Source organism: Wyeomyia smithii, chromosome 1, assembly GCF_029784165.1.
Source record: "Wyeomyia smithii strain HCP4-BCI-WySm-NY-G18 chromosome 1, ASM2978416v1, whole genome shotgun sequence".
NCBI lineage: Eukaryota > Metazoa > Arthropoda > Insecta > Diptera > Culicidae > Wyeomyia > Wyeomyia smithii.
This window is the reverse complement of record NC_073694.1, coordinates 101,508,351-101,580,439: the sequence shown is the minus strand read 5'-3', so window position 1 is coordinate 101,580,439 and position 72,089 is coordinate 101,508,351. Positions and strand designations below refer to the sequence as shown.

General features: G+C 43.1%; 3 protein-coding genes across 3 annotated transcripts; all 3 read left to right on the top strand.

Moving 5' to 3' along the window:
• Positions 1–24,996: 24,996 nt before the first annotated feature.
• On the top strand, positions 24,997–26,103 carry LOC129717013 (uncharacterized protein DDB_G0287625-like). Its single transcript, XM_055666859.1, has one exon. It carries the CDS (start codon positions 24,997–24,999, stop codon positions 26,101–26,103), a length of 1,107 nt encoding a protein of 368 aa, XP_055522834.1.
• A 25,367-nt stretch (positions 26,104–51,470) lies between these two features.
• LOC129717012 (uncharacterized) lies at positions 51,471–54,592 on the top strand. The gene is made up of 4 exons (XM_055666858.1): positions 51,471–52,697; positions 52,745–53,089; positions 53,137–54,054; positions 54,494–54,592. Exons 1-4 carry the CDS (start codon positions 51,471–51,473, stop codon positions 54,590–54,592), a joined length of 2,589 nt encoding a protein of 862 aa, XP_055522833.1.
• Positions 54,593–55,089: 497 nt separating this feature from the next.
• LOC129717011 (uncharacterized) lies at positions 55,090–56,322 on the top strand. Its single transcript, XM_055666856.1, has one exon. The coding sequence runs from the start codon at positions 55,090–55,092 to the stop codon at positions 56,320–56,322; it is 1,233 nt and encodes a 410-aa protein (XP_055522831.1).
• The last annotated feature ends 15,767 nt before the right edge of the window (positions 56,323–72,089 follow it).

Genomic DNA, 72,089 nt, shown 5'->3' with positions numbered 1-72,089 from the left:
AAGATGCATGAAACGTCGAGATCTGGTGTACCTTATCGGAAAAAAAATTTTTTTGGATGATTTTTTTCGAGAAGACGAAACTTTTGAGCCCTATCGTTAAACGAAATTCAAATAAATCCAGCTTCGAGAGTCGCCGACCGATGTCAACCAACGATTTTATAGTCTGATTTTATTTCGGACCGAACCGGAACAGAGTTGTTCGGGCCAGGTAACGGTCTGGGTTATGCTGCCGAGATGTGGAAAAGTCTGGCCAAAATATATTGAACTGAACATGAACATGAATCACAAGATCATATTGCAGGAAGTTAGGATACTGGCTCACCAAAAGATTGAAGAACTTATCCTCTTGGCATATTTGCTCGACTAAAAAACTGACTGATACCGTTAACATTAAAAAAACTGGTGACTCAATAATGTTTATTGCTAATATTTCAGATTTTTCTTTTGGTTTTTTTTCACCTAGTATCAATCACATACATGAGAAAATTGCGTGGTGGGGCAATACAAACGCGTGGGGGGGCTAAGCCCCACCTAGCCCCCCCCTTTACCTACGGGCCTGGCCTTAGGTATGTTCGAACGGTCGCAACTTGGATGCAACCCGGATCGAAAAGCACGAAAAACAAGCGATCGGTTGCCAGTAGCGTAGCTAGGGGGTGCGGTTGGTGCGGTCCGCACCAGGCCCACCACTAAAAGGGGCCCCAAAATCTTGCGAACACCGAACCGGTCAACATGCCCATCTGAACTCAACCTCATGTATTTGTGCTCGCCACTCTGCTCTTGTGATCTACATGGACAGAGTAAACGTAATACCGATTTTCAATTTTACCATGATTCGTGATTCGACGGACGTCGAAGTTGAATGTTTCCCGATCGCAGAAAACATTCGATGCAACGTGGGAACACGCAACGAAAAAGCGATTTTTTGCGATGCTGAAAACACTGCTGTGTGACTAACAGAGCTAGGGAAACAATTCGCGTTCGCGTGTGACTTTATGCACCCGAAAATAGTTGGCTTCGGTTTTCCCGAATTAAGAATCTCGACAGTGGAAAGACCACACATATAGAGTGGTGAAGCATTTTTTCATTGAGATTTCAGATGTTCTAGAACAACTGATGCATATTGGCGAGAACATCAACACTAAATCAGATGCAGGAGTCTTTTGTTAGTCATACGGTCTTACACGTTCATTGCGTTTCTTGGTTTCTGGGCTCCAATTCTAGTTGAAATCAACGATACTCAAAAATACTTACTGCAAATAGGGTCTGAATATACAGGCATTACATAAATTTTTGACCGATAAGCGAGAAGATATGTTGGAATGTGGTCTAAAGTATGCAGAAGAAAAGTGTATTGAACTAGAAATTAACGCAGAACCCCAAAAACGTATCAGTCGAAAGAAGAGAATGCCAGGTGAAGGAGCTACAGACGCTTCACTAAGCTATTAGAAAGAATTAAGACGAGAAATGGTATCATCAGTTGATAGAACTATCCAGGAAACTGCAACAAGATCTCAACAGATTAATGAACTCGCAAAGGAATACGCTTTTTAACACCCGACATTCTTTTGGATCCTGTTGAGGAGCTGGATCTTGAGAAGGTACCAGGAGAAATCGATAGTGACGAATTCATTATTGAACGAAAACGGCTCCAAGACTACGTTCCGGTTTCAGAAGAATTCAAAAATATTCATGTAGGTGGAGCAATAGAGCTATTAAATTTAATTCATAGGTATAAATTGATCGATTCGGTACCAAACATAGAAATCGCTCTTAGAGTTTTTTGAACTATGGGAACTAGAATTGCAGCTTTCGAAAAAAGTTACTCTAACTTGAAGTTGATCAAGAACTATTTGAGGTCAACGATGAGTAACTTGAGATTAACAAGCCTTTCCATTTTATCAATCGAACGTGAAATCACTGATTCCATTGATTTTGAATCTGTAATTTCTGATTTTGCCGATCAAAGAGCACACAATTTTTTGTTTGTCTGAATTCCTTTTATGAAAAAAACAAACTGCCCAGTCATTTTCGTTAGGGGCCCACATTTTTGTTACCGCACCAGGCCCACCAAACCATAGCTACGCCACTGTCGGTTGATCCAGTATGGTTAGTGACAATCCTTTAACCAAGAATAAAATATCACTTTAGTTTTTTTCCGGCATTAAAAGATTTTGTGTTTGGTTGTGTTTTGGTTTTGCAACTTGAAAAAACAATTACAAACGTACAAGCAGTGAAACGTCACCAGTGGATTGTCTTATGGAAGGGTAAAAAATATTTTTAGAGACATAACGGTTTATTTAATCGGTGTGACTTCTTCAGAAAAGTTGCAGATAACAGTTTTATCTTACCGATAAAAGTATACACAAAAAAAATTATTTTGCAAGTTTTTTTCAACTACAAATGGTTTATGGTTGTATGCTCCAGTGTTGCTAAACTCGCTCTAAACAAGCATGCGATACTCCAAGTAGTGTTCTCACCGCTACCGAAATCACAAACACAATGGAGTACCTCCACCATTCGAACTGTCTCTCGTTCTTTCACACTGTTGACGTTTGCTAGTTTCTTCGCTCCCGAAACCATGGACACACACTCCTATTTACGGTCTTATTCGCGTGCACTCCCCTACTCGCGAGCACGATCAGCCAAAAATAATTGTTTCAAGACGCATCGGAATGGCGTGGCGTGATGCAGCGGATCGATTATAGTTAGGTAAACTGTGTAAATGTAGTAAAAAGTGTTCCTATCAGATGCTTAAATGTTTATAAGTTGTCGTCAAAATGTCGCCACAAATTCTCTCAGAAATCAATATGTTGAACATCATGGACATCCTGAATAGTAGAACTAATGTTTGACGTTGATGGTTGCTTTAAACTGGGCTCCTTCGCATTATTGTGGAAAACATCAACAGGGTCTACTTATAAAAAAATTGGTCACTCAGTTATTTGTTCCTTGGTGCACATTTAAATTTCGAACTCGCACTGAGACATGAAGATCATATCGAATTTACAATCGTCTATATCAAGGCACATCAACATTTTGATTAAGGTGTAATGTATGAACGACAAAATTTTAACTCTTCAATTGACTATTTAGTTCATCCTCAAAAGGACAATTAGTTTTTAATTCAATTTAGGATATGATGCTGATCCCATCTCTGTGCTATTACTGACATTAAAAGCTGTTTTCGGACTAAAAATTTGACGACAGACAGATTTTGATTGCCAACACCCCCTTTTGTGTGTTGCCAAAATACGGCAGTTTTTCACTGGAAGAATTGTCGCTAGCACACATAAGCAGCTTTTTACTAGAAAAGGTAATACCGTTACACTTACCGCTGACGCTGCTACTACTACCGCTACTACTACCGCTACTCGCTATCGCTGCTGCCCGCTGCTACATAGTTAGAACTCATCCTTCACTAGTAAACTGATTGCTTTTTCAAGACTTTTTGATAAATTTTTGTTTTATTTCTTGTAATTTTAACACTTTTCAGTAACAATTTTCAATAGTAGGGTAGCGAAAGGCTTCGGCAGGTTTTCTGCAGCAATCTTAACCACTGCCAAAGCCGTTCGCTACCTACAATAGTTCAAATAATCAAATTAAAATTGTCTGTATTTAGGGGCTCATGCGTGGATAATTTTCAATTGATTGCTACAAAAACGACGGGAATGCGTTGGAAACTAAGCGGCTTAAAAGCATTAAAAACACAAACTCTGTCCCCTTTTCCGTTTTTATATTTTCATTTTCACCCCAATATAGCCGATCTTCCTAAGAAATGTAGTTCTACGTAAAAAAACAAGTCTTTATTATGCTCAACTTCAGTGATGCGTCAAGATAGTTTACAGTTCCAAATTTCCGCTAGCGAAATTTGTCAGAAAACCTGGTTGGAGAACACACAGGTATTTCACCAATCTGCAGTTTACAGTTCATGCGAAGCTGATTGGGGAGCGGGGGTGATAGATGCAACCGAAAGATCATTCAAATCGATCGAGTTACTGCCGCGGCTTGTAGAATTACGTACACACACAGCTGTTTAAATTGAACAGCATTCGTTGGCACAGCCGGCACATTATTTAGTTTTCCGGCAAAAAAGACACGAATTCTTCTACCGCCTAATTTATCTTCACAGGCGGGACAAATAAGCATTGCCTTCCCTTGTGCGAACAAATCCTTGTGGGCACGACCGTTAATTTCACAACATTGCCAGCCGATGTGACAAAAGGCATCGCAAAAACCGCGGGGCACTGGTTTCAAATCATTAATAGGCAGATGACACTCGCCGCACAGCTTCCTATCCATCAATTCTAGCAGCAATCGTATGTTCTCTGCCACAGTTGTTTCAGTTTCAACCGCACTTGATAATACTGTGTTGAGTAAAATTATGCACCCGGACACTCGTCTCATGTTTTATCAACACGTTCACTCGCGAAAACCTTGTTTTGCACATGGAATACGCTAGTCCTACGGTATTAATCACGGTTTCTAAACTTGCAATCACTGAATATACCAGCGCACAGTTTGACAGATATGTGTTACGTTTTTAGCAGTCATGAGTCGTATTTATAAAAACGCTCTGAGTAGCTCATGATATTCAGAGTCCAACCCATGGTACCATGAGTCATAACTCATGATTCTATGAGTCCATCCGACAGCGATGTGTTACGCTTATAATAGCCATGAGTCACGTTCTTGAAAACGCTTTTCATAGTTCATCATATTCGAGGTTGACCTCATGATATCATGAGTCATAGGTCATGATTCTGTCGGAAAACAACATTCAAGAAAACGGTAGAAAATTTTTTTTTCCCGTGTGAAGCCATATTCTCTCGAATGGTGTATTAATAAATGGTATAAGATTTTCAACTATATATATATATATATATATATATATATATATATATATATATATATATATATATATATATATATATATATATATATATATATATATATATATATATATATATATATATATATATATATATATATATATATATATATATTTTTTTTTTTTTGTTTCAGGTGGAGGGGAAATTTGCATCCAAACCCCTGAGGTGACCAACCTCAGGGAGTGTGGGGTTGGTTTGAATCAGTGACCGGACCCACTAAAACCCCTCCAGTCTCCAGCCCATAATACTCCCCGGGACCACCGCTAGGTATTGTTTCGGGGAGCGGCTTTTGTGCTCTGTGCACCCTCTTGGTTCTATAGATCTCTTTGCTAACTTAGCTAACTAACCTGGAGACTGGCCGTTAGCTAACACTGGCGTGTCGGTGGTCAACCTGTCGCCTGTTATGCAATTCTAAAACTATTTTAGAGGCGGCTGTACAAACCGCCCTCCAAATGTTTGGGTCTTTACACATCCTCCGAACTAGGTTGTCCGGAGTGGTGTCTGGCCCGCTCACTACCATCATGTCGCTCCGCGCATGCACAAAACGAGGGCACACGAAGAAGACATGCTCAGCAGTTACTTCCGCATCCGCGCACTCGGGACACATGGGGGACCCCGCATGCCCGAATCTGTGTAGATACTGCCTGAAGCAACCATGACCTGACAAAATCTGTGTCAAGTGGAAGTTAACTTCTCCATGGCGCCTCCCGACCCATCCGGATACGTCCGGAATAAGTCGATGCGTCCATCTACCCTTTGCGGAATTGGACCATTCCTGCTGCCATCTGATCATCGAGAATGACCTTCTGGTGCCTCGTATACCCCTTGTGTCACGTTGATCGAAGCATTCTACGTCCTCCTTAATGGCTATGCTGATAGGCATCATGCCGGACAGGACGCAGATTGCGTCGTATGATACTGTACGGTACGCGCTCACAACCCTCAGGCACATGAGCCTGTAGGTACTTTCCAGTTTTCGACGATGACTGTTGGTACCTAACGCTTTGGACCACGCTGGCCCACCATACCTAAGTATGGACGAAACCACGCTGGCAAGAAGTTTACGCTTGCTGCCATATACCGCTGAGCTATTGGACATCATTCGAGATAGTGCTGCAGCGGCCGTTGAAGCCCTCTTACAGGCATAGTCGACGTGACTCTTAAATGTGAGCTTATCGTCAACCATAACCCCCAAGAGCTTCAAGGAACGCCTTGAGGTAATGGTGAAGTCACCGACTCTGACCACCGCCTGTTGCTCTAATTTGCGGTTGTTCACAACCGTAACCTCCGTTTTATGGTGCGCTAACTCCAGTTTCCTAGAGTGCATCCAGTCTTCGACCTTGCGTATGCAGTGCGCGGCCGTCAACTCGACCTCTTCGATCGACTCGCCGTAGACCTCTAGCGTGATGTCGTCTGCGAAACCGACGATCACAACCCCTACAGGGAACTTTAGTTTCAGCACCCCGTCATACATGACATTCCACAACACCGGGCCCAGGATGGAACCTTGCGGTACCCCTGCGGTGATTGGGACGCACTTCTGACCCTCCTCCGTGTTGTAAACTAGTACCCGATTCTGGAAATAATTTTCCAAAATCTTGTACAACGACACCGGTACGTGGATGCTCCTAAGCGCGAGCGCTATGGAGTCCCAACTGGCGCTATTGAATGAATTCTTCACGTCAAGCGTGACGATTGCGCAATAGCGAATGCCCCAACTCTTACGCTGGAGTGCTACCTCTGCCGTCTTGGTGACAGAGAGAATAGCATCCAGCGTGGATCTACCTTTCCGGAAGCCGAACTGGTTACTTGCCAGACCGTTTACACCCTCTGTGTACTTCACCAGTCTGTTGAGGATAATCCTCTCAAGCACCTTGCCCGTAGTGTCCAGCAGACAGATAGGTCTGTATGCCGATGGGTCCCCTGGCGGTTTCCCAGCCTTCGGCAACAGCACCAATCTCTGTCGCTTCCACCTGTCCGGAAAGAGGCAGTCATCCAGGCACTTCTGCATGACTGCTCGAAATAGATCGGGGGCCACTTTCATGGCCGTCCTGATGGCCAAGTTCGGGATTCCATCCGGTCCCGGTGCCTTGCTCACCTTTAGGGAGTTGGCGATCACGATGAGTTCCTCATTCGTAACCCTTACCTCCTCCACAACCTCTGCACGGCTGCCGTCTCTCACGGATTGGATGCCCGGCAGGTTGGCCGACCATCCCTGGTCTGTGTCTGAGATACTGGAACGTCGGACGTGAGACTCAGCAACCGGAGGCCAAGGATTTGGCTCGTGTCGTGGAAAGAGTCCCTCGATGATACGCTCCAGCATCGCTGGTGATCGCTCTGCAGGCGCCAACACGCCTTTGGTCTTCGCCATTACGACTCTGTTGCCCCACGGATTCGTATTGGCACTCGCGCATAGCCTATCGAAGCAGGCCCTTTTGCTCGCCTTTATCGCACTTTTAAGCGCCGATCTTGCAGATCCGAATACTACACGGCGCTCTACCCTCTGTGCATCGGTACGTGCGCGTTGCAACATCCGTCTTGCACGGAGGCACGCGCTACGGAGGTCCGCTATCGCGTCGGTCTACCAGTATACCGGTGACTTACCATTCCTAGGTTGGCGGGTCCTAGGCATGGTGGCGTCGCACGCCCGCGATAATGTGGCAACTAATTGGTCAGCACTCGGGCGGAGCCAACTGCCCCCCTCGCGCTCTCTTCTCATTGCTTCTGCAAATACCTCGGCATCGAAATGCGATGTCTTCCACCCGCGGACGGTCGGAGTATTGGCTCTACCCGTCGCCTGCTGCCTCACGTTCTGGACTACGCTATAGCAGACCGACTGGTGGTCACTATAGGTGTAGCCATCGTCTACCCTCCAGTTCACGATCAGTCCTGGGCTGTAGAACGTCACGTCGATGATCGACTCCACACCATTTCTGCTGAATGTACACTTGGTTCCAACGTTGGCCAGATCTAGGTTGAGCTTTGCCAAAGCTTCCAACAAGATCTGACCCCTCCGGTTCGTGCGGCGGCTTCCCCACTCAACAGCCCAAGCGTTGAAGTCGCCCGCCACTACTAAGGGTGTTAGTCCCGTCAGCTCCATAGATAACAAATCGACCATCTGGGTGAACCTTTCGATAGACCAACGCGGCGGAGCATAACAACTGCAGTAGAACACTCCATCCACCTTGGCAACCGCGTATCCTTCATTTGAGGTTGACACAACCTCCTGAACCGGGAACTTGCTGGTCGTGCATATGGCCGCCGTACTGGACTTATCTGCAACCCAATTACCGTTTCCGGGAGGGATGTAGTAGGGGTCCGATACGATTGCGATGTCCGACCGCGACTCAGACGCTGCTTGGTATAGCAGCTGCTGTGCCGCATAGCAATGGTTCAGGTTCAATTGTGTCACCCTCACGCCCGTGGTTTCGTGGCCGCCTTACCGGCTGGGCACCGTGGGCCTCCCATAAAGTGCTTGGCGTCCCGTTTTCCAGTACATACCAAGCACTTGGGAGGCTCCCCGCAGTCTTTAGCTTTATGGCCAGCACCACCACAACGCCTACATAACTGGCTCCTATCGGGCCCCTTGCAGGTCCAGGACTTGTGTCCTCCCTCGAAACACCTGAAGCAAACGTCCGGCTGCTGGAGTATGCTCAGGGGACATACTGACCAGCCAACCTTAAGTTTGGCTGTCTTCAGGGCCAGAGTTGCATCGGCCGATGCAAGCCGGAAAGTGGCCACCTGGGTCCCCGCTGGACCCTTTCGGAGGCGAATTACCTCAGTGGCTACTTCCACTCCGCACTTCTCCTTGAGGGCCTGTGCAATATCGCACCTCTCGGTGATTCCATCCAGGTTTTCGAGCTGGAGAGTCACCTCTGAGATGAGTGCCCGAATTTGCACATCTTTCCCGAGGACCTGCTCGGCTACCGTCTTGTAGGCAGCGCCCTTGTTTTTAGCATCCTTACGGAGCTCAAGGATCATCTCGCCGGTGCGAGAACGACGGATGGTCCGCACATCCGCTCCCAGATCCTTGAGCTGGGTTTCGCCTCTCATTTTCTTCAAGACTTCGGAGTACTTGGACCCCTCCGTCTTGAGTATGAGGGCGTCGCCCCTGCTTCGCGCCTTCTTTCCCATTTTTGGACGATTTGTCGCCTTCTCGTCGTTGCGCTTGCTGTCTTTTTGGCGCTTCCTTCCTCCCACGGTAACCCAAGGGTTTCCCGTAGCTGCCACTTCGGCAGACTTTTCGGCGGACTTGGAGGCCGTTGGTGTGCTATCTCGCGGGCTTAGCACAACCAACCGTTTCTTGCTGTTCTCGGGGGCTTCCCCCGGAGACTATATATATATATATATATATATATATATATATATATATATATATATATATATATATATATATATATATATATATATATATATATATATATATATATATATATATATATATATATATATATATATATATATATATATATATATATATATATATATATATATATATATATATATATATATATATATATATATATATATATATATATATATATATATATATATATATATATATAATTCTCGCAAAAGCCACACTGTCCGCCGGAAGCAGCTCCGACGGAACGAGTAGTACCGCCCATCCAATGGGGCTGATAACAGTAATGTTCCCAATTACGGCAACTGGTTGCATCGCTATAGGATACGAGTCGGATTTCGTTTTCGTACCACGATTTTGGGCTTGCACCAACCTCAGGGAGTGTGGGGTTGGTTTGAATCAGTGACAGGACCCACTAAAACCCCTCCAGTCTCCAGTTCATAATACTCCTCGGAACCACCGCTAGGTATTGCTTCAGGGAGCGGCTTTTGTGCTATGTGCACCCTCTTGGTTCTTCAGGTCTCTTTGCTAACTTAGCTAACTAACCTGGAGACTGGCTGTTAGCTAACACTGGCTTGTCGGTGGTCAACCTGTCGCCTGTTTTGCAGCTCTAAAACTATTTAAGAGGCGGCTGCACAAACCGCCCTTCAAATGTTCGGGTCTTTACACATCCTCTGAACTAGGTTATACGGAATGGTATCTGGCCTGCTCACTACCATCATGTCACTCCGCACCTGCGCAAAACGAGGGCTTATAAAGAAAACATGCTCAGCAGTCTCTTCCGCATCCACGCACTCGGGACAGTTGGAAAAACCCACATGCCCTAATCTGTGTATTTTTTTTTCTTCACATAAAGGCCCTAATCTGTGTAGATACTGCTTGAAGCAACCATGGCCTTACAGAATCTCTGTCAGATGAAAGTTCACTTCTCCATGGCGCCTTCCGACCCACCCGAATACATCCGGAATAAGCCGATGCGTCCATCTACCCTTCGCGGAGTTGGACCACTCCTGCTGCCATCTGATCATCGAGAATGATCTTCTGGTACCTCGTATGCCCCTTGTGTCACGTTGATCGAAGCATTCTACGTCCTCCTTAATGGCTATGCTGATAGGCATCATGCCGGACAGGACGCAGATTGCGTCGTATGACACAGTTCGATACGCGATCGCAACCCTCAGGCACATGAGCCTGTAGGTACTTTCCAACTTACTCCGATGTTTACTTGTACCTAGTGCTTGGACCACACTGGCCCGCCGTATCTCAGTATGGACGAAGTCACACTAGCTAGAAGTTTCCGCTTGCTGCCGTACACTGCTGAGCTATCGGACATCATGCGAGATAATGCAATAATGCAATAGCCATTGAAGCCCTCTTACAGGTATATTCGACATGGCTCCCGAAGCCGAGCTTGTCATCGATCATCATTCCCCACAGCTTCAGGGAGCGCTTAGAGGCGATGGTACAATTCCCGACACTGATCAACGTCTGTTGCATCGACTTGCGGTTATTAGCAACTGAAATCTCCGTCTTATGATGCGCCAGCTCCAGTTTTTTGGAGCGCATCCAGTCCCCGACGACGCTTATAGAGTGCGAAGCTGTCAAGTCTACCTCCTCGATCGACTCGCCGTAGACCTCAAGTGTGATGTTGTCCGCAAATCCAACTATCACAACCCCTTGGAAAAGCTTTAGTTTCAGTACTTCATCGTAGATGATATTCCACAGTACCGGGCCCAGGATGGAACCTTGTGGAACCCCTCGGTAATTGGGACACATATTTGACCCTCGTCTGTGCTGTAAATTAGCACACGATTCTGGGAATAATTCTCCAGAATCTTGTACAAAGACACCGGAATGTCTAGTTTCCGAAGCGAGTGGGCTATGGAATCTCAGTTAACACTATTGAACGCATTTTTCACGTCCAGCATGATGATTGCGCAATAGCGAATACCCCATCTTTTACGCTTGAGTGCTACCTCTGCTATTTTGGTGACGGACAGAATAGCATCCACCGTAGACTTGCCTTTTCGGAAGCCGAACTGGTTACTCGACAGATCGTTTGCACTTTCGGTGTACCTAACCAGTCTATTGAGAATAACCTTCCCGAGCACCTTACCCGCCGTATCGAGCAGACATATGGTCTGTATGCCGACGGGTCACCAGGTGGTTTCCCTATCTTCGGCAATGCTGATAGCTGAACTCCGCCTGTTACGGTTCTCTTGGTTCAGTTTAGCCTTTACGAATAGACTTGAATTATTGAGAACTGGAGCAGAGGGTCCAAATCCCCTGTGAAGGAGGATGTTTGCAACAGCTCTTAACCATGGCCAGACGGTATGTCGGTTACTTCGCGGACAGTGCGAACTCTCCGGACGAAAAGATTTTTCGTTCACTCCAGAATCAGAACGACCATCTCTCTACCAAAATGTAGCGAGTCTGTAATCGCAAATTGGTAAAGACCTCGGTCGAACTAGTTCTGGATATTGACGAAGAATCGGCCAAACTCGTTGAGAGTAGAAATAATGAACTGCACTACAGTTTCGGCAAAGCATGCATCCGAAAGGTAAGCGGAAGGCCGAACGTCACAGGCAGGAAAGACTCCGTCGCAATGTCAGGGAAGGTACGTGCGGGTAACTCCTCCGGGAGTACTCTGCCACCACCCAGGCAAAGCAATCCTGCGACTGGGCTAAAGGTTCGCGTGGAAAACTCTTCTGGGAGTGCCCCACAACCACCCAAACGCAACCCTGCGGTTGGGAAGGTACGCGCAGGATGCTCCCCCGAGAGTGCCGTGTCACCACCCAAACAACGCAACCTCGCGGCTGCTCGGACGGTTCCGCCGAAAACTCGCAAGAGTGTGAAGCATCAACCACCGAACAGTCGCAACCCCCGGAGTCAAAAACCGCCACAGTGTGCGCGACGTCCTTCTGTTGCCAATCAACTGCTGCAACCGAAGCCGAACAGTGAGGAAGAGCAACTTCCATCAACCAGCCAAACCGCTAGTGGCAGCCGTCAGCCAATACCCGGATCATCTTCCGATCCGGACAAAGACGGCAACTTCACTGCAAAGTGAGCAGCAGTACTACAAGGCCATCAACAAGCCGTTTCTGATCGGCTGCGATGTCAACGCCCACCACACGATCTGGGGCAGCTCGGACACCAACACTAGGGGTGAGTACCAACTTGAATACCTTACTTCTAACGATGTCAATGTATGTAATGTAGGGAATAACCCCACGTTTATTAACGCTATCAGACAGAAGGTCCTTGATCTCACTCTGTGTAGCGCCTCTATTTCTGAAAGGATTAAAAATTGGCATGTCTCCGATGAACCTAGTTTGTCGGACCACAGACACATCGTTTTTAATATAGAGGCTAACCCTCTGAAAAGAGAGCTGTTCAGAAATCCTATGAGTACAGATTGGGAATCCTTTAAGGAACACCTGATCGATTCACGAACTTTCAGTTACAGCAACATTCGAAATTCAGTTGACCTGAATTCGGCAGCAAATGATCTACAAAACAGAATCATGGATGCTTTCGACGCTAACTGTCCACTGACACAGCGGTCAGTATGCCGTGACGTACCCTGGTGGAATGATCAACTTAGTGACCTTCGTCGGGAAACTAGGCGGTTGTTCAACAGGGCAAAAGTCACGTCTATCTGGGAGGACTACAGGGCATCCCTCACTAAGTACAACGCCGAGCTACGCAAGGCTAAACGGAAATCCAGAGTTAGTTTCTGTGAAAGAATCCGAACTCTGCCGGAAGCTAGGTGGCTCCAAAAGGCGATGTCCAAAGACCATACTAACGGTTTAGGACAAGTGAAGAAAAAGGATGGATGCCTTACTGTCACTACCAAGGAAACGCTGGAGGTTCTTATGAACACCCACTTTCCTGGATCGACAGAGACCGAAGAACTGCATAGTGATGGGTCGCGGCAGGACAATTCGAGACATATGGCGTCTCGGGAGTCCATCCTGCTGGCCCGTCGACTGTTCACGGAAGCTTCAATAGGTTGGGCTCTAAGCTCATTCGACCCTATGAAGTCTCCAGGTCCAGACGCCATACTACCCATCTTTCTACAAAAATCGGCCGCAGTTATCATGTCCGAACTCATCAACCTCTTCAGAGCCAGCTTTATCCTGGGCCATATTCCGGATAACTGGCTGAAGATGAAGGTAGTGTTTATCCCCAAAGTTGGAAGAAAGGACAAAACCCTACCTAAAACTTTCAGACTCATAAGTCCGACTTCATCACTTCTCAAGTTGATGGAGAAAATAAAGGATAAATATATCCGTGATGAGTTTATTGAAGACTCCCCGCTGAATAGGAACCAACATGCCTATCAAAGCGGCAAGTCAACAGAAACTGCTCTTCACAGCTTAGTGACGTTGATTGAAAAGTCCCTGAGTTATCAGGAGACGGCGCTATGTGCCTTTCTTGATATTTAAGGGGCCTTCGATAACACGTCCTTTGCATCAATTAATACGGCTCTCTCCAATAAGGGAATCGACCACACTTCAAGGAGCTGGATACACGCAATGCTCTCTAGTAGAGTGATCACAGCAACCTTGGGAGATTCGTCTGTAACAATGTCAGTGATCAAGGGATGCCCGCAAGGAGGAGTTCTCTCCCCTTTGTTATGGTCACTAGTTGTCGACGCACTTCTCAACAAGCTTTCACAGCTTGGTTACGAGGTCATTGGAAGCTCTTGCTTCCTCTAGGTACAACTTTTAGGAAGTTACCATTTAACTCCATACCAAATGTGGAGTTCTAATCCCAAACAGGTAATTAGTTTCATCAACTATGTTGTATCTAATTGGGGTACAGGTTTACAACAAAACAGCTCTACTCTAGTACGAGCAATCCGTAACCTGTGCTCAGCAATCGGGGCCCGCCACAAAAGACAATCAGCAAGAATGTCGCAGTGGAATTTCAGTACCCAGTGCCCTTCAGGCATACATTAGTAAAAAGTCCGGGGGCCTCTTTGATGGCCTTCTGCACAGCCAAATTTGGAATCCCATCCAATCCCGGTGCCTTGCTCACCTTCAGGGAGTTGGCGATCACGATGAGTTCCTCATTCGTAACCATTTCCGCCTCCTCTGCCTCGGCACGGCTGACGTCGTCACTCGGCAGGTTGGCCGACCACCTCTGGTCTGAGTTTGAGATACTGGAACGTCGATGAAGTGACCCGCCAGCCGGAGGCCAAGGATTTGGCTCGTGGCGTGGAAGAGTCCCTCTAGGATCCGCTCAAGCATCGTGTAACACGGGACGGTTTGGACCAGATTTGCGGATGGCTTAAATGCGCCACTCTCTTTCGAGAGGCCACCCACCTTTGTTGTTCTTGCCCAGCTAATGAGACCCTCCTTATTTCGGGCGGGTTTTATTTGTTCCAAGATTCCGGCTCTGAAACGGTTCAACCTTACCGGAAACTACCTTGATATTCCACCAAACCTTAAAGAAAACTACCAGGGATGACGAACCAACAACGCGATGAAATCGGTTTGGCCAAATAGATTCTACTGGCCGATTATCATCACTGGGAAGATTTCTCGCTTCTGCTGTCTTAGAACGCTTCAGACTTGAAGCCAACCTCGCTCGCTTTTCCACGGCAAAGCGATTAGAATAAAATAAACCAAAAAATATCCGAACGTGAAATTGGCTCAAACCAGAAAAATAACTAAAATAGATTGAGATTAAAAAACTTTACTTTATAGCGGCATTTATATTTAGTGATTGATGGATAAAAAAAAATACATCATCATTTTTCTATTGCGTGGTTCGAACCTCTTTGTTTTCTTAGCTTCTAATAATTTCAGTGCTTTATCTACCTTGGCTATCGCCGCTATCGATTTGATGCTTTCCCACAGCGCTCTACAAACTCATTACTCCTATCTACTAAACTTTTAAACGTGCGTGCGGAGACTGCAGCGATCACATCGCTGACCTAGCTAGGATTTCGATTGGTCAGTTTTATCGGTTGAGCAAACGGCAAAGAAGAGTAGCCGTGCTATTTAAGAATTCTCCACGTGGCTTGAGTAAAGATCGGTACATTTAGTCGAAGCGGTACAAAAAAACTAACCGACGATGACGGGTCTCGAACCCAGACGGGCCTCGAACCCTAGAGCTTTTTAGCTTTCGAATGAGGGGAGTTAACGGTACGATCTACCCTCTCTACCACCGGGTGATGTGGGTGGAGTTTAATATTTCGAATATCGATCATGCGCATGAATAAAGTAATAAGGAACGTACTCACAACCATGGATTCTTTTACGTGCTTGGATTTCTCCTGTAGATTCTGCTGATCTAGCCCAGGTAAACGGTGATGACACTTCGGCGTGCTGCTCCCTGCCTAGCGCGGTGATGACGATCGGCGCTCTTTCGGCCGCGTGGTAGTTAACCGGGAACTTGTCCTTAGAAAAACGGGATCTCGTGGTCTGAAGCGGGTCCAAACGTAGAGTTGGCGGTGCGTCGGGAAGCTCCAGCGATTAACCTACACCACAAGCACGCATATCACAGATTTACGATTTTGCACATCGTTATCTCTAAGTTAAAAATTTATTACCTTTGGTACGATTCTTGCACGCACAATATTTGTCACGCACTCACTATATCTACTCTGGGAACTACTAACTACTCTGGGAAACGAATCTATTATTAGTACTTCCCTGATATGAAACTTTTTCACGTGGTTTGAATACTTTTTCAACCACACCGCGGCGTACTAAAGAAAGACCGCTCCAACTTCTTTCACGATCCAAGAACAAGTGATCGAGAAAGCTAAGGTTCCCTTAGATAAGAACATGGTCCTAAAATCATCGTGGCTGGAACTACGTAATAATTCACGAAATTATCACGAAAGTTCCACCCGAACTCATTGGTGTCGGGAGCCACCCCCCTAAAGTATCCCCAAGGTATTGATTTCCAACCTCCGAAGTTCGGGTATGACCGAACCGCTTCTCTTTGGAAATTCGAACAACTTCTGTCTCCTTAATTCTCATTGCTGCGAAAGGGGCGTCTCTACTCCCCTTAACTTCACCGTCGAACCAACCCGTCTGCGAGTTACAGTGGGCCCGAAGCATAATCAAACTTTCAAACGCTCAGCGCGAGATAGCCAAAGATGCACACTCACTCTCTTGTTAAAGTGAGAATGAAAAGAAGGAAGCTTTAATATTGAGCGAGCCAAATATACAAGGGGTTATTCAATGTATTATTTTTAATTGTAATTGTTAATTAATAAATAACCTAAATTATGGTAATGCTATATCATTCCTTACTAGGTTTTCGAAAATTTGATTGACAGTGAAAAGCGAATTCGCTTATACAATACCAATCAAATTTTCGAGATTAAGTCTTCAAATTATTTAAATATTCAACAGCCGTGGTCATATGTGTTCATCGTCAAAATTGACTCATCCTCTATTTGCAGACTTTGTCTGTAACTGACCATCAACGTTTCTCAACTCCGGTCTCCAGCAGCAGTATTAATATTAAATTAAATAGACAAACTAAGAGTAAATTCTAATCCTACGTGAACAAAAAAAACTTTCCAACTCACTTGACAAAATCGACAAACAAAACTATTGAACTTAATTTTACATACACAACTCAAAAAAAAAACTTTCAAGAAATGTCTCAAATAATTCGCAAAAAAATTCTAAAATTGCCCAAACAATAAAGAAAGAAAACGAAGGAGGTTGTATCCGAGACACGACCGCATAAATGACGTAGAACTACGTACACTATTAACAAATGCATTGAGTGTTTCATTACCCTAGTAACACAACTGTTTTTATCAAAGTTTTATAGCGCTTTTTTGACTGCATTGAGCGCTATAAAGCTTTGATAAAATCAATATTTTTACTTGGGTAATGAGTTATAATGTCTACTAATGAAGGGTTGTGAATTTCGTGAACCGGATTCAGCAATTAGCAGATCGTGCCGAGTTAAAAACCATACACAGCACACACACAAATCATACCATATCATAGACACACATACAACATACCATATCATTATATCATACACACATCATACCATATCATACACACATACACACATACACACATGATACCATGTCATACACACACAGCAAGCAAGCGACCAATCAGAGGACGTTATTTTTATTTCTACAAGGCTTGACAATTTTCAATAGTGCAATAGTTCGTAGATTCAAACATTTTTCTGCATTTGGGCAGATGCGTGTATAACTTTCCAATCGATTGCTGCAAGAATGAAGAAAATCGGTTGAAAACCAACCGACCTATACTGCCGCTCCAAGCATAGTTGTCCCAACGTGCATAAGGTTTGTGTAGAACATGGGAATACTATGATTAGAACGGCAGTATAAGCAAATTTCGTCCCAGTTTTTCAGTTTGCATCCCTGTGTGGTATGCTAAAGTAAAACGTAGTTCTACGTCAATATATTTTTAAACATCAGTATAAAAACTAATTCAGTTCATATATTTCTAACCAAAATACCTTCACTTATGTGAAATGAATCTGAAGAGTTTTGTTTTCTCTCAGCCTGTTGTAGCTATGATTATTAGCTCGTCATGACAAAGTCATCAATTGAAATATAATTAAATATGAGTAGTATTGACCGAACGTGTAACCCAACAAGTGACACCCAATTACGCCGCATGGGCACTGGCTTGCATAGAAAACCGAACAACAAATTATATTGCCAATCACCTTCCGCCGCGCGAGAACACGCACACGAATAAACAGCCAGCCAGATAGAAATAGCAGAAGAGCCTTACATTCAGCAAGTGGAGTTGCCATCAGACCATTCCAGGAGAAGGTGCGTTCTGCGTCAGTGGCAGACAGTGGGAAAAACTCGTGCGACGCTTGAATCAACTCGGGGAAAAGAAGGCGATTATTCTGGTGATATTTTGGTGCAAACTTCGCGAAAACATCACTGTTCGTACGAGGGGTAAGCAATTTTCTATGTGATTTGATCACCGGCGCAATCATCCACGCGAAGAGCGTGGCCAGTTTGGGGACGGGTAACACCCGCCATTATTAGCTTCGCACATGTGCTTTGACGCACTGGAAACACCTTTAGACTGCACCGAAGGCAAGACGGAATCTGCTGTCCAACTAGAGCGCAATCTTACAAGCGAGAAAGCCTTCGTTCGCGAAGTAAGTTGGGCGTTTGGAAGAAACTCGAACCGTGGCTAATCTGCTGGGGCCATAGGGTTTTTTTTTCTGCTTGTAAATTTAATTCACAGTGCTAAACTCGTCGACACAGAACCAGTGCGGTTCTAGGGACCACCGCTTGGCAGAAGATCGCCAAGCGAGTCTGAGAGACACGCTGGTCGGATGTCGTATACTAACTCTTTCGTACGGCACCGTAAACTATGAACAAATAAAATAAAATTAAATCATTGACCCGCGCAGGTTAGTTCCGTTACACACTCAGCTGTGTTTAACTGAACGCCTGTTGCCTAAGCGTTACATTACACTCCGCAAGGTAGCGAGCGTACTGCAACGCTTGATGCCCGATTCAAACAGCACGCAAAATGCAGCGTTGCAATTCTGATGCTCGTCACTTCAGCTGTTTCCAGTAGGAGCCCAAGTTGGCCATACATGTACACTCAAGCATGTACACTCAAGCATTTCGGCAATTGCATTTGCCTATAAAAGCAATAAATTTTCAATAAAGAAGCAATTATTATTTAGCATTCCGAAGCGACTGGTCTACTCCAGTTCGGCTCACCGGATTACCTTGAAGGACAAAAGGGTCTTGTCAATGCGCACGGGTTGGCTTTCGTCAACTCCGTCACCGCTAAATGAGAAACCTCCCGTCCTAGTTCTCTCAAAATCCGCCAGTTGTTTTAATAGTCTAGTGCATCGTTTTTAAATAGTACATGGCAACCGTAAGTGAAAAACCTGCAATCACCGAATTGTAGATGTCCGCGAAAAGTACGCGCACAATTTATAAAGTGTACGCGAATACAATATAAAGTGTTTTAAATATTGCTCTTTGCGAGTTCCCGACCAAGAGAAGAAAAAGTACAATTCCTGAAGTTGGAATTGTGTGAGTGATTAAAATTTTCGAACACTTCAGCAAAGAATGGCTGCAGAAAAACAGTGAACTTTCGAAGTACGCAAAAACAATTGTGACTATGTGAATAAAGTTTTGAAAAATGGGGAAGTCTAACTCGAAGACTGCACAAAACACTGGAGACCCCCAAATGAACATTCAAAATCAGTTAGAGATACATGAAGAACACCATCAAGTGCACGAATTCAAATTAACATTAATAATGTGCATAGTTACGATCCACCTAGCCATCACGCTATGGCGGATGTATAAGCAATACAATAGAGCACAAACAGCAAAACTCGCAAAATCAGTTGCAAACCTAACGCAATTGTAAAGAACATTAATGTGCAACCCATGTCTAGAAAATGGGAAGTTCGCTTTAACATAAACAAAGTAAACAGAGACAATTTAGTGAAAAACATTAAGGGCATCTATCTCGCCCATTTAAGAGATAAACAGTGTCTGAATTAGAAGAGAAAAAAAAACAAGAAGCATAGAAATAGACTTTTACGCAGTGGAAGTATGGGTAGTTGACGCACAAACTGGAGAAATAGTCTCCAGATACTTCAGATTGTACTACGATGAAGAAGACTAACTGTCACAGCGGCAGCATAAACAACAGCAACCACACCAGCAGCAACAAACATACCAACTACATCGAGTACGAATAATTTCGTCGCAGTGCATCAATGAAAAAACAACGCATCAGCACAACAGGTCCCGAACACGGACCACTATTGGAATCGTTGAACGCGAAAATACTCGCCGCTATACGAAGGTGGCAGAAGACAACAGCAAGCTCAAATATCATACAAAACCCCCAACCAGCACAACCAACACCTTCCGAATCGGCTGAACAACAAGAAGGCGCTCTCCAACCGAAACAACACCAATGGGGAACACGACGTGTGTTTGACGCAGAGCACATAAAAGTATTAGCAAGACAGTTAAAACGCTCCGACGAGAAAAATCGGCTACCCAGGAATCATCACCTACAGCAGCAACCAGATAAGCAACAAACAGGAAGAAATCAATAATGGATCTAAATTTGCAGTTCTCTAAGGTTAGCTTACTTTAAGATTTTTCCAATAATGGTTTAGTAGAATTTATCAATTACATTTTATCGGCTACATAGGGATGTGAAATGAAAATCTAAAACCGAAAAAAGTGAAAAATATGTCCAACTTGAAATGCTAATAAATCGGTTAGTATTCGATGGATTTCCTTCGTTCTTGCAGCAATAGATTGGAAAATCTTCTAAGATTCTTCCCACACTATTCTTCCCCTTCTTCCCACACTATTGTACTATTGAAAATAGTCAAGCCTTGTCAAAACGAAAAATTCGACCTCTGATTGGTCGTTATATGATTGCTTCCCAAGCACGGTCGACAGAATCATATACCTTGCAATTTTAAACATGCTATTTGGCCTATAAAAGAGCCTGTTTCAGCCGAAGCCGCTCATAATAGTTCTAGACAGCGACAACAGCAGTCGTCCTCCCTTAGCAGCAGCACTAGCAGTGCAGTGGATACCAGCGATAGCGGAAAGCGGCCACAGCTGTGGCGTAGCAAAGGATAGCGCACTAGCTGCAGCGGATCTCAGCATCGATAGCGGCTGATGCAGTGTGGTACTTTCATCTCAAAATTTAAAAATTGTCAAGCCCCAACCATGACAAGCAACTTACTATATTATTGAAAATGGTCAATCCTTGTTGAAGCGCAAAATTCGATTGATCTGATTAGTCAACGTTTAATTACTAGAAAAAATGACTGACACGCAAGCAGCCGGGTTATCTTTCTTGTAAAAGTATTCTACTTCAAACTTGCGGTCGTGGCTTTGCACACAACCCTCCTGTTATTTTTACATGGAAAGGCTCAGTGCCATTGAACAAAGTATCAAAATAAGTCATATTAAATACATTTGGTAATCCATTACTGTCAGAAGGATTTAACGACAGTATAACGACTATTAAACAAAACTATAACAAGAGAATATTTAGTTAAAACAAAACTATATCTATAAATATTGAATAAAATACCTTTAAAATAATTTAGCAAAATGGGTCTCTCCGCAATACACACCGTACTGACTCAATTAGAGAAAAACCGGAAAGACCCAATAACATTCAAAAATACCAAAGAAATCGAATCGCTAGCAAAAGCGCTGGAAAAGGAAAAGCTAATAAAAATCATAAAAATAAATAAAAATTTAATAACCCTGAAGGCAACGAGAAACGCCTCCGGATTCATAACACTATCCGGCAAAGAATCAACCAGACATAATGAGTTACACAAATACGCGTTAAAATTCATGCCAACACTAACCGGAAACCTCCTGATATCTACTCACAAAGGCATAATGACGCACCACACAGCCTATGAAAGGAAACTGGGTGGTAAAATAAAAGGTTGTGTTTACTAAACCCCCACTAATAGATACCCAACAACATGCCAAATCTAAATATATAAAATTATAGTCACACCATTTAACTTCACAATTTCACAAAAATCCAACTTCCATAAACAATATAAAAATATTTTTATCAAACAACAACATGCAAATTAACCAGCCATTTAAATTCAAAATCATTTTTTAGCCATGTAGTAACAACTGATCAGGTAGGTCGACAATTCCAGACAATTGTTACTAACAGGCAAGACACATATATTTCAAATTTCATTCGAGTCAAAGTGCATTTGACTGGAAATGAGATTCGCAATATTCACCCAAATCAACTTGTAAATAGACATTACAAAATTACAATAAACAGTTTCAGCAACAAAATCTTAATTATAGTTGTAAATGATGAACATACCTTATTCACAATTTAAACTAAGTCTTTCAAGTAACCATTATATCTTTAATATAATATGGAAATAGAGATAAATTTAAAAATAATATTTACCAGAAAATTTTTTTTAACTACATCTATTGCGCAAAATAAATGTTTCTTATCTTAAATATATGTTGTCATGAGAACATGTGACCGATCAATCCATGAACTCAGAGCAACGAAATAAGCTGACAGTCTTGAGCCTGATCAACTCTAGATTTTGGCATATTTTGATAATTATTTTTTATTATTGTTAGATATCAAACCTTGAGTTTGCATACTTAATAGTGGATGTTAATACATACTCATCCAATAAGAGAGTTAATTATTTATTCGATATCAAATTTCAAAAATTTGCTTATCTAAGAGAATGGATGTCAAGTAGTTGCTCATCTAATAAGTTAATTTCAAAAAGACGCAACATTTGTGTCATCGTCCTACTGATGCTAAGCGAAAAGGCTTAAAACCCTTAGCAAAAGTATAGAATAAGTCTCTTCTAATTTCTTTCACAGTGGCGTAACATTCATTTCGTCCTACTTGTGTTAAGCACAAGCATAGAGAATAAGAAGAATATTAGAATGCCTGGGTGGTTTGAATGTTTTTTTTCAATTGTACCCCAGATGCCTGGAACCCTTCTTGGGTTACCGGATGCCCGGGAGTAGCAAGTAGCTAAAGAAGAAGGTTCAGACTCTAGCGTCTAGAAACCAGTATTTAAAATTTTATTATATTATTTTTCCCCGGATGCAGTTCCAAGAAGAAGCAAAAAAAAAGATGTTATTTTGTATCATTATGTCAATAAGTTACGTTATTATTCATACCAGTTTATAAACAAAATTATTACAGAAAAAAAAACAGTTTTTATGTATCAAAATTTGTGAGAAACAACTGGAGAAAGACGCTTAGCTTTTTTTTAGAGTAATTTCATTTTCATAAAATTACTCTCGTAAAGAGGGATGATGTCGTATACTAACTCTTTCGTACGGCACCGTAAACTATGAAAAAATAAAATTAAATTAAATCATTGACCCGCGCAGGTATGTTCCGTTACACACTCAGCTGTGTTTAACTGAACGCCTGTTGCCTAAGCGTTACATTACACTCCGCAAGGTAGCGAGTGTACTGCAACGCTTGGTGCCCGATTCAAACAGCACGCAAAATGCAGCGTTGCAATTCTGATGCTCGTCACTCCAGCTGTTGCCAGTAGGAGCCCAAGTTGGCCATACATGTACACTCATAGAGTTGAGCATTTCGGCAATTGCATTTGCCTATAAAAGCAATAAATTTTCAATAAAGAAGCAATTATTATTTAGCATTCCGAAGCGACTGGTCTACTCCAGTTCGGCTCACCGGATTAGCTTGAAGGACAAAAGGGTCTTGTCAATGCGCACGGGTTGGCTTTCGTCAACTCCGTCACCGCTAAATGAGAAACCTCCCGTCCTAGTTCGGAACGGAAGCTACGGAGATCGCATCGGGTCGCGGATTCAGCGATCGTGAACACCGTTCTTCAATTAATGTTTAGGGTTCGAGTGAGAGTGTGCAAGCGAAGACCCTACACGCGTCCGACTAGCAAATCGAAATGCCCAAAAATAAATGAAGTACGACAATGAATGTAGTATTAACCTTTCATGTTGCCCAATTTTTCGATTACAGAGTCTTACATAAATATTCGTTACATGCGGTGTATTCTATTCTATTCATATTACTCACGGTACCGTGGCTACCAGACCCCAAGCATAGCTGCGCACGTAATTCCCAGAGTGCCGCAGTGGTCACCGTTGCAAGGTTCTCCTTCGCCCTCGAGCCTTCCGCGTGGTTATGCCACTGAGCCTTCCGCTCACGGCCTAATTGAAGAACGGTGTTCACGATCGCTGAATCCGCGACCCGATGCGATCTCCGTAGCTTCCGTTCCCGTTCACTCAGACCAGCGTGTCTCTCAGACTCGCTAGGTGATCTTCTTCCAAGCGGCGGTCCCTAGAACCGCACCGGTTCTGTTTCGACGAGTTTAGCACTGTGAATTAAATGTACAAGCAGAAAAAAACCCTATGGCCCCAGCAGATTAGCCACGGCTCGAGTTTCTTCCAAACGCCCAACTTACTTCGCGAACGAAGGCTTTCTCGCTTGTAAGATTGCGCTCTAGTTGGACAGCAGATTCCGTCTTGCCTTCGGTGCAGTCCAACGGTGTTTCCAGTGCGTGAAAGCACATGTGCGAAGCTGATGATGGCGCGTGTTATCCGTCCCCAAACTGACCCCGCTTTTCGCTCACGAGTCCTGGGACCACCGACGCTTCGCGAGTCCAAGGGGTGCTGATTGCGTTCTCTGTGCGCTTTCCGAATTGGTTTTAGTTGCAATTCCCCGCCACGAGATCCACCAGTTCGCAATGGCGGCCTCGCTATCTGTTCGCGATCAAATAGCTGGATAATTGCGCCGGTGATCAAATCACATAGAAAATTGCTTACCCCTCGTACGAACAGTGATGTTTTCGCGAAGTTTGCACCAAACCATTTTTCAGTTCGACCGTCAACCAGTTCGGACGTGTTGCTTAGTCGCTCCCGGCGTGTATAAGTCAGTTTATACTTATTTTGTTTGCGCGAAGTCTATTTTAATCGGTAGTGTTTTGTTTTGTTTATGCCGAACATGAGTGAACGTTGCGAAGTTTGTTTTGACTCTACCACCGAAGAGCTGTGGTCGTGCGTTGGGTGCAGTCGTAAATTTCACCCCTCCTGGGTTACCGTCTAACCGTGGCTCAAATCGCGTTACAAGAGCTGCTGACAAAAGAACTGCTGACACAACATCAAACAAAAGAACTGCCGACCTCACATCATACCTGCTACCATGCTGTGGCCCATGCCAAACTTATGTAACGATGACGTTTGAGTTGAAAGAGCTGACCGAACAGCAAAAGCAACTGGTGAAACAGATAGATGCAAACACACAGGTGGTGCATAAATTCAAACTCCAACATTCAAACCAGCCGGACCAATCGTATACTGCAACGGAGGATATAAATAATCTTGAAACGCTGCTCAATAATCTAAAGCATGAGTTGGCCACCATCAACAAGAACCATAGCATATCGGGGGCACTTTCTTCACTAAAGAATCATTTAACGTCGCTGGTTGACCTTACTTCGATTAAATTGCGACAAGAATTAAAAAACGAAATAAGTCAGCTTGGCAAACAAAGCCCTCAGGACGATCCAAACATCAAGCTCAATATTTCGGACGAGCTGAAATCGTTATCTACCAAATTTGACACAATACAGAAAACAGCTCAGCTTTCCACCACGCCAGTTTCACAGAATGATTGTGATCACTCGGGATGGCGTTTAATTGGATCAACAAAGCGTTGGAAAGCTGACTGGCGATCCTTTGACGAAAAGACGAAGCGTCGTGAAGAACAGGACAGAATACGATTCAGAGCATGGCGAAATAGGCAAAAACGTTCACGACAACGAAATCGAGCATCTAGAAGCAGCAATTTACCGAACAGAAATCACGTCTATGGCAACAATAACAACAACAACAGTAACAACAACAACAACTATCATAGAGGACAGAACAACAACTTCAACACCAATAGTAACCGTAGATTTACCAACCCCAACCGTCACGTCAACAACAGTTTTTTGAATAATCACAATAGTCCCAACTATAACATGGTCAATAGACAACAGAATAACGGCACCAACTCTCACAATGATCGACAACACACCAACTCTAATCGATTCCATGCAAATCAACTGCTACCACCTGACAGAGTGCTTCTTGCAGCAGCGAAAGATCGTTTCTCCAGACCTCAAGCTAACTTCATTCCTACGATTCAATTCCAAAGAGGCGAAACTCTAAACCCATACCCGGCGAACGACGCGTTTCCACTTTCTCAACCCCAGATGATCAGCGAACATGGACACCCTCCTACTTCACAATGCATTGCGTACTCATCTAGGCACTCGTGTCTTCAACGCAATTGACTCACTCATCGGAGGACCGTTGCTGGCGAAAATTTTGTTCAACCTGAAGAGGTAGGAAATGACGCGACCTCCTCTGCTCTGGTAAACACTTCTGTTAATAGTGACTCTCATTCTTTAGCTTCTACACTCGAACACCCCACCACTACCGAGATCTCTGTATATTGTCAAAATTTTAACCGCATGCGAGGCGCTCACAAAATTAACGAAATTCAAAAAAAATTACTATCCTGTTCATTTTCTGTTATTTTAGCAACCGAAACCAGCTGGGATGAGGGTGTTCGCAGCGAAGAAGTCTTCGGTTGCCGATATAATGTCTATAGAAACGATCGTAACTATCAACTATCTGAAATGAAATCCGGTGGTGGTGTTTTAATTGCGGTGTCAATAGACTCTAATTCAGTGCTTATCGACACCATTCAGTTTAAAGAGTTCGAACATGTTTGGGTTAAAGCAGAACTAGCAGGAGAGACACACGTATTTGTCTCTGTCTATTTCCCTCCAAATAATGCGCGGAAAGAAATTTTTGAAAAGTTTTTTCATGTTGTTGAAAATATAGCATCTAACCTGTTACCTGAAGTAAAACTCCACATATATGGTGATTTCAATCAACGCAACATTGATTTTATTCCGGACATCGATAACCATAGTATTTTACTTCCAATTACTGGCGAAAATGAAACGCTGCAACTCCTTTTTGATAAAACCTCTAGTCTTGGCCTTAATCAAATAAATCACGTGAAAAATGGACAAAATTGTAATCTTGATCAGTTAATGTCCAACATTAGTGAAGACTTTTGTGTGACGAATTCGTTACAACCATTATGGAAAAACGAAGTTTATCATACAGCAATAGAGTTTTCTTTATTTGTGCATGTGAATAAAAGGCCTGATGGATACGAATTCGAAGATGTTTTTGACTTTCAGTCAGCAAACTATGATGAATTAAAACATAAACTAAATGGTATCAACTGGCAAGATGTATTGTGTGAAGATGGAAACGTCGATTTGGCTATAGAAAATTTTTATAAAATATTATCTGATTTATTTATTAGCGACATTCCATTGAAAAGAATAAGACGTCATGGCAATTCCAAATACCCTGTCTGGTACAATAGGCAAATTAAAAACTTAAAAAATCGCAAACAAAAAGCATACAAAAAATACAAAACTCATAATAATCGTGATGCTTTGACAACTTATCTTAACATTTGCGGCGAATTTAACGATGCCATTAGTAACGCGTTGGAAGAGTTCACACTAAAAACTAAGCTTGAAATCAAATCTTGTCCAAAAATTTTTTTCAAATATGTTAAATCAAAGTTAAAATCTGAAAATTTTCCTCCAAAAATGCAACTACATGACAAAGTTGAAGAGCCCGGCAGATATCTCCGATCTATTTGCTGATTTTTTTCAACAAAATTATACAACTTTCTCAGAATCTGATCGTGATTATACATTCTTCATCAACTTTCCTGAGTTTTCCAACTAATTCAATATTGAACATGTCAGCGCACGCGAAATTGAAGATACTTTAAAAGCTCTGGATGCATCAAAAGGTCCGGGACCTGACGGAATTCCGCCAGCATTTATGAAACATTTAGCTAAAGAGCTAACTTCCCCACTGTTCTTGATTTTCAATATGTCGTTGGAATCCGGTTGCTTCCCGAAATTCTGGAAAAACTCATATTTAGTGCCTGTGTTCAAATCTGGTAAAAAATCCGACATTAGCAACTATCGAGGCATAGCCATCCTTTCTTGCATACCTAAGCTTTTTGAAGCAATAATAAACAAAAAATTATTCCACCAAATAAAAAATAGAATTTCTTCAACGCAACACTGTTTTTTCAAAGGTCGCTCAACAACAACTAACTTAATCGAGTTTATTAACTTCTCTCTGAACGCAATGGATAAAGGAAATTATGTTGAAACCTTATATACTGATTTCAGTAAAGCTTTCGATCGCATTGATATACCCCTGCTTCTCTTCAAGTTACGAAAAATTGGAATTCATCCACAATTACTCAAAAGGATTGAATCGTATCTGACAGATCGTCAACAAACAGTCGAATTTAAAGGCGTACTATCGAAACCTATTCAGGTAACCTCGGGAGTTCCTCAAGGATCTCACTTGGGCCCTCTACTATTTATATTATTTGTAAACGACATTTCCTTTATTCTAAAACATGTAAAAACTCTTATTTATGCCGACGACATAAAACTTTTCATTGAAATTAAAAACGAGGATGATGTAAACATTTTTCGTAACGAGATAAAATATTTTTATATTTGGTGTAAAAAAAGCCTTCTTCAGCTAAACGTAAAAAATGTAATTCGATGGCTTTTGGCAGAAAAAGAAACATACCAAGCATTATTATTTCCTTAGGAGATCAGGTAGTAGAGAAATGTGAACGAGTTAGGGACTTAGGAGTCATACTCGACACAAAATTAACATTCACTGATCATTACAATACAATTATCAATAAGGCTAGTAACATGCTCAGTTTTATAAAACGTTTCTGCTATAATTTCCAAGATCCATACACAATAAAAACACTTTTTAATTCCTATGTCAGGTCACTTTTAGAATACTGTAGCATTGTATGGTCTCCGTTTTCTGCAACACATGTAGACAGAATAGAATCAGTACAAAAACAATTCCTGTTATATGCACTTCGTAATCTACGATGGACATCATTTCCCCTACCATCATATGACGAACGCCGGTCGGGAGGCATCATAGTTGCTCATGAGGGGCTATGGCGACCTTCACTAGCCATGACCTCACTGCTCCGGCATAGGTCACCATGGGACCATATAGGCGACCACTCCACCATGACCAAGGATAGCAGCTGGAAGGGGGACCCTTTGAACCAAAATGTTTACCTATAAAATCGACGAAGAGGCGAAGGTAGTGAATGGGGCGGACGGGTTAGTAAACCCGTTTGCCAGGCGGGGCATCGCCCGGTCTCCACCGAGACTGGCCGATGCCGGTAAAGGCGGCGCACAGGTTGGTACACCTTTTGCGACACCGACAGGGGAATTCCGAGTTGGAGCAAAGGCGGGCACGCCTAAGCCAGCACCAACCGGAACGGCGAAGACTAGTGGCAAGGTGGAAACACCTAAAACCACCAAGGAGCGGGAACAGATATCTGGGGCTATGCTACTCTCTGCGGTAGAAAGCCACATGAATAAGTTCCCAAGCGTGGAGGCGGTGTCCGTACAACTTGATGAAATACTCAAGTTCACGGACGAACGTAGCAACATATCAAAAGACCTGAAACAATGTCTTCTGTTGTTACGTATGAACGTTTGCAGCGCGAAGTCCGAGCTTTCGCAAGCCCTTAAACGGGCTAACGATGCCGAAAGCAAGGCACTCGCGCTAGAGGCGAGGCTCAACCAGCCTAAAAAAGGGAGTGCTGCAGCTGTGTCTAAATACACACAAACAGCTGCAGCATCGTTTGCCGAAGTCTGTTCAACTGAACCGACTGGCAAACGTGCGAGGGGCTCTCCGGGGGAAACGGCCCCCAGGACGCAACGAAGGCGGTTGTTCGGTGACAGCCAGGAAACTGGCTCGTCGGTCCAGCCGAGCAAAGAACCGGCAAACGGCGAACCGGCAAACGGCGAAGCCACGGATTGGACCACCATGGTGAATAAGAAGCGGCAGAAGCGGGAACGACGCGCGAAGCGCGGCGACCGCAATAACAAGCCGCAAGGGGCGAGTAGGCGGAGCAGGGGGGACGCGCTCATTTTCAAGACCGATGCGTCTAAGTACGCCGGAGTCTTGAAGGCCATGAGAGGCGAACCCAAGCTCGAAGACCTCGGCACGGACGTCAGGTCAATTCGTCGGTCACGCACCGGCGAGATGATCCTCGAACTCCGCAAAGAGGCGAAGGGCAAGGGCTGTGCCTATAAAAAGACGGCCCAGGAAGTGCTAGGCGAGGAGGTTCAAATCCGAGCCCTCGGTCCTGAAGTGACTCTCCAGCTTAAAAACCTGGACGAGATCACCGAAGGGTGCGACATAGCACAAGCCTCCGAACGAGAGTGTGGAGTGGTAGTGACCGCAGAGGCAGTTCGTCTCCGCAGGGGCCCGGCCGGCACCCAGGTTGCTACCATTAAGCTTCCACTAGCGGAGGGTAACAAGGCCCTGAAGAAGGCCACGTTGTAGGTGGGTTGGTCGGTCTGCCCTCTGGGCACCTTCCAACAGCCTGACGTTTGCTTCAGGTGCTTTGAGCGGGGGCATAAATCCTGGTCGTGCAAAGGGCCCGACAGGTCCAATTTATGCCGCCGCTGCGGTGGCGCAGGCCACAAGGCACGGGACTGCGGTGCACCTCCCAAGTGTCTGGTATGCACCGGTAAACGGGACGCCAAACACGCCATGGGAGGCCCCAAGTGTCCGGCTGCACGGCCGGCTACTAAGCCGCAGGCCTGAGGGTGATACAGTTAAACCTGAACCACTGCTATGCGGCGCAGCAGTTGCTACACCAAGCGGCTGCTGAGTCGTTGTCGGACGTGGCCATCGTCTCGGACCGGAAACGGTAACTGGGTATCGGACAAGTCTGGGAAGACGGCCATTTGCACGAAAGGCAGGTCCCCGGTTCAGAAGATTGTGTCGACCTTCAGAGAGGGGTACGTTATTGCCAAAGTGGATGGAGTATTCTACTGCAGTTGCTATGCTCCGCCAAGTTGGTGTACCGAAACGTTCGCGCAGATGGTCGATCAAGCAACCGTGGAACTGACGGGCCTATGGCCGTTGGTGGTTGCGGGTGACTTCAACGCTTGGGCTGTCGAGTGGGGGAGTCGCTGTACAAACCAGAGGGGCCAGGTCTTGTTGGAAGCTTTGGCAAAGCTCAACTTAGACTTGGCTAACGTTGGTACAAAATGCACCTACAGTAGAAACGGTGCCGAATCGATTATCGATGTGACGTTCTGCAGCCCGGGACTGATCACGAACTGGAGGGTAGACGACAGCTACACGAATAGCGATCACCAATCGATCCGCTATGAGGTAGGCGTGCGGAAGCAAGCAGCGAGTAGGGCCAATATTCCATCCTTCTACGGCTGGAAAACACTGCATTTCGATGCAGATGTTTTTGGGCAGGCAATTAGATGGAAGCACGAAGGGGGTGAACTGCTCCCGGATGTGGACCATCTAAATTCGATGCTGTCATGGGCGTGCGACGCCACGATGCCTAGGTCTCGTCCGCCTAGAGAGGGTAGGCCACCGACATACTGGTGGAGCGATACGATAGCAGGCCTGCGCAATGCATGCCTCCGTGCAAGACGGAGGATGCAACGCGCACGTTCCGACGAGCAAAGAGCGGAACGCGGTGTCGCATTCAGATCCGCTAAGGCAACGCTTAAGAGCGCAATCAGAGCCAGCAAACGAGCCTGTTTCGAACGACTCTGCGCCAGTGCCAATTCGAACCCGTGGGGTGACGCCTACAGGATCGTTATGACCAAGACTAGAGGTGCGCTAGCCTCGGCCGAACAATCACCAGCGATGCTAGAAACGATCATTCAGGGCCTCTTCCCAAGCCATGAACCAAGTCCCTAGCCTCCGGCTGACGAGTCACCACCTACCGTGAGTGACGGCAGCCGTGCAGAGGCTGACGATGCGGTAAGGGTGACGGAAGATGAATTGATCGAGATCGCAAACTCCCTGAAGGTAGGCAAGGCTCCGGGACCAGACGGAATCTCGAACTTGGCCATCAAGACGGCCATCAAAGAAGCCCCCGGGTTGTTCAGGGCGGTCATGCAGAAATGCCTTGACGACTGCCTCTTCCCGGACGTGTTGAAGCGCCAGAGGCTGGTGCTGTTGCCGAAGGTTGGGAAACCACCAGGTGACCCATCGGCATACAGACCAATCTGCCTGCTGGACACGGCGGGCAAGGTGCTTGAGAGGGTAATCCTCAATAGACTGGTGAAATATACAGAAAGTGAGAACGGTCTATCAAGCAACCAGTTCGGTTTTCGAAAAGGTAGGTCCACGGTGGATGCAATTCTCTCCGTCACCAGAACGGCTGAGGTTGCAATCCAACGCAAGAGGAGGGGCTTTCGTTACTGCACGATCGTCACGCTTGACGTGAAGAACGCGTTTAACAGTGCCAGCTGGGACTCCATAGCCTTAGCGCTACAGAGTCTCAGAGTGTCGACGCCGCTGTACAAGATTCTGGGCAACTACTTTCAGAATCGAGTGCTAGTGTATAACAGAAACGAGGGTCAGAAAAGCGTTCCGGTTACCGCAGGTGTACCGCAAGGTTCCATCCTGGGTCCGGTACTGTGGAACGCTATGTATGACGGCGTGTTAGAACCAACACTCCCTCCAGGGGTGGTGATCGTGGGCTTCGCCGATGACATAACTCTTGAGGTCTATGGCGAGTCTATTAGAGAAGTAGAGTTAAAGGCCGCGCTACCAATACGCGTAGTGGAAGACTGGATGCACTCCAGGAAACTGGAGCTAGCGCACCATAAGACTGAAGTTATTGTTGTAAATAACAGAAAGTCTGAGCAGGAGGCATCGATTAGTGCCGGTACATGCACTATCGCCTCAAAACGCTCATTGAAGCTTCTGGGGGTTATGATCGACGACAAGCTCACGTTCGGGAGCCACGTCGATTATACCTGCAAGAAAGCTTCCATGGCTGTGGCAGCGCTATCTCGCATGATGGCAAACAGCTCGGCGGTTCGTAGCAGCAGGCGCAAAGTCCTTGCTAGCGTGACCACGTCCATACTCAGGTATGGAGGACCAGTGTGGTCCAAGGTATTGAGTACCTCGTGCCATCGCGGCAAACTCGAGAGTACGTACAGGCTAATGTGCCTAAGGGTCGCGTGCGCATACCGAACAGTGTCGTACGAGGCGGTTTGCGTCCTGGCTGGCATGATGCCCATCAGCATCATCGTCAAAGAGGATGTAGAGTGCTTCGACCAACGCGACACGAGGGGTATTCGCAACACCATACGGTCATCCTCAATGGCCAGGTGGCAGCGGGAGTGGTCCAACACTACAAAAGGTAGATGGACACACCGACTCATTCCAGAGTTAGCAGGCTGGATTGATAGGCGCCATGGGGAAGTAACCTTCCATCTGACACAGATCCTGTCAGGCCATGGCTGCTTTAGGCAGTACCTGCATAGGTTCGGGTACGCCGAGTCCCCTATGTGCCCCGCTTGTACGGGTGCGGAAGAAAGCGCAGAGCATGTGTTCTTCACATGTCCGCGCTTCGAGCGGGTACGGTACGAAATGCTGGCAATAAGTGGGATGGACACCACGCCAGAGAATATAGTGCGTAGGATGTGCGAAAATAGGGAAATCTGGGATGCGGTCATCACGACAGCATCACAGATCGTTACTATTTTGCAGGGCACCGATCGACGGGAAACCATCGACGTGCCCCAGTTAGTTAACGGTTAACTAACTGGCCTGTATAGGCTGCTCTGCTACCCATAGAGGTAAGTGCGAAAAGCACGACGGGCCCTCTCCCTGAAGTAATGCCTAACGGTGGTCCCGAGGAGACCAAGGGCTTTAGCTGTTCAGCTTAGGTTGCTCAGCATGGGTAAAAGCATATGACGAACGCTGCAGACTTATTGACATCCAATCATTAAAAGCCCGTCGTGAATTCGCAATGATGTCATTTGTTAACGATATCGTATCTCAGCGTGTCGACTCACCCGAAATATTATCAAAACTCAATTTTTATGTACCTTCTAGAAATTAACGATCGCGGACTTTGTTTTCTTTAAATCATCAACGAAACAATTATGCTAAATACGGGCCTATTAATCAAGTGATGTTAGTGTATAACCAACACTGTGAAGCAATTGACTTTTCTATGTCGAGAACTAAATTAAAACAATATTTCAATTCAACGCGCAATTTAAATCGGTAGAATACATTCATTGTAATAATCCGTCAAGTAAAGAAACCATTATTCAATTATGTATAAACTCTTTTGTTTTCCTCTTTCACTAGTATAAATAACATATAGCATGTAAGTTAGTTATAAGCATATGTAGTCTACTCTTGTTTGACGAAATAAATAAATAAATAAATAAATTTTCAAATAGCACCAGATTAATCGCCTTCTTTTCCCCGAGTTGATTCAAGCGTCGCACGACTTTTTCCCACTGTCTGCCACTGACGCAGAACGCACCTTCTCCTGGGCTGGTCTGATGGCAACTCCACTTGCTGAATGTAAGGCTCTTCTGCTATTTCTATCTGGCTGGCTGTTTATTCGTGTGCGTGCTCTCGCGCGGCGGAAGGCGATTGGCAATATAATTTGTTGTTCGGTTTTATATGCAAGCCAGTGCCCATGCGGCGTAATTGGGTGTCACTTGTTGGGTTACACGTTCGGTCAATACTACTCATATTTAATTATATTTCAATTAATGACTTTGTCATGACGAGCTAATAATCATAGCCACAACACAAATGTAACAGTTACTTAATCATCCTGAATAACTACCCCATAATTCAACATTCATTCACCCCTCGTGCATTCTGCTCACTCTCACCTGGTTACCGACTCATTCTTTTGCCAATACTTTAAACAAATGTCAAAAAACCGTGAACCGTCAGTGTCACCAATCGTCTGCAGTGTTTAGTTTGTGAGAAGTGGAAATCATTTACGATCAATCAATATTTCTTGATCTAGGTCCAGAAACTATAAGGAGAGTAAGAATTAGTGTCGTTAATGGTCGATGTATGTTGAAGAGATGTTTTTTTTTTGGTTTTTACTCTTAGGTAATGCTGTCAATCAACATTGCGACGGCCAACTCCAATGTAGGGTTACTGGAGAAACAAGGATGGAAGGGAATAATGGGACTGCTAACCAAAGCCAGGTACGAAAATATTGATACCTCTCAGGATTTAGAGAAAACGAGAAAAACACGACTGTCGTCACAACAGCCAGACTGAGGGAAAATAAACTACTAGAAGTTGGACCTAAAAACTGCTCTAAACTTATTTTTAGTCAATGTAAACTAGTTCACTTTTTCACTTTATCGGGACCTTCTTTTCATACAAATAAAAGGAGCACTACTTGCCAGTTTGAACTCCTGGACGGGATCGATTCATTAAAACTTAACTTAACTCTAAGTCACTTCTTAATCTCTAATTTTTCTAACACATTCTAAACTTTCTCCTACAGTGTATTAGTCTGTATAATCTTGCTTTATCTAACTAGGCGTGGCCAACGGCAATAATTTGTCATGGTATGGACTTGTGTAGTGGTAGCTTGAAAGCGTCCAATTCTTACAAGCTTTCGAGCATCGGCTGATTGCATACGCGTAGGCGTATAACAATCAGCACTGTTTCAATATAATCGCGGAGTCGCTTTTCTGCTTAGCTGCATGCGATTCCGGCTTAGATGTGGAAATAGAAAGAAAGTGAAAATGGGTCATGAGAAAAGGTGCACGCTGCTAGCTTTGCTTGCAGCGCTTTGGAATTTATGAGGTGACGAAAAAGCGGGTTGAGCTAAACTGATCTTTTATTCTAAATTGGCTAACTAATTTTATTATTTTTTTCAAGGTACTATGTACAAACTTTGGGTGTGGAAATTGGAAATGTGTGATGTTCATGACGATAATTGAAGAAGGATAAAATGAGAAGGAAAAACTAGTGCTACGAATGAAAAATTGCAACCATCTAATTGTCGGTACAGAAGAAAAAAAACTAATCTAAAATTTAAGAACTAATTATAGTAGTAAGAATAGGACGGATTGTAGTAAAACAACTGAGTAACTAACTGTAATATTTACATTCATATTTACATTTTCTATTTCCATTATGTAAGCTGGAGTTTTCGATCTCGTTCTCCCCATACTATGCTGATATTTCTAGCTACTCAACGGTTTTCTTCGGAAATGTTGATGCTTACACGGGAGACTGCTCATCTGACTTCGCAAGTTCTACCACAACATCAACGACGGGCTCACTTTATGATTCATAGCATTGCTACTACTTTTAACAGGTCATAGCCCTGTTTCAGTTAGGCATTAAACCGCTATACTTCTACGAATCCTTACATTCTTCCGTGGAGATTCGGTTATTTTCCAAAGCTACCGCTGAGTGCTAGTTAAAATTTTTACCCGCAGGTGTTACTTCTAATCATAATCGGTGGTCGCTCAAAAAAGGTACATAACTGTTAGTTGACTTAAATGTTTAGATGAGAAGAAACGGGAATCATTTTCTTCAGCTGGTCGGCGAAGAAAACTCCCACTCTCTTCCCCTGTTCGTCTTCGAGTTCGTAGGTGTGTGAACCCAGAACTTTCCTGAGCAGTGGCATGCTTATTATGATTGTTCATCAGTGCTTGTGTGTAATGTGATACTCTTCCTTACACGCTTACTGTTCTACTACACCGATACTCGTTCCTCTTGCCAAATATCACCAATTGTAATTCCCTGGAGAAGTTTCGTCGTGCGTCGTTCTGGCCAGTTTTATTGATAAGAGGGACTTATTTTTTGTTAAGAGGACTTTACGCAAAGGTATTGTAGATTTCAGCGTAAAGGAAGGGTAACTGGTGAGGAGTCTGAGAATAAACCCACGCTTAAGTCCTTTTTGACATCGGATGGCCTAATTCTACTAAGTTTCGAACCCACGACCATCCGCTTGACAAAGCGGACTCTGTAACCTTGCGGCTACGCAGCTCCCTAAGCGTTGCCCTTATGGCTGTGGTTAACCACAACCACCAAAGCGTTGCTTTTATGGCTGTGATTATTACTCGATTCACGCGTTCAGTATTATTCACCTGTGGGTGATATGCTGGCGTCAGCCAGTGGTTAACGTGGTGAGCTTGTATTGCGTTCCTTTATCGGTCAATATTGTCTCGGGAACACCGAACAGATTGAATATCATGTTTTCAACAAAATCAGTCAGAGGCCCAGTTTTGGCTTCCCTGAACGGCTGAAGTAATATGAGTTCGAAGAACACATCTGTGGCAACTAAAAGACAAGTTCAACGGTTCCTGCCAGAGGCGGGCAATGGCCCAATATAATCGAGTGTGACAAATTGCCATGCTATTGACGCGTCCGACTCTATGGCGAAAGGTTTCTGAAAGTCCGGGTTTGCCAACACTGGCGGAGACGTTAGAGCTGACTTTAGCTCATAGAAGGCTTCTTCTGCCTCTTGTGTTCAGACGAATTTCTTCTTTGCCTTTTTCAATAAGGCGGTGATGGGGGCAGTTATTTTACTGTATCCAGAAATGAATCTTTGGTAGAAACCTGCCAAGTCCATCAGTCTCCGAATATCCTTTACCGATTTCGGACGACTGTAATTAAGTATGGGTTGAATCCTGGCTTGATCCACCGCGACCCCTTGATCAGTCAATAAATATCCTAGGTACATCACCTGCTTCTGGCAAAAGCGTGATTTTTCTAACGAAATTGTAATATCAGCTTTTTTTAATCTGTCTGCAACGATTTTGAGAAGACGGAGGTGCTCTTCGAAGGTTTCTGTGGTGATCACAACGTCATCTAGATAAACAAATACGAAAGGTTGCAGGTCAAACCCTATGGCTTTGTTCATAAAGCCGACACATTGTTAACGGCGCATTCGTCAGCCCAAAGGGGCACACCTTAAATCTAAAAAGCCCTTTCGACGTACGAAAGGCGGTGTAATTTCTACTTTCCTCCTTCGATGTTGTTGCAAAAAGCAAGTTGTTGTTGAAGCAAAATATCGAATTGACATCGGTTGTCGTTGTTTCGATTTTTTTCCGATCTGTTCCCTACGTCAATCATTGGTTTTATACCGAATTTATCCCAAAAGTCAGTACCTAGAATGAGGGTTCTAGATAACTGTGGGACGATAATGGTTGGTATTACCCTAGTCTGCTGTTTGTAGGTGAACGGGAGATTTAAGTATCCCAGGCAATTATACTCGGTGCCGTCAGCAGTGCTTACGCGAATTGCTGCTGGTCTGATTTTCAGACCATATCGGTCTGCGAGTTCGGTAGAGTTTACGACGCACACACCAGCTCCGGAATCGAGCAGAGCTTCCACTTCCGTTCCAAAGACTTTTACTCTTATATGGAGGCATTTACTTGAACTGAAGCGTATCTGATGTATACGTAAAAATGGGTCAATTTCGGTGTTTGTATTTTTGGGAATCGGTTTATTCTTCGGGATGGTTGGATTCGCAGACTGCCTTCCCGTTAACAGTTTTCCTGGTTTTCATTTTGTGTCGAAGGCCGCATGGCCGTTGAGCACCGTTCGCAACAGCGAATTGTTTTGCCTAGGTTTCCGCACCCATAGCAGAAAATAATTTTCGGTTTGGTACATGTCGTCCAGCTATGTCCCTCTTGTTGGCAGTTCCAGCAAATCCAAGTTTTTCTCTGTCGCTCTGCATCCCGTTTCTCAGGCTGTTCGCTCCTCTTCATGATTCCTTCTTGTTGCTCTTGCTGATTCTGGTATCGCCCTGGTCTGTCTCTGGTGTCCCTAGGAGGCCGAAACTTTATTACGTTAATATCGACTGACTCATCTGATTCGTATCCGCTTTTTTCTAGCTCAACATTATTTATTGCCCTTCTCGATGGTGGTTCCCATGTATGTTGCAACATTTGATCAGCTGCGTCAATGCGGTAATTAAGTTTCAAGAGCTGCTGTAGGTCCTTTACTTCCACGATGGAGATTTTTGATCGGTAGTGTTGACGCATGTTATCCCAAATTACTTCAAACCTTCTATTTCGAAACAGTGGTTTGGACAACATGCGGTTCAACTTCTCGATTTCGGCGACGAAATCGCCGCGTTGTTGTTTTCGTTCCTGAGTTTTCTGGCGTATTCCCTGGTCTTAGTTGGGATTACCAAATCGGTATTTAATAGGGTGGTCTACCGGTAAAACAAAAACCGGTAAAACCGATATTCTTTTCAGTACCGAAATACCGGTATTGGAGAGGTGAAAAAACCGGTATTTTTCTTTAAATTGAAAAAAAACTTGTCACAATATTCATAAATCATTGTTAGGCTAATGAATGCTACTCACTTAGGTAGGCGTTAAAAATCACATGATGATGTATACAGGGTCTTAGGTAGCTCACTTTTAATCAAATCCTTTAAGGGTGATTCAGGACCCTATTTGATGAAAAAAATCCTTCTGCGCATATGGTCAAAATTTAACTACTGAAGAGTTATTCTCTTCTTCTAGTTTTCGGTTATGTTCACCTTCAACGAGGTCTATCACAAGAAGTATGATAGCTAGCTCAGTCCTGTTGGTTCTCTTGGAGTTCTGAGAAAATTTTGTAATCAATAGTGTTTCTATCAATAATAAATATTCTATCAATAAAGCAAAACATTTATTGTTTAAGTAGAACAGCTAATCTCTTTACACACTCATACTCACAGAGGCAACGCGTGGGTTTTGAACCCACCAGGTAACTACAAGTTATGAAAATCATAGTTTGAGGCAATAATCACAATCATGTTAGCGAAAATACGCAAGTCATTATTCATTTTGTGCTATTTTAAAGTAAAACTGAAAAAATAATAAACAAATACAAATTTGGATTAGGAATATATTTTTTGTTGATACAAAGTGTTCACAGGATGAAATAATCAATCAATGAAGAATTTCATCCTAAACAATACTGCTCCTTGAAAAAGTGAAATTTAAATAGCTGTAGCATGGTCAAAGCTTCGTCGCCCGTACCGCAGCGGGCTTCTATTAGCAACTAGCTGAATGTACCCGGCCTCACTCGTGTAAAAGTTTCTGCTTTTTCTGTCATTTTCTATATTTTTATATATTTTTTACCAACCTCTCATTTCAAATATTTATTTCTATTTCAGTTACAAACTTGTTCATATGCCGCATTTTTCGTTTCTCCATCAGGAGTTAATAAAATAATTATAATAATAAACAATTTGAACGAACTGTTTAAAAAGCATCGAACAATATCTTTATTCTGTCAAGTATTTACCTTTGATTCATTCGGATTCATAAAAAGTAATTTCTGGTCTGATCGTGATTTCTTTTTTTTTTTACTTTATTCATATACTCTTCTCAATAGTTTCGAATATTTTTGAAGTAGAATACTTCTCTCAGGAAGTTCGGCTACATAGGGATGTGAAATGAAAATCTAAAACCGAAAAAAGTGAAAAATATGTCCAATTTCAAATGCTAATAAATCGGTTAGTATTCGTTGGATTTCCTTCGTTCTTGCAGCAATAGATTGGAAAATCTTCTAAGATTCTTTCCAAAATAAGAGAATTGTAATTTTATTATTCACACTATTGTACTATTGAAAATAGTGAAGCCTTGTCAAAACTAAAAATTCGACCTCTGATTGGTCGTTATATGCTTGCTTCCCAAGCACGGTCGACAAGATTATATACCTTGCAATTGAAAACATGCTATTTGGCCTATATAAGAGCCTGTTTCAGCCGGAGCCGCGCATAATAGTTCTAGACAGCGACAACAGCAGTCGTCCTTCCTTAGCAGCAGTACTAGCCCTGTGGTTGGTCACCACGTCTCAGGAGCAGCGCGGTTTTTCTCAGCGTGTGTCGCCAGACAGCCATTATTCCCCCCGTGTTCGGGCAGCATGAAGATTGCCATCAGGAAATCCAATTTTGGAAATCAAAATGCCTTTTTGAAGGCAAATAAACAAGTCATTGAAAGTTAATAATTTTCGTCAACGCAAGCAAGCATTCTGTGTTGCATCCTAGCAATTTAAATTTGTCGCACCCGTCTAATTTACTGAATGTGAAATAGCTTCCACAGTGCATGTTGTCCGTGTATCTCAATTCCCCCAATGTTAGGGCAGCTCAAAGGTTGTAATTAGCAACCGATTTTGAACCGCAAAATGCTTTTTTCAAGGCAAATAAAAAAATAATTGAAGGTTAATAATTTTCTGGCATCAACACAAGCAGACATTCTGTGCGGGATGCAATCAAATTCTGTTGTAGTTGTCCAATTGTTACTTTATTTAGTAATCCCCCCACTGTAGGGGCAGCGCAAAGGCTGCGATCAGCATGACCAACTTCGAATAACAAACGGTTAACGTTTATTCACTAAAAATTCATCCAATTCAAAACAGGTTTTTGTCTGAGTACAATAATTTGCACAAAAAAACATTAAAAATTTTACCGCATTATTAGATGCGTTTCTCCAGTTATGCCTCGTGAACGTGAAGGTTCCCTATCACAGACATAGATTTCGTGCTCCAGCACGTTAAAACACGTGGAGATTGTCTTTTTACTAGTGAGTGCAACATTTCTTGGAAGTGTTTTATTATTCTCGGGTAAGAGACTACGAGTGCATTTATTGCATTCATTGAGAAATCCATCGGAAGTGTATTCAGTGCTATGTCTAAATATATGAACGCCAAAAACAAGCGTGATGCTCGGAAACGCGCGAAGGACCAGCATGGGGGAAGTGCATCGAAGAAACCAAGTACCAGTACGGAGGTCAATTTAAAAGCAGCCAGAGGTAACACGTGTCCAACCTCTGGTTGGGACGCTGAAAAAGGGCCTTCTACTAGAGGTAGGAGAAATCGAACCTTTTCTAGGACAACCAAACAAATGAATTGAAGATTTAATATTTTCTTGTTCTGAGCTTTAACCAAAAGTTAATTATCTTCATTTGAATTCACATGTACATATACTCTGACTGTTGAAACTTGTTTGCGCCGCAAAGAGTTTGTACTTTTCCTGTTCAGTGAGGCCGTATTTATATGTGCAAACTGAAATTGAGTAGTACTTCAACTTCGTTTGCACAGAATTTTCAATACTGCCAATGAGCGGTCAACATTTATTTACTAGGAAAAATGACTGACACGCAAGAAGCCGGGTTATCTTTCTTGTAAAAGTATTCTACTTCAACCTTGCGGTCGTGGCTTTGCACACAACCTTCCTGTGATTTTTTTCTACGAATTTTAAAGTTATTCACTAATTTGAAACTAAGCTTTGCGATGTGAAAGAAAATTTAAATACAAATCTGCATGTTTTTTGTTATTACATGAGTTTTGAAATTATGTTCTTCGTAATCATATCACTAGATTCATTCATTGGAGTTTTTCAAACACTGTTATCCAGTATTATCTGGATCGTATACCATAAAAGATCAAAACAATGGTCGCAGAGGTCCTAATCTTACAAAAAAAATCTGGATCTTAATTCACCATAGATACTCATAAATGCAAAAACATAATCATTCAGCGACACGTCCATACATAGGTGCAACCTGAGACGCTAAGCAAAAAATAAATTTCTAATCCAAATTTATGTAGGTAACGTCTTCGGCAGTGGCTTACTTCGGCAGGTTTTGCATAAGACTGCGGCAGAAAACCGGCCGAAAAAAACCACTACCGGAGACGTTCGACACCCTTTAATTATTTTTCAGTTTTATTTTTAAATAGTACAGAGAGAGTGACTTGCGTTTTTGCCTTTCTCCTAGAAAGGTATAGCAATCACTTGCAAAACCGAAAGTATAAAAGTGCTCCAAAGGGCCGAATGGCATATATCACTCGACTCAGCTCGACGAGTTGAGCATTTTCTGTATGTGTGTGTGTATGTGTGTGTGTGTGTGTGTGTGTGTGTGGGCAGATTTTTATTCTCACTCACTTTTCTCAGAGATGGCTGGACCGATTTTCATGAAATTAATTGCAAATGAAAAGACCTTGTCGTCCCATAAGACCCTATACAATTTCATTGTAATCGGATTTTTAGTTTAGAGGTTATGTATCAAAATGTAAAAATCATGAAACATCATTATCTCAAAAACTACACAACCGATTTGAACAAAATTGATTTCAAATGAACGAGCTACCTGAAATACCCTTAAGTTTTGAATTTTATACAGATTGAACTTGTGATTCAAAAGTTATAACAAGAAACGTGTTCTGAAGACTGTTTAATCTCACTCATGTTTCTCAGAGATGGCTGGACCGATTTTCATAAAATTAGTGTCAAATGGAAGGTCTTGTTGCCCCATAAAACCTTATTGATTTGTTTTGCAATCGGACTATTAGTTCGCCTGTTATGCTTAAAAATGTGAACTCCAACTATGCAAAGGAACATATTCCGATGACTACTTGGACTCACTCACTTTTCTCAGAGATGGCTAACCCGATTTCCACAAAATTAGTGTCAACTAATGAGTCTAGCTGCCTCAGAAGACCCTATTGAATTTTACTGTAATCGAACTGTAACTTCATCTGTAATGTACCGACTTGTGAAAATCACGAAATTTCATTATCTCAGAAACTACACAACCGATTTGATCAATATTGATATCAGAAGAGCGGGCTAGTTAAGGGTTAACTGATGAATTATGATTGAGCACGTGGTTTCAAAGTTTGGCTGCCCTATACGTTCCCATTTCATTTGATTATAATCGAACTTAAGCAACTGTTATGTATTAAATTGTTAACAATACAACGAAAGTCTATTATCTCAAAGAGTACATAACATATTTGAACATAACTAGTGTCATACGAACGAGTCATCTCTCAAACTCACAAATAACAAACTTCATAACAATTTGATATGTGGCTCAAAAGTTATGGAAAGAAAAGAAATTCAAAGACTATTTAAAACTATACCTGCTTTGATCGATATATGTGGCCTCAACATAATTTAAATGTGGTATCGTACTATTTGAACGTTTCCAATTCATTGATTCCTTGCGATGTGTTTAAAGTCTGCAAATGCTCTAGTGCCCAAATTAATTTCTAAACGGACTTCGATAAAATCACTGTAAACCATTATAAACACTTTTTGAGTATTTATTGAAGCTTTTCGGAACTTCGACTGAAGCCCGCCAAATGGCGGCATTGAGCACTAGAGGGTTAACCAATCGGCCATAGGATATGATCAAAGTCAAATAACAACTCGTTTGAAATGATTGGTTTTAATCGAAATGACAACATCCTCGACTGTTGGCTTGTGTACATCGCTTTAACTCTAAATATAATTATATTGAGTGGTATTCGGTCATATTCAGCAGAACTTCTGGCATCAATCTGACACCGGAAATATACATATTGGGAGGCATTTAGTTATTTAGGTTGTTTTCCAAAAATTGAAGTGGTCGTCTTTAAATTCAAAATGGTGTCCAGGGTCAATGTTTGGTTTCTATGCATCATCACGTTTACAGAAATATCCATATTGAGTATTATTCGGTCATTTCCCACCGTTGCCTAGAAGTTGCCATTTAGCAAATCATAATGGTACCTGAGGACAATTGTTAGCTCCTTGCATCATTCTGGTTCCAGAGATACTCATATTAGATAGTATTTTAGGCTGTTTTTCACAAACCGGTAGTCGCCATCTTGTATTTCAAAATGGTATTTAGGATACTGGTTAAAGAAAAACTCATATTAGGTGATATTTGTTCAATTTCAGCTGTTTCCCAGAAACCGGAAGTCGCCATCTTAGAATTTAAAATGCTATCTGTGGTCGATTTTAGCTCCTGTGTATTATTCTAGATTCGGATATTATTATATTGGGTGGAAATCGGCCATTTTTGGCTGTTTTCCAGAAACCGGAAGTTGCCATCTTACAATCAAAAATGTTGTCTGAGGTCGATTATGGAACATATTTATTACCACTAAAAACATTCACCTGCCAATAAGGTTCCATTTAGTTGATTAGTTCGCGAGATGTGCAGAAATTTGTGAAGAAACATGTACTTCCAGAAAAGGGAGGGGCGTCGAACCATTATGGACAAATTTGTTACCTCTTAAAACATTCACATACCAAATTTGGTTGCATTTTCTTGATTGGTTCTTGAACCCTCCCTTATAGAAGAAGGATTCGGGTGTCAAACCATTATGTACATATTTGTTACCACTAAAAACATTTACCTGTCAAATTTTGTTCCATTTGGTTGATTAGTTCTCGAGATGTGCACAAATTCGTGTTTCATCTAACTATTATGGATATATTAGTTACCCCTTGAAACATCCACATGCCAAATTCGGTTTCATTTGCTTGGTTTGTTCTTGAGTTGTGCAGAAATTTATGTTTCATTTGTATGGGACCCCTCCCTTCCAGAAAAGGGAGGGGTCGCAAACTATCATAGGGACCTTTACCGGCACCAAAAACCCCTACACACAAATTTTCACGTCGATCTGTTCGGTAGTTTACGAGCCTATATGGATCAGACAGACAGACAGACCGGACTGCATTTTTATAGGTATAGATTACAACATCAATATTTTAGAACCTAAAGAGTGAATATACATTTATTGGATTGAAACGTTCATGTAAATCTGATTTTACAAATAAAAAATTGAATGAGAAAGGGTCTGACCGCTAGGTGGATTAATTTAGGTTTTTTTTTGTCGCGGGCAATCATCATTACTTCCCCAAACTATGATTTTAAGAATTTTGTAGTTGAAAAAGTAGATCTAAAGACCACGGGTCACCCCTGGTTTGTATAAATCCGAAAAAAAATAAAAATACCGGTTTTTTACCGGTTTTAATTTTTATGAATACCGAAATACCGGTTTTTCGAAAAGTCGGTAATACCGACCACCCTAGTATTTAATCAGTCGCTCAAAATCCTTCCATGTTTCAAGCTCATCTGCGAAGGTAAAAAACCAATCAGATGCTGACCCTTCTAGTAGTAGGTGCACATCTCGCAACAGCTGCCTTTCTGAGATCCCCTCCCTTTGAGCTGTTTTATTCAGCATATAGAGGAAATTTTTAACACTCATCGACAGGGTTGGAATTCACCTCAGTGCTGACAGAACCACACAATTTTATACACAACACATTTGCCATCAAACCGTGCGTGCCACTCCCGATATTTCGTTTGTGTTCTCTACTCTCCATTCGCTATTTCCTTTTTTCTTTCGCACCGAAAAAATGCGACTGAGTACACTTTGTGCATTTGCCAAAATGTGCGACACCACACATTGTGTCTTACTTTGTGTGTTGCTTGTGGCAATGGTTATCGGATTTGACAAACGAACGATTATAGCATTAAATTTTTTTTTTGGTTTTTGCACTTCATTTGACTCCTACTGAAATAATTTAGGAGCTAACTTTCAGTGCTGCTCAATGGGTTTTGTTTCAAAACTAAAAATGGTTTCTTCCCGGAGGTAGCCGCAATATGTCTCGTACATGAACAGTAGGGTGGCAATAGAAATCGACTTTTCGAATTTCGTTTAGAAGTAGGGCTCAAGTTTCGTCTTCGAAAAAAGTTCCCATACTAAACTTCAGCTTAATCTGACTTCGGAAACACGAAAGCATTATTTTGTGACCAATGAAAAAAATGCACAGGTAGTTCATAAAATTTTGAATATCCAAAAATTCTGATGCCAAATGTCTTAAAAATACATCCAAAAAATGTTGACCAAAAACAAAAAATGAAAAATATCGATCGGTTAAATTTTCACTTTTCGACTGAACGAACTTCTAGATGCGACGAAGGACATTTTTTTCCATACAAGTCATTACCACCCTAATGAACGGTATCAGTAGTGAATGCATGTAGAGATTGTATATAAATACCGAGACAGCAACATGTCTGGACGTGCGTGATATGTCCTAAGAAACACGTCCACGCCATTGAGAATCGTGTTTAAATGAATTCTCAAAAATGTATATGGTCCTTTCATGATTCCTTTTCTCTGCTATTTTTTCTACCCGAAACGCAACGCAAACTGCTCAAACTGAAGCTCTTTGTTCTCATGGAATGTGTCACAAAAAGCAGCACAAAGTGATGTTCCGTTCTCCCTCTCTTGAAATATTTCTCACCTGGTGATATCTTTCATAGTCATTTCGTTTTCGCTCTTTCTCTTTGTGCCTGTTTGTTGTCAAAATGTGTAGGTACCGTTCTCGTTGTGCCTTGACGTAAAATTAACACACTGAGCGCAATGAGTGTGCGAATGACAGCCCTGCTCATCGATCTCTGATCCCCCGAAAACTTAAGTTTCCAATTTTCTACGCGGTACTGTTGGTCTCTGCCAGCTACGTGCTGGCGCCCGCGCCGGTCACCATGGCTCCTTCGGTGTCGTTCTCGTAAACGCTCGCTTGGTACAAAACTGGTTTCAGATGAAACGTTAAGGCTCGTTTCGTCGGAGTCGCTCTCGCTGGCTGTACGCCTGGTTTCGTTCGTTGCTCTTCGGTGGGTCCTGGTCCTTCTGCTATGTAAATTAATTCGGGACGGACCCCCTTGCTCCTCCTCACATGAGGGTGAGTTTTCGTTCCACACATGTCCCCTTGATGATGTCTGCCACCATTCGAACCTGCTTCACTCATCATCAGCATTATGTTTGACAACATATTCTCCATTTGGTTTACTTTTGACTCGATGTCTGTCGACCTATTTGCCGTTTGAGGGGTGCTTGTCTGTGGTCCAGTTTGCTTCGGGATAGCACCCATGTTTTGCTGTGTCTTCGGAACACTGTCAGGATTATCGTCCTGCACCATTGATGGACGCAGATTTCCACCTGCGGCTCCCTCTGTATTATTTAGCATTTCGTTAATGCGATCTTTGAATATTGAAGTTGGCAGTGCAATCTTATTATCTCTCATACAATCTTATATACGACGAACTAATTCCCTTCTCATTTTTTTCTGGTCTTCGCTTACCGCATTGCAGCGTTTTGCGCGATACCAATAGTGCAAAAGTCGTGACTCAAATCTTGGTTCAAAACCAATACGAGTCAGTGATCTCCTTAAATATGCAACCTATTGCGAAATGTGACAGAACTCTTTAGACAAATTGAATGGCGAAGGATAGTTTCTACTGTTTTTAATATCTGATCGATGCCTCCTGCTCCGACTTTCTGTTATTTACAACAATAACTTCAGTCTTATGGTGCGCAAGCTCCAGTTTCCTGGAGTGCATCCAGTCTTCCACTACGCGTATGGATAGCGCGGCCTTTAACTCTACCTCTCTAATTGACTCGCCATAGACCTCAAGAGTTATATCGTCGGCGAAGCCCACGATCACCACCCCTGGAAGGAGTGTTAGTTCTAACACGCCGTCATACATGGAATTCCACAGTACCGGACCCAGGATGAAACCTTGCGGTACACCTGCGGTAACTGGGACGCTTTTCTGACCCTCGTTTGTGTTATACACTAGTACTCGATTCTGAAAGTAGCTACCCAGAATCTTGTACAGCGGCGTCGACACTCTGAGACTCTGTAGCGCTAAGGCTATGGAGTCCCAGCTGGCACTGTTAAACGCGTTCTTCACGTCGAGCGTGGCGATCGCGCAGTAATGAATGCCCCTCCTTTTGCATTGGATTGCAACCTCAGCCGTTCTGGTGACGGAGAGAATTGCATCCACCGTGGACCTACCTTTTCGAAAACCGAACTGGTTGCTTGATAGACCATTCTCACTTTCTGTATATTTCACCAGTCTATTGAGGATTACCCTCTCAAGCACCTTGCCCGCCGTGTCCAGCAGGCAGATTGGTCTGTATGCCGATGGGTCACCTGGTGGTTTCCCAACCTTCGGCAACAGCACCAGCCTCTGGCGCTTCAACACGTCCGGGAAGAGGCAGTCGTCAAGGCATTTCTGCATGACCGCCTTTAACAACCCGGGGGCTTCTTTGATGGCCGTCTTGATGGCCAAGTTCGGAATTCCATCTGGTCCCGGTGCGTTGCCTATCTTCAGGGAATTTGCGATCTCGATGAATTCATCTTCTGTCACCCTTACCGCATCGTCTGACTGCACGGCTGCCGTCACTCACGGTTGGTGGTGACTCGTCGGCCGGAGGCCAGGGACTTGGTTCGTGGCTTGGGAAGAGACCCTGAATGATCGTTTCAAGCATCGCTGGTGATTGTTCTGCCGGGGCTAGCGCACTTCTAGTCTTGGTCATAACGATCCTGTAGGCGTCACCCCACGGGTTTGAATTGGCACTGGCACAGAGTCGTTCGAAACAGGCTCGTTTACTGGCTCTGATTGCGCTAGTTAAGTGCTTTGCACTTGGCAATTAAGATCTTTTCTTAGGATGACAAGTTATTACAGCAGATTTGTGAAAGATTTCGCAAAAATTGCCAAACCCCTCACAAACCTTCTCAGGGGGGAGAGAGGTGATAGTTCGACAAAGAAAATCATGCTGAACGAAAGCGAAGCTTGCTGCTTTGAGAAAATGAAAACATTATTGTCGTCATCCGATGTACTTATACATTCAGATCATACAAAATCGTACATATAGACTGTTCCGAAAATTATAAATACATTTTCTTTCTTGAATAAAACAAAAAATACAGGATTTTTCGGGTCATTTTATTCTGAAATACATATAATAAATGTTATCTTTCCAGTTTCAATTCAAGTTGGGATTATTTTTCGTAGGATACGCGAGTTCTCTAACTTTTCTCTTAACACTACTCATTAGCTTTTGCACAGTGTGTTCTCCGACCATTTTTACCACTTTAAGCCAATCTATTTTGAATTTTTCAACATTGTCCGCTGGTTTGACATATTTCCTCAGCTTTGCCTTGGTCAAAGCCCAAAAAGTTTCAATAGGGCGAATTTCAGGGCAGTTTGGAGGATTCATCTCCTTTGGGACACATGTGACATTATTTGTTTTATACCACCCTAGTGCATCCTTAGAATAATGGCAGGAAGCAAGATCGGGCCAAAAGATTGGAGGTTTGTTATGCTGCATAACCATGGGTAACAACCTTTTCTGCAAACACTCTTTCACGTAAATTTTGCCATTCATTGTGTCATTCGTAATGAATGGACGAGATATTTTCCCACATTCACAAATGGCCTGCCAAACCATTATCTTCTTGCCGAATTTTTCGGTTTAAATGGCTATCACTGGTCCAGGGACATTTCCATTCGGTGATGTATAAAATTGCGGTCCTGGAAGAGTCTTATAGTCTAGTTTTATGTAGGTTTCGTCATCCATGATAACACACCCCATATTTTTGGTCAGAAGTTTGTCATAAAGCTTCCGAGCTCTCGGTTTGCACATATTCAGCTTGTTTTGGATTTCGTTTTGGCTGCTTCTGCTTCCGACGGGTCTGCAGACCCATTCTTCCTGTTCAGACGTTTCGTCATTCGTGAACGGATTATTGCTAAAAAATTCATTGGCCTCGTTATCTCTCTTCATAACACCACTTGCCAGGATCGATCTCTTACGATCACCCGATCTGTTATCGAATTCACATCATTTTAATAATCGAAGTGCCGATATAAAGTTACGCAAGCAGAGCTAGGTTAGTCAGTACTCAATAAAGAGCCCTAGATGAAACACCGGTCATTCGTTCGCTAAATAAATTCGTCGTTTTATTTAAATTCTAGTTACAAGCGTTAAGAACAATCTTCCGAAATTTCGTGAACATTGAAATTGGTCCTTCGAACCGGATTCTTTCGTATCTGGTGGAGGATTGTTCTTGCGTTTCTCGCGATTCGGTGTGAAAGCTATTGGCAGAATTGAAGAAAATTACACGAGAAATAAATATCTACGTTATGTGAAGACTCGAACTCGAAATGTGACGCGATTGTGTGACACTAACTGTGCAAAGACTAAAAGTGCGTATAGTGAAAAAAGTGGATAAAATTGAATCGACTTCGCTCGCTGGTCCTAGAGCGTGATAAAGGCTGCCGTGGATGCTGACAAAAAGATCTCTAAAGAACTGATCTTCTCGCTTCCCTTTGTTAACGAGAGCCGCATTGTTCGTTAGATTGCTGCAAAGAGTCGCTTCATCTGGATTGAGCGGCGTGGCTTGGGCAAACCGCGTGTAGTGGCTTGGGTGGATCATTGTCGATTGTAAGTACAATTTGCAGGCTGCATGCGAGTGGAGCCGTTGGAACGCATTTTAGAGTAGCTGATTTTTCGCATTTTTGCACGATAAAATTGATCGGATTTTGTGAAAATTTGGATATCAACGTGTTGCGCATGAGGCACGTTTAGGATTTCTAACGCTATATAGCGTACAATGGCGTCGGAATTAAAGAAATTAGAAAAGCGCGAGCGATTTTTGCGAGATTCGTTGATGAATTCAGCCCACCTTGTGGAAACATATCAGGAAGATAGGGATAGTTACATGCTGGAAGGTTGGAAAGATCGTTTAGAGGGAGTTTTCTCTGAGTTTACGGATACTAGATTGCAGCTTGAATGCTCCGATGAATTCCAAAGTAGGGTGAAAGATTCATTTAACATAACCGCATTAGACCCAGCACAGCAAGCAGATGAGAAAAATGATCCGATGTTAGTGGAGCAAGCGAATCAGGATGCGCGGTCAGAGTTTGAATTAATATACTTGCGAATAAAAGGTTTCATAAGCAACAAAATGCGGTCATATAATACTAACCCAGCAACAGTAGCACAAACGGGTCCCGCATGTAACTCACGTGCTCGAGTAAAACTACCAGAAATCAAACTTCCCCTTTTTGATGGATCGATTAAAGAATAGGCATCGTTTCGTAATACATTTCTATCCCTGATTGATACAAACCCGATGCTGAGTGAGCTGGATGAAATGTCGTATTTGGCTGCTTCTCTCTCGAAAGATGCGAAGCGCGTGGTAGACGTGATCGAGATCACTGCTGATAATTATTCCGTTGCATGGGAGCTGCTTGAAAGACGGTATGAGAATAAATATGTCCTTGTTAAATCATACATTGAGGCTCTCTTTGCTGTTGAATCCATAAAAAAAGAATGCGCGGAATCCCTTAACCGGCTGACCGATGATTTTGAGCGTAATTTAAAAATGTTGCAGAAGGTTGGTGAAAATCCCGAAAATTGGAGCACGATTTTAGTGTTTATGATGAGTTCACGGTTGGATCCTGCAACCTTGCGCCATTGGGAAACCCATCGCAAATCATCAAACGTTCCAACGTATACTGAACTTGTTGAGTTCTTACGTTCCCTTCGTCTCGTTTTACAGTCGATAGCCGGACTCAAACCCAGATCGTTAGATTCTTCTCGCACTTTACAACGTACAAATTTCCAAGCGACCAAGCAAGCTACGATGCATTCGGCCGTTACTTCGAAAAATACGTGCATATTTTGTAACAAACCCACACATTCCCCGTACCAATGTGAACATTTTCGGAAACTGACTCCCTTGCAGAGATTTGATGAAGCAAAAAGAAACAAGCTTTGCATCAATTGTCTTGCCTCATCCTCGCATGTCGCTAACTCCTGCACTGGTGGAAGCTGTCGCGTATGCCACCAAAAGCATCATACTATGCTGCATCGTCAAACCACTACAATAATTACTAATAAATCGAGCCAGCCTGAATCATCGTTGTCGTTAGCGCCCACCGAGTCTCAGCAGATGTCATCATCTATTCCGCCTAAGCAATCGTCGAATGTTCCATCTACCCAGCAGTTTCAGCCGCATGTATCTTTAAGTCCACCGGTCACTGCCCCGTCGACTAGCCACTGTTCGTCACTGATTAAGCAAACTTACCAATCAGTTCCAGCTGCGGTGCTACTGTCTACCGCTCTTGTAAAGGTTTTTGGTACAACTAGTAATTTCGTGTGGGCACGAGCTCTCCTGGATTCCGGTTCCGAGTTGAATTTTGTTTCGGAACGACTAGTTCAAATGCTGCATCTGCAACGTACCAAAGAATTTGTTCCGGTCAGCGGCATCGGCGCTTCAGCCACTTCGTCGAAATATTCCATCCATATTCGCGTCCAATCCCAGTATAATAATTTTGAGGACAACTGGAAATTCCATGTGCTTTCAAAAATTTCTCTGAAAATCAATTCATCGATGTTGCGCAGTTGGAGTTGCCGCCTGATACTGTGTTAGCCGATCCTTCGTTTTACAAACCAGGTCATATCGACCTGATTCTTGGTGTGCAAGCTTTCTACGAGCTTCTACGTGACGGTCGGATCAAAATAGGTGATGCTGGACCAGTATTGCAAAACATTGCTCTTGATTGGGTGATTTCAGGGAGGGTTAAGCTAGAAAACCTACATTCAGCGGTCGCCAACGTGGCTCATGTAGGGCAGTCAGCCTCGATCGAGGAGTTGAATTTGAATCCTGCCGTATCCAGAGCACCCAACCAATTGAAGAAGCAGAGTGCGAAAAATACTTCGATAAAACGGTCACCAGAGATTCGTCGGGTCGGTTCGTTGTTACCCTTCCTAAAAGGTCATCGTTGATTTCGCAGCTTGGGAGTTCCAGAGACATTGCTGATCGCCGATTCTATTCGTTAGAACGTCGCTTAAATGCAAATCCTGCGCTAAAGAAAGCCTACTCAGCGTTCATTCACGAGTACATAAATCTAGGCCACATGAAACTAATCGATGATTCAACGGCCAACCCATCCGAACCATCTTACTATCTTCCTCATCATTGTATCGTTAGACCAGATAGTACCACCACCAAATTGCGCGTGGTGTTCGACGCATCATGCGCCACGGATTCTAGAATAGCGCTCAACGATGCGCTAATCGTTGGCCCAGTCATACAAGATGACCTGTTATGCCACATATTGAGATTTAGGATGCCAAAATTCGACCTAACCGCCGACATCGAGAAGATGTACCGGCAAATAAGGGTTTGCGAAGCTGATCAACCTCTTCAGAGAATTAGATGGAGAGACAACCCATTCGAACCGGTTAAAAGCTATCAACTGATGACAGTAACGTACGGTACATCATCCGCTCCATACCTTGCAACTAAATGTTTGCAGAGACTCTCGCGGGATAGAACAGAAAATTTCCCGCTCGCATCGATTGTCGTTCGTCGTGATTTCTATATGGATGACTTGCTTACGGGAACTAATAGTGCCCAAGAAGGTCAACAACTCTGTCAGGAATTGCTTGCTATAACCAAATCTGCAGGCTTTGTCCTTCGCAAGTGGGCGTCAAACAATCTCGCGATTATTCGGGATGTACCTGTAGAACTGAAAGACGAACGCACACTACTAAAATTGGACCCTTCACCGATCAAAACCCTGGGACTACAGTGGGAAACCGTCACCGATGAATTTAAATTCGAGGTTCCAAAGCATAGTGATCGACTACCGATTACGAAACGAATGGTCTACTCTGATATCGCACGCCTATTCGATCCCCTAGGACTGGTGGGACCAGTCGTAGTCCAGGCGAAGTTATTTCTACAAAGGCTCTGGCACGAAAACAACGATTGGGACGTTGAATTAGGAGAAGACCTTCAGCACGATTGGATAGGATTCAGAGATAGTCTTCAAGACTTGACCAATATTACAGTGCCTAGATGGGCAGTATCTCTCTCTGAGGCCAGAATTGAGATCCATGGATTCTCTGATGCTTCAGAACGCGCGTATGGAGCATGCATTTATGTTCGCGCGGTGTCCCCGAATGGTGAAATAAAATCCAGACTTTTAATTGCAAAATCAAAGATTGCCCCAAAAGGAAAAAACAAAAAACATGGAACGGTTTGTCTGCCACTTTTAGAATTATGTTCTGCACTTCTTTTGAGTCATCTCTTCGAAAAGGTTGAATCTAGCATCAACCTCAAGACTGAAAATTTTTTCCGGGCAGATTCGGAAATTTGTCTTCACTGGTTTACGTCGAACCCGTCACGATGGAAAACGTTTGTGGCAAATCGGTGCTCCGAAATACAACGAATCACTGTGGTAGGAAGATGGTCACATGTACCTGGGTCCGACAACCCAGCGGATGTAATTTCTAGAGGAATGCCTCCAGCTCAGCTTAAGCTCGCCCCCCTATGGTGGGAGGGACCCACTTGGTTATCGCGCACGTCTCGGTTCTGGCCAGTACTCGGACGTCGAACTGAGAAATGTTTTTGTTCAGAGGAGTTGGGGGAACGAACAGTTGCCCTCGCCGTGCATGTAATCCCCTCAAACGAGTTATTTTCAAAGTATTCATCGTTCATGAAACTCGTACGTGCTGTTGCTTGGATTTTCCGATTTTACCACAACGCCAGAACTAAAAACAAGGAAGACAGACTTCATGAGCACTTGAGAACGAAAGAAATTAGCTTCGCTACCCAGTCAATAGTCAAACTGGCCCAAGCCGAATATTTTGCTTCTGATATCGCAGAACTTCAACAAAAGAAGCGAGTAAAATCAACCTCTCGTTTGAAAACATTAGTTCCAATATTGGTGGATGGAATAATGCGCGTCGGTGGCCGGTTGCGTCATGCCCCAATGAGCTACGATCAACGTCATCCAATGATCCTGCCGGAAAAACACCCCCTAACAAATCTGATAATGATTTACTATCATCAAAAACTGCTTCACGCTGGTCCACAGTTAATGATTGCCGTGGTTCGCGAACGATTTTGGCCACTTCGCATTAAATCTATCGCCCGCAGGGTTGTTCACTCTTGTATCAGTTGTTTTCGCTGTAAGCCAAAGGTCCTGGAACAACTCATGGGTGAATTACCTCCAGAACGTGTTACTCCAACTTTTCCATTCCTGCGTACCGGAGTAGATTACTGTGGTCCTTTCTACTATCGAGTAACCAAGCGAAGTGCAGCTATCAAGTGCTATGTAGCGGTATTTGTGTACCTAGTGACGAAGGCACTCCATCTCGAATGTGTCACCGATCTCACTTCTGATGCTTTCATTGCCGCTCTTAAGCGCTTCACCTCTCGGAAAGGCATACCGGAACTTATCGAATGCGATAATGGGCTTAATTTTCAGGGAGCTCAAATAGAACTTGAAGAGCTCGCTCGCCTATTTCGATCGCAGCAACATCAGAATTTTGTAATTCGCAGCTTCCGCAGCATACCGCCACGGTCCCCGAACTTCGGTGGGCTCTGGAAAGCAGCAGTAAAATCTATGAAGAAGCATCTACGCTGCACCATAGGAAATGTAGTTCTCTACCACGATGCATTTTTAACCTTGCTCACCCAAATTGAGTCGTGTCTTAATTCTCGTCCATTGACACTGCTATGTTCAGATCCTAATGATGTCGAAGTTCACACTCCTGGGCATTTTTTAATCCATCGCTCACTGAAAGCCATCCCGGAACCTAGTACAGAAGATATCCCATTTAATCGTCTGAGCCGCTGGCAACAAACTCCAGAGTACGTACGTAAAATCTGGAAGCAGTGGCAGTCTGAATATTTGTCAGGATTACAACCTCGCACTCGTTGGACTATGGAGCGCGACAATATCAAGATCGGAACAATGGTTCTGATAAAAGAAGATAACCAACCCCCATTAAAATGGAAATATGGGCGAATCACGGCTATTTTCAAGGGAAGTGACCACCACATTCGCGTCGTAACCGTACGAACGGCACAAGGAGAATACAGACGATCTATCAGCAAAATATGTGTGCTACCGATCCAACAGTCCGATTCACCTGTCCGAGAGGATAAACATCAAGGAGGAAAGTAGATTCCTTCCACCAATCGCAGTGCGGTACTGCGCAACATGGGGAGGTCGCAAGGCCTCCCATTCCTGTAAGTCGTAATTTTTTTAACATTGCAAAATATCTCATTTGTTTTTGGTCCTCCAACGCAATCGACGACAACGTTTGCTCGTTTGCAAATCGGAGTGACAGAAGACCCACCAGCCCGCCATTCAAGCGCAGTAGAAAGGATGTTCTTAGGAGTTGTAACCAACATTTCACATACAAAGCACAAGTACGCTCAGTATTTGATGCCATCGTTCATCGTCTGTTAACGACCCGTGGGGGCCGGTTGCCTCCATCCCAGTTAAGTTATGCTTTTTTTCTCATTTATTGTTTAAAAAGCCGTTTATATTATGTTCCAGAAAAATTTCGTCGATGGTCACGCAAGTGAGAGAGGACTCCAACAGAAGGTCAGATGAATCGCGAGTCCCATCCATTAAGAATCAACAAACATACTACGAAGAATAGCGACCCACTTGATCATAGCAGCCGAAAGACAACGTGAGCCTGAATGGAGTTCTTCGCATGGACCGAAGTAGCATGTGGCAGGACCGATACGCCCGAAACGGATGTCAACAACGTGCCGAACAGTTTGGGATTCGACGCGGACCTGATCGTCGATATCAAGCGGCGCTAGAGAGGCCGTCTATAACCGGAACCACCATTATTTTAAATTGAATGGATAATAATTTAATACAATATTCATAAGTAATAAGAAGGGCGTGGAACATATAAGTTAGTTAGAAGGGCATGGAACATATAAGTTAGCACTCTGAAGAGTTAGTATAGTTAGGTTAAAAATAGCTTTTTAACGGTGGCCGGCATGTTCAGACGTTTCGTCATTCGTGAACGGATTATTGCTATAAAATTCATTGGCCTCGTTATCTCTCTTCATAACACCACTTGCCAGGATCGATCTCTTACGATCACCCGATCTGTTATCGAATTCACATCATTCTAATAATCCAAGTGCCGATATAAAGTTACGCAAGCAGAGCTAGGTTAGTCAGTACTCAATAAAGAGCCCTAGATGAAACACCGGTCATTCGTTCGCTAAATAAATTCGTCGTTTTATTTAAATTCTAATTACAAGCGTTAAGAACAATCTTCCGAAATTTCGTGAACACTTCCCTTGGCACGCATAACGTTACTCGTCGAGGTTCCAAGCTTTCTCGCCACATCTCGTACTGATACTGAAGGATGCCGCTTGTAGTATTCCTCAACCTTTTTGTCCATTGTGGGATCAACAGGCCCGGGTTTTCTACCACGTCTTGAGTCAGTAAATGTGCACTCTTCACAATACTTCCGTAATGCGGTTTGAACTGCTCCGACACTTATACCTTCTTCTCTGGCTTATTTTCTTATTGAAAGACCACTCATGGTGCCCCATTTGTGCACAATTCGCTATCTTTGCTCGGGAGAAAGGCCACGCATTTTCAAAATTTCGCACTAAATGTTAGAAAAAATGACAGCATCAGTTTCTTTTGGATGTAAACAACAGGACGCAACCAACGTTTGGTTGAATACTGCACGTTATTTGAAATGACGGTTGATCGTAAGTGTATTTATAATTATCGGAACGGTCTATACTAACAACTGATGCTTCAGACTTCGCCATAGGAGCAGTTCTCTCGCAGGGTGAAATTGGAAAGGAAAGACCAATCCATTTTGCCTCACGATCACTGACAAGTGCGGAGGAGAAGTACTCTGTTCCTGAAAAGGAAATGTTGGGAATATATTGGCCATTAAAAACATTTAGGAATTATCTTTACGGATCAAAATTCAAAATATTTACAGACCACCAGACACTCACATTTGCGTTATCGCCGAAGAACACAAACGCAAAACTGAAAAATATAGAGTACTTAGAGGTACATGACTTCGAAGTTGTATACAAACCGGGTAAATTTATTGTAGTCGCCGATGCACTTAGCCGCATCGTATGTTCAATGACTGGAACGCAGCATTCAGCGGATGATAGTGATGACCTTTATATAATGTCCAACGAAGTGCCAATCAACGCATTTCGGCACCAAACAATCATCAAAAAAGGGCCAGACAAAGTGGAACTAAATAACCCGTTCTCAGATTCACTAGGTTGTGACCTTTTGCTATTTTCATAGCCTGTCACAATGCTCTACGTAGCCCAAAATTACGTCATAAAAACAAAACGTGGGTTGAAGATCACTCTTAACAGCTAGCTAGGAATAAAAATAAATTAAAACAATAAAGAAAATAAAAATATAATCAAATTAAAAAGTATACCCAAATATGACATCCAGAATAGCTATATAGGGAGATGGCACGGCGATTTAATCTTGATAAACTCTACACACACGGCAGGGATTGTGTTCAGCCCTGACAAGGTACACATATCATACACAGCACAACACACTGAACTATAATTATTTCGCCTGCAAAGGAGTTCGGAAGGCAAGTTCCGGGAGAGTCAGAAGGCAATTCGGGTGATCGAGAAAGTCCTTAGGCAGCATTGGCAGAAGGGATTGGACCGTGCTAGTTGTCGAACGCACATAGGACAGCCGCAGTTTTTACCACGTTAACCCGTTAACCACGTTTGGCACACGACAACGCAAAGTTGTAGAGCAACGTAATTAAATCGATACGGCTCTAATCCGCGAGTTAAAAGCAATCGTTTCGTCGCGGCAAACAATTGTTGTGTGCTGGAAAGGAGCGAATATATTGGCAGCTATTGGCAGAGATCGTACCCGTTTGGTGCCGTGGGTCCACTTACATCGAGTCGGAGTGTTTAAAAGACCAGGTGGGGGCGTTTACCAGTCGGCAGAGCGGCTATTGTCAGCGACGAAGCCCAACGTTAACCCAGTAGAGTTGGCAAGGCACCAGCAGGAACGAGAGTAGGCGTAGGCGAGAAGCAGCGGCGACGGCATAGAAACAGCGGAGACGTAACGGGACAGCGGCGACGGTGACCTCCGAGCGACAGACGGCAATGGAGCAGTGACAGACGGCGGGCCCAGACACTATCACACACACACATATCACGTAAGTCCAGTTTTGTAAAATATAGAGTAGGGAATTAGGGACGTTAGGGAAAAATTACCGTGCCAAATATACTAGTTTAAAACCAAGTGATCTTCTTCTCCTTTCCTCAATTTGACCTCTCCTTATGGACGAGCCGACCCTGAGGGCTCGTGGAGTTTTTTGCGATTGAGCAGCGGGGATAGCAAAAGCCAAGTGACATATTGGCGACCAACGAAAAATTTTACCCATTTTTCGAGGTTAAACAAGGGGGGAGAATGATAGTAATCATCGTTTTAGCCGGTGTTTCTGGTAATTGATCCTATGAGCAGTCCTTGTGGATTATTGCAGGGCATTTCAGATAATTAAAAGATAAACCACATACATCAAATCAAAGAAGATTTTCATGATAATCAAAATCAATGATCGATATCCACGTGGAAACAAAATAAGCTTATAGAAAATTCCTAACAGTCCCATTTATTTCTTAAATCTAAATCTAAATTTTTGAACAACTTCGGTTGATATAAAGATATTTGATGAGCTCATTACCCCAGCAGTTTGGTTGAGAAAAGGTATTTGAGCGTGACGTTTTTTAATTTATGGTATAGCTTATTATATGTGAAAACAGTGCATAATGAATAACATCACTCAATTCATCGCTCAGTACCACAGTTCGAATGTAGCACACTTGCTAGACGATGAACTGAAATATGAACTTGCTATCCGGAGAATCGAAATTAGTAACGAATCACGATCAGCGCAGGAAAGAATATGTAGAACGGAACTGAAAAGAGAGAGATATGAAAAGGCTTCACAAATACAGTTTGAAAAGAGCTGGGAGTCCTTACCAGAAGAATTAGAAGTATGCCTGAACAAAATTGAAGAAATTAAAAAAACTTTAGAATCCAGAAAAGTTAAGAAATCTCTAGATCAGAACTACAAATCACGATTACTACATTTATTGTTTCGTGTTCTAAGACTTAAACCATACGTTACAGAAGAGGCCGACAGAAATACTATTTCTGATCTAGCAGGCCAATGCGTGAGGTTATTGAATGACTTCTATTCAATAGCATCCCCCTACCCGGAAATTCGAAGAACGGAAACTGATTTGGCAAACCTTCAGTTATTGAAACTACGTTTTTCTTTACCTGATAATGAAGATACGAATGAACCTACTACCCACAATGAACAGTTTACCACCCACCAGACATCTAGTCAGGAAAGTGAGGATCTAACTAGAATAGAAGAAACAGGAAACAAAGTGAGGGAATTGGATAGTTCTCCAGAACCACATGAATTTGAAAACAACGACGAAGAAAACGGAGCGACAGCTCTCCCGTCGATGGAAGTGAGAATGTTACGAGAAGAGAACCTGCAACTAAAAGAAATGCTTACAAAAATATTGTCTCAAATGAAAACTTTAAATAAAACGCGCGTCGCTAACGAAAAGAAAGAAATATTAGAAATCGAACAACTAAATAATAACCAAGAATCGAATCAAAGTGCCGATGACGAGTCTCTAATAGACTTAGATTTAGCCAAGAAAAATGAACCGAAAATCGCTTATAAAGGCTTGTTAGAATGGCTTGCACAAGATCAACATTTTCCCAATATAATGCCAATCGATGAAGAGAGTGAGAGAAACGATCGTAAAAATGCCTCACGTCAAACACCGAAACCAGAATCTAACCCCAGGGATAACATGGTTCGAGAATTCTCGAGTACACGACTCCCGATACACAAATGGAAAATTAAGTATGACGGCATGGATGGCGGTCGGCGATTGAATGAATTCCTAAAGGAGGTTGAGTTCAATGCCAGATCGGAAGGTTATACTAACCGAGAGCTTTATAATTCTGCGTATCACTTGTTCTTGGGAAAAGCAAGATCGTGGTACATGGAAGTGAATGAGCATAACGAACTGCAAACGTGGGAGAATTTAACGAGAGAGCTGAAGCGTGAATTCTTACCACCCGACTTGGATTATCAATATGAGCGACAAGCACAGTCTCGAAAGCAAGGTTTTAGAGAGCGTTTTCAAGATTATTACCTGGAAATGACTCGAATATTCCGAAGTATGACGATCCCTTTGGCTGAAGAGAAGAAATTTCAGCTTCTCTTCCGTAATCTACGTCCCGAATACAAAGGCGCCATGCTTGCCCGCAACATAACAACGATCGCAGGTATGCGAGAGTTTGGGAAAAGTTTCGACTCAATAAACTGGCAATGGTTTACGGGTAACGACAGGGGAAATGGCAGAAGTGGGAGAGAAGGAAATCGGCAGATTAATGAAATTAGTACGGAGCAAAGACAGTCCGGATATAACAACCAGCGACCGTGGAACAGAGGGGATACATTTCAAAGAGAATTTCGTAACTCTAACAGAGATTCAAATTTTAAAAGTAATTATTATACCCAAAACCAAAAGTTACCCGCACCGTCCCACGATTCTAAACAAGTACCGTACAAATCCTACCTTCGCCCAGAACCAATAAATACCGAAAAGCCCGGTCCAAGTCGAAATCGCAACCCATTAGAATTGATTTTAAAATCATATGTTCCGGTTAAAAATGGTACGTGTTTCAACTGTCACGAGTTTGGCCATAATTTCCGACAATGTAAACAAGAAAAGCAATTATATTGCGAAACTTGTGGTTTCCCTGGTTTTGTACACAAGGATTGTCTGTACTGTGCTACAAAAAACGACGAGAAGGCTGCTCGCTGAGGCAGGGTAGCCTGAAACAAACTACAAAAAGCCCTCAGACTAGTGAGAGCACTAGAACTAACAATTTTCGCTATCAGTTAGGACACAAATCCATTTCACCTGAATTACCGTACGGAGAAGAAATAAACACAATTTTTTTACATCCTCATAGAGACAACCGACCGTTTGTTAGAATCGATCTCTTAGGAATCGAAATGTTGGCCTTATTAGACAGTGGTAGTAATCAAAACGTATTGGGAAAAGGGTCAGAGCGTCTATTGAAAAATCTTAATTTGAACTACTCATACTCGGAACTGACTTTAATAACGGCAGAAGGTAATCCAGTACCAAGTATAGGAGAAATTGAAGTTCCAGTCTCATTCAACGGTACGACCAAATTCGTTTCCTTCGTGATTGCCCCTTCGTTAAAAAGGCCGTGTTACCTCGGAATGTCCTTTTGGGACCAGTTCGGAATTTATCCTGCTCTTCGGGAAAATTTTATCGAAGTGCTCGATGAGTCCCTAGTAGAACAGGGCGGAGAACTCAGTTTGAGCCCCAAGGAGCAAGCTGAATTAGAGGAAGTAAAAAGAGAGTTTTTAACACCTGAGCCTGGGAATATTGGATGTACTCATTTGCTATCCCATACCATTGAAATTAAAGATGAATTTAGAGACCAACCACCAATACGCAAAAATCCGTACCCATGGAGCCCGCAAATCCAGCAGAAAATTAACAGCGCCTTGGATAACATGCTTCGTGACGATATTGTGGAATCATCCCGATCCGCGTGGGCACAGCCAGTTGTCCCTGTCTCGAAACGAGACAGTGACGCGGTGCGTCTGTGCCTGGACGCGAGAAAGCTTAATGAGCGCACTAAGCGTGATGCTTATCCACTGCCGCATCAGAACCGCATTTTAAGTCGATTAGGATCGTTTAAATATTTAACCACCATAGATCTAAGTCAGGCGTTTCTACAAATCCCACTTAGCGCAGAATCTCGACCCTACACGGCATTTTCCATCCCGGGAAGAGGGTTATTTCAGTTCAAACGTTTACCGTTCGGACTTGTAAATAGTCCTGCGACCTTAAGCAAATTAATGGATAGGGTACTGGGATTTGGAGAGTTAGAACCGTTTATATTCGTGTACTTGGACGACATTATTGTCGCTAGCAGTACCTTCAAGGAACATGTCTCTAAGTTGAAGGAGTTGGCAAGAAGATTAAGGGAAGCTAATTTACGGATTAACCTAACAAAATCGAAATTTTGTGTACCGGAAGTGCCATACTTGGGCTATATATTATCTAAAGACGGGTTAAGGCCCAATCCCGATCGCGTACATGCGATTGTTGCGTATGAGGTGCCTAAATCTGTTCGTGCGTTACGTAGATACCTCGGTATGATAAATTATTATCGCAGGTTCATTGACCAATTCAGCGCACTCACAGCCCCGCTAACAGATCTGCTAAAAAACCGTCCTAAAATGATCAAGTGGACTCAAGAAGCGGATCAGGCCTTCCGAGCTACAAAAGAAAAGCTAATTAGTGCTGCTATAATGGCGAACCCCGATTTTTCCCTCCCCTTCACAGTGCAAACTGATGCGAGCGACCATGCCATTGCGGGGGTGCTAACACAGATCCAACAGGGCGATGAAAAAGTTATCGCATTCCATTCAGAAAAACTCAAGGGTGCGGAGCTTAACTATCACGCCGCTGAAAAGGAAGGGTTAGCTGCTCTCAGGTGCATCGAGAAGTTTCGGTGTTATATCGAAGGAACTCAATTCAGCTTAATTACTGATTCGTCAGCGCTGACTTTTATAATGAAGTCGAAATGGAGAACGTCGTCGAGATTGTCGCGTTGGAGTATCGAACTGCAGCAGTATGATATGATAGTGAAGCATCGTAAGGGAAAAGAAAACATTGTTCCAGATGCTTTGTCCCGTTCGATGGAAATTTTAGAACTAGATGCGAAAGCAGATTGGTACTCCAAACTATTTAAATCGGTACAACGTGACCCCGAAAAATATTTAGATTTCAAGATTGAAAACGACAAACTGTACAAACTAGTGTCATCACAATCAGACGTATTAGACTATGTGTTTGACTGGAAGTTGTGTGCCCCTGAGTCCAAACGTAAGGAGATTTTGTATAAAGAACACGATGAGTCGTTTCATATTGGATACGAGAAAACCGTCAAAAAAATAAAAAAATATTTTTATTGGCCACGTATGGCAGCGGAGATAAAAAAATACATTGCAAATTGTGAAATTTGCAAGCGTATTAAACATTCCACAATTTCGACGGTGCCTGAAATGGGAAACCAACGCGTTACCACTAGGCCATTCCAAATTCTCACAATTGACTATATCCAATCTCTTCCAAGGAGCAACAAGGGAAATGCTCATTTGCTTGTCCTTATGGATGTTTTTTCCAAATATTGTATTTTAGTTCCTGTGAGGAAGATTTCGGCGAGTAATGTGTGTGAGATTTTGGAACAACAATGGTTTAGGCGACTCTCGGTTCCCCAATACCTCATTTCTGACAATGCTACCACTTTTCTCTCGAAAGAGTTTCAGCACATGTTGGCCAAGTACGAAGTTAAACATTGGGCGAACGCGCGACACCGTAGCCAGGCGAATCCCACTGAAAGGCTCAATCGAACGATAAATGCGATGATGCGGAGCTACGTCCGGGAAAATCAAAAGCTATGGGACACCCGCATCTCCGAGGTTGAGTTCATCCTGAACAATACCATTCATGCAACGACCAATCATACGCCATATCAAGTGATCTTTGGTCACGAGATAGTGACGAAGGGATCCGACCATCGACTTCAAAAGATCGATGAACTGACCAACGACCAACGGGTGGAAAAAATGAACACTATCAGTCGGGAAGTGTACAGCAAAGTCGCTGGTTATCTTGAGAAGGCACACTGTGAAGTGAAAAAACGCTATGATCTGCGACACAAAAGATATTCGCCGACCTTTGACGTTGGCCAAAGTATTTTTAAAAGAACATTTCGTCAGTCCTCGGCGAAAGATAATTATAACGCCAAACTGGGTGAAGTGTATGAGCCCTGTGTGGTTTTGGCAAAGAGAGGAACAAACTCTTACGAAGTGGCTGATCTAAAAGGCAAAAGTCTCGGTGTTTTTTCGGCTGGTGATTTGAAAGCCTAAAATAAAAAAAAAAAAAATAAGAAAATAGTGGTTTTACAGGTGATAAGTTGTGATACTTATTGATCCTGGTTACGATGATGTAAGGATCGATGAATAGGGGTTATGTTTCTTGGTGTCAGCCGCATCTAATCGGTGGCATTATGGAAGGCCAGAGATAGTTTTCTTGTGCTGACAGCCTCAAAGGTACGTACAAGCCAATAAAGCGTTTACAGTATTTGCCGATGAACAATCATATTCACTGGTTAGTTCCATAGTAATTAAAAATGTTTGTCTTTGGAAAACATGGTGTCCATTCGTATTTTAGTCCTTTATTTGACGAATGGTGATGAGTGAGGATGTTATTTATGCTGCACTGCACTTCTGTTTTGTTAAGGAATTATTATCACCACAAATTTGATTCGCTACATCTTAAAAAAATAAATAGTTTTTGTCTGAAATGGCGAAGAAAATTAGAATGCTCACCGGCCGGAATTCAGTACAACAAGAGATATATACCATTTTCAATGCCAAAACAATCATTTTTTAGGTTGAACTGAATCAAGAAAACCAATATTTATTTAGTGGGGTAAATAAACTGCCGTGTATCTACGCACTCACACAATGGGATCTTCCCATTCCTCGTTAGAGTACGGTGAACGCACCCCGCACGCTATTGTTGTATAAAGTTGAGTTGTCGGAGTAATATGCCGCGATCAATTAATGTATAATTTCGCATGACTTATCGGTTATTATTGTGTTGCGGAACTGTGTATAGTTATCTTCTACCAAGCTTGTTTTAATAAAATTTTTAATTAGTTGTATTAGTATTATAGGTTAAATTGTCACGATTATTTTCGCTCAATGTATGTTGGTTTTATCAAGTATCTGTTAAGCTTATTTATTCTGCATTTTCTGTTTTGGGTGCAGGTGCGGCACTACTCTGATTATTAGATTTTTCCCTATAAAAAAAAATTAATTTTATTAATTTTTTTTCTCCGAGTCGTGCGGTAGTGTGACCTTTTGCTATTTTCATAGCCTGTCACAATGCTCTACGTAGCCCAAAATTACGTCATAAAAACAAAACGTGGGTTGAAGATCACTCTTAACAGCTAGCTAGGAATAAAAATAAATTAAAACAATAAAGAAAATAAAAATATAATCAAATTAAAAAGTATACCCAAATATGACATCCAGAATAGCTATATAGGGAGATGGCACGGCGATTTAATCTTGATAAACTCTACACACACGGCAGGGATTGTGTTCAGCCCTGACAAGGTACACATATCATACACAGCACAACACACTGAACTATAATTATTTCGCCTGCAAAGGAGTTCGGAAGGCAAGTTCCGGGAGAGTCAGAAGGCAATTCGGGTGATCGAGAAAGTCCTTAGGCAGCATTGGCAGAAGGGATTGGACCGTGCTAGTTGTCGAACGCACATAGGACAGCCGCAGTTTTTACCACGTTAACCCGTTAACCACGTTTGGCACACGACAACGCAAAGTTGTAGAGCAACGTAATTAAATCGATACGGCTCTAATCCGCGAGTTAAAAGCAATCGTTTCGTCGCGGCAAACAATTGTTGTGTGCTGGAAAGGAGCGAATATATTGGCAGCTATTGGCAGAGATCGTACCCGTTTGGTGCCGTGGGTCCACTTACATCGAGTCGGAGTGTTTAAAAGACCAGGTGGGGGCGTTTACCAGTCGGCAGAGCGGCTATTGTCAGCGACGAAGCCCAACGTTAACCCAGTAGAGTTGGCAAGGCACCAGCAGGAACGAGAGTAGGCGTAGGCGAGAAGCAGCGGCGACGGCATAGAAACAGCGGAGACGTAACGGGACAGCGGCGACGGTGACCTCCGAGCGACAGACGGCAATGGAGCAGTGACAGACGGCGGGCCCAGACACTATCACACACACACATATCACGTAAGTCCAGTTTTGTAAAATATAGAGTAGGGAATTAGGGACGTTAGGGAAAAATTACCGTGCCAAATATACTAGTTTAAAACCAAGTGATCTTCTTCTCCTTTCCTCAATTTGACCTCTCCTTATGGACGAGCCGACCCTGAGGGCTCGTGGAGTTTTTTGCGATTGAGCAGCGGGGATAGCAAAAGCCTAGTGACAAGGTTAACCATTTATTTGCAAAATATTAAAAATGATTCACTTTTTCCGGCGTTGAGATATCATGTTGATGCAACAGAACTGAACGGATTGTTAACCGATGAAAGCATCATGGGAAAGCTTCAAGAGGTGTATAGGCAGCATTTTGGCAGACCAAATATGTTGAAAATACGTTTCACTCAGAAGATGCTAACAGACGTACAAGATGAGCACGATCAATGGGAGATTATCAAGAGGGTACACCATCGAGCTCATCGTGGGTTAGAGGGAAACAAGCTTCAAATCCTGAGAAAATATTATTTTCCACAACTGAACAGTAAACTCATAGGCAACTGTCGACTGTGCCATGAAAACAAGTATGATCATAGCCCCATCCATTTCCCACTTCAAGAGACACCAATCCCTATTGAACCTTTCCAAATAGCTCATATCGATATTATGTTTCTGGAAAAATTAATATTTCTGACATATGTCGATAAATTTTCTAAATTTGCTCAAGCTCGTTTGGTTGAATCAAGAGCTGCAGTCGATATTGTGCCGGTTGTGAAGGAGATTCTATCCAAATATAAATTGCCAACAACATTAGTTATGGACAACGAAAAATCTTTCTCGACTGGAGATCTCGTGAATTTTTATAACGCGAATAATATAACTCTATATATAGTGAAATGAATGGCATAGTCGAACGCTTTCATTCCACTTTACAAGAAATTTACAAAATTATAAAGGCTGAAAATTCAAACACGAGAGCTCCACAGTTGATGGAGATGTCGGTTATCAAATATAATTCCACCATCCATTCGAGTACAAGGTATACACCATATGAAATAATTATACCAAGTTCCCAGAGCCCCAGTATAATCAAATCTGTTTACCGTAATTTGTGTAGAAAACAGAAAAAGGATCCCGAGTACCATAACCGAGACCTGAAATCACGACGTCTACACGACAACCAAGACGCCTTCGAGAAGACAAGACGACGACCAAAGACTGTACCACGGTATAAACAATAAAGATTTAAGAAGTTAACAAGAGCACTGTGACTACCTCAGACAACCGACGCGTTCATAAAAACGATATTAAAGTCCGTCTTTGATAAATTTTAGGTGGATCTTATTGATGCATTCTAGCATCAGCGATGCACAGACGATATCGATACAGAGGAAAGACAACCAACCATTATTCTTATACGACAGAGGACAAGGACGAATTCGGAACGATTACCACTATTATATACACCATTTCAACTTAGAGCAGTTTAAAGCACATATTCTAGACTTGAAACTGAAGTTCAAAGATGTAGAAACAAATCAGTTTTCAAACATAATATCTGATAAATTTAGTGAAATAGAGACAGGTCTAAGGAATTTATCACCAATTAGAAGAAAGAAAAGATGGAATACGCTAGGCACTATTTGGAAATCTGTAGCAGGTAGCCCCTATGCAGATGCGGCCATGGCATATTCTGTTCTATAAGAATTTAATACAAAAATTTTTCGCGTTCTTAATGAGCGTGTAGGAGCATAAAAGTTAAGTTTTCCAAGCAAATTTTCCGAACGTATGCATTGTGAAACTAAATCGTTGACAAGAGTTACCGAAGCAATTTCTCTTCTTTTTTCAAGCGTTTCTATATTAAAAAGCATTCAACGCGATTCATAACAATGGAGAGGAAATGAATTCCAACCTAGTTTTCTTGGTGCATATAACAAAAACTGTTTTTGTACGGATTCGATTCTATTGGAATGGACGTCTTGATAAGGCGACCAAACAACACTACAGTATTCTAAAATAGATCTAACATATGTAACAAAGAGAGTTTTTATAGTGTACGGGTCTACGAAATGATAACTGAACCTTTTTACAAAACTTAGCATACTGTTGGCTCTATTGATGATCGTATTGTAATGATCAATGAATGTTAACTTAGAATCCATAATCACTCCTAAATCTCTAATTTGATAACACCTTTCTACAACTTGATGTCCAAGAGTGCAACTAGCATGTTCAGGATTTCTTTTCCTTGTGTAGGATATAATATTACATTTTTTTACGTTGAGATCAAGAAGACTTTTTTTACACCAAATGTAGAAAATGTCAACCTGTTGGAATTGTTGGATGTCTGATTTGTGTTTTATTTCCATGTACAGTTTCATGTCATCGGCATATATCAATACTTTGAGACGATTCAACACAAGGGTAACGTCAATAACAAATAAAACGAAGAGCAAAGGGCCCAAATGGGAGCCTTGTGGAACTCCAGATGTCACTTTTACTGGTACAGAAAGGTGTCCCTTAAACCTAACCGTTTGTGTCCTGTTCGTCAAATAAGATTCAATCCATCTAAGTAGGCCTGACTCAAATCCCAGTTTTTTTAATTTGAACATAAGCAGGGAAATATCTACTCTGTCAAAAGCTTTACTAAGAGCGGGGGCCTAGTGTGGTTGGTAACGTCTCCGCCAACCACGCTCGACGCCTGGGTTCGAATCCCACCGCCGACATAGGTGTCGATGGTTGTGAGATGGCGTGATCCACTCACAACCAACCCAACTGGTCTAGATTCAATCCTAGCCGACACCGGGAGATTTTCTGAGGCGCAAAATCTCTGGGATCACGCCTTCCATCGCATGAGGAAGTAAAGCCGTTGGCGCCGGTCCGTTAATAAACGGGTCGTGAGTTAGGGTCCTGGGTGTGAAGTCGCCTCCCTGGGCGTCGGTGATTGGCCACAACAGTGGCGGAACTAGACCGACGGAAAATAAGCGAGAATAAAAAAAAAAAAAAAGCTTTACTAAAATCCGTGTATAGAGTTTCCACGAAGTTGCCTCTGTCCATAGACGCAAGAGAGAAATCAACAAATTCAAGTAAGTTGGTAGCCGTAGACCTTCCTTTGTAAAAACCATGCTGGTTCACCGTTATGCGGTTCTTCCTGATTAAATATTTTTTGGTTTACGATAGCTTCAAAAAGTTTGGGGATACATGATATTATTGCAATGCCACGATAATTTTTGAAGTCAGATCTCTTACCTGACTTGAAAATCGGTATAAGAAAAGATTGTTTCCAGACTGATGGAAATTGTCCGGACATAAGAGATAAGTTGAAAAGCCAAAACAAGGGTTTTACGAAGGCAGGAGCAAGATTTTTCATAAGTGAGGGTGGAATTCCATCTGGACCTGGACCTTTTGAAGCGTCCAGTTCTTTTAGTGTTGCGAGGATTTCTTGAACAGTTGTTTGCTTAATAGATACGTTATTTATTTGTTCATGCAAGTGCGAGAAATACTCAAAGTCCCTGACTTCGTCGCTATTTTTAACCGATATTTTTTTTTGACCAATAAAACCTGAAAATTCTTCTAAGGCCGAATTCTCTTCGTTAGACCAACGGCCCACGCAGCGATCATTTCGAGAACCGACACTGACAGAGGTGCTTCGTACGGAGTCTCAGCACTTAGGAGGGGCAAGTTAGGTGCTTTGCACCACACAGGAGTGTGACGACGACATGGAGCGGAGCAGCAGTGACGCGACGGGCGATCGGTACATTCTTGTGTGTAGAAGAATAGAATAAACACTTGTTGTCGGACCACCGAACTGTTAGCACTCTCATTTTTTCTACTCACCGTACCGAAAAGTTAATTCCCGCAACCACCAACAGCCATAGGCCCGTCAGTTCCACGGTTGCTTGATCGACCATCTGTGCGAACATTTCGGTAGACCAATTGGCAGAGCATAGCAACTGCAGTAGAATACTCCGTCCACTTTGGCTATCACGTATCCCTCTCTGGAGGTCGACACAATCTCCTGAACCGGGGATCTGCCTGTCGTGCAAATGGCCGTCTTCCCAGACCTATCCGATACCCAGTTACCGTTTCCGGGTCCGAGACGATGGCCACGTCCGACAACGACTTAGCAGCAGCTTGGTGTAGCAACTGCTGCGCCGCGTAGCAGTGGTTCAGGTTTAATTGTATCACCCTCAGGCTAGTAGCCGGCCGTGCAACCGGACACTTGGGGCCTCCCATGGCGTATTTGGCGTCCCGTTTACCGGTGCATACCAGACACTTGGGAGGTGCACCACAGTCTCGTGCTATATGGCCTGCGCCACCGCAGCAGCGGCATAAAGTGGACCTGTCAGGCCCTTTGCACGACCAGGATTTATGCCCCCGCTCAAAGCACCTGAAGCAAACGTCAGGCTGTTGGAAGGTGCCCAGAGGGCAGACCGACCAACCCACCTTCAACGTGGCCTTCTTCAAGGCCTTATTACCCTCCGCAAGTGGAAGCTATATGGTAGCAACCTGTTTGCGGCCAGGCCCTTGCGGAGACGAACTGCCTCCACGGTCACTGCCACTCCACACTCTCGCTCGAAGGCATGTGCTATGTCGCACCCTTCGGTGATCTCGTCTAGGTTTTTAAGCTAAAGAGTCACTTCAGGAGTGAGAGCTCGGATTTGAACCTCCTCGCCTAGCACTTCCTGGGCCGCCTTTTCAAAGGCACAGCCCGTAACCTTTGCCTCTTTGCGGAGTTCAAGGCTCATCTCGCCGGTGCGCGACCGACGAATTGACCTGCCATCCGCATCGAGGTCTTTGAGCTTAGACTCGCCTCTCATGGCTTTCAAGACTTCAGCGTACTTAGACGCATCCGTCTTGAAAATGAGCGCGTCGCCCTTGCTCCGCCTTCTGCCGCTTTTTGTCCACCACGGTGGTCCAATCCGTGGCTTCGCCGTTTGTCGGTTCTTTGCTCGGCTGTACTGACGGGCCAGCATCCTGGCTGTCTCCGGACAA

What these genes read in the sequence shown, in the direction of transcription:
- LOC129717013 (XM_055666859.1), top strand. Translation starts at nt 24,997, where the DNA reads ATGACGTTTGAGTTGAAAGAGCTGACCGAACAGCAAAAGCAACTGGTG.
- LOC129717012 (XM_055666858.1), top strand. Translation starts at nt 51,471, where the DNA reads ATGCTGAGTGAGCTGGATGAAATGTCGTATTTGGCTGCTTCTCTCTCG. An exon ending in AGGACAACTGGAAATTCCAT is followed by an intron (nt 52,698 to 52,744) that starts GTGCTTTCAAAA and finishes GATGTTGCGCAG; the next exon opens with TTGGAGTTGCCGCCTGATAC. An exon ending in TATTCGATCCCCTAGGACTG is followed by an intron (nt 54,055 to 54,493) that starts GTGGGACCAGTC and finishes TTTTCCGGGCAG; the next exon opens with ATTCGGAAATTTGTCTTCAC.
- LOC129717011 (XM_055666856.1), top strand. Translation starts at nt 55,090, where the DNA reads ATGCGCGTCGGTGGCCGGTTGCGTCATGCCCCAATGAGCTACGATCAA.